The sequence below is a fragment of the Ambystoma mexicanum genome, chromosome 12 (genome assembly GCF_040938575.1).
Source record: "Ambystoma mexicanum isolate Mex_15411 chromosome 12, UKY_AmexF1_1, whole genome shotgun sequence".
NCBI lineage: Eukaryota > Metazoa > Chordata > Amphibia > Caudata > Ambystomatidae > Ambystoma > Ambystoma mexicanum.
In genome coordinates, this window is record NC_090936.1 from 1,171,384,006 (window position 1) to 1,171,456,094 (window position 72,089).

Sequence of the window (72,089 nt, forward strand, 5' to 3'; positions counted from 1 at the left end):
GTGGGGAGCTCTCAGTCAGATATTTCCTAATAAAACATGCAGTATACCCAGGAACTAGTGGTATTCTGACTGCATCCAAAAACGGAGGGAGTGGGATGGCGAAAAAGGGTGTCTGGGTCGAGGTAACTGGGCATGGCATGGAATGGGACAGGCAGAGTCTGGGCCCGGAAGATGGAACGCAGGCCGGGCATGGAACAATGGTGCTGCCACTTGTCAGGGGGACCAGTTATGGGTAGTGCCGCATACAGTGTGAATGGAGCCTGGATACTGGCCCTCGGCCAAAGGCTCTGCATGTGCAGGCATCAGAATGCATGAGGTCACCGCGTGATCATAGGCAAGGGTGGCAGCAAGTATTCTAACTCATGGACAGTGCCCTCTGCAATTACTAACCACGAAACTAACCACGAAAGCACCTCATGCAGACGTGTTCCAGCTTGTTGCATACCTTAACTTGAAAACTCTTGAGAAAGTGGGACAGCGAGAGAGATGCATTGCTGTTGCCCCAAAAGAAAATGTGGCAAGTGATTTAACTCATAAACCACATTATCTTCACATATTAATCGACATCTAGGGCAGTAAATGAGAGAGGATACAAAGAAAAGGGGAACACTCAAAGTTTGGTGCAACAGTGTTTAATGCCATAACGACAGTAATACAGCGCCTTCCGAACTAGGTTCGCAGCACATAAAACTGCAAACATGAATACAAAATTAGCATCCCAGCAAAGGGCACAGAGAGCTAATTGTTCTTGAGTTACAAAGTCAGGACATGCAGAGGAAAGAAAGCTCATGACCGCTTTAGAAAAGAAAGCTCACCCCTCTCTGCATGTCTCTGCCGTGCTGGTGGTCGTGTGCCCCCGCCTGCGGCATCGCCTCCGGGTCCTCGGACTGCGCGGCAGGGATGCTTTAAAAACGAAACCACCCAGGCAGCCAGCAGCGCGCACCGCAAGCCGTCGCCGACGGCGGCAGTGTTGCACTCGGAGGCCACGCCCACCCCTCACACCCCACACACACACACACAACGACACCGGGCACCCACTACTCACCGCGGCATGGTGAGTAGTCGCGGCACGGCAGCTGGCCTAGTCTGGTCTTCAGGGCACGCCGGCACAGGTCACTGGAGCAGCTGCCGGAGCTGACGAGCAGCAGGCACGCGTTTACACGTGCGCAAGTTAGTTCAACCGCAACTAAATCAAAATGGAGGACCAGGACCACAAGCGTCACAGCACACTGTGGCCACGCCCCTCATCCTCTGATTGGTCAACGGCCAGAGGTCACAAGAGATTGACAGAGGTCGCGGGCCAATTGCCAGAAGTCGCTCTTGCGACCTCTGGCGATCCCTAAATGACGCCCCTGCTTGACCGCCTGTACAAAAGCCAGCATTCCAATCCGCCTGATGGCTGCCTCCCCACCCCCGCCATCTTCCCCCCACCCTCCGCTCCCTTTAAAAAAGATTCTTCTCCCAACCCCCTACTTACCTTGATTCGGAGGTGGCCCGTAGTAGGAAGGAAAATCCTTTTTTTATCAACCGGGTTACTGATTGGCTAATATGGCGTTCAGTCAAGGGATGAACGCCTTTTTAAATTCGAGGCTGGCAGAGAGGTCCGAGGTGGTTTAAGGGCAGGTTTGAAAGGTCTTCAAAATACTTTTTTAAAAAATGAAGGCCACAGGTCTCTTTATTGGGAAGTTCAAGCGGTACTGAGTCATAAGCAGACGCTCATAAGATCAGTTGCAAGCAATTCGAAGGGTTTTATGTTTGATTACGAACTGAATAGCGTGATGGCCAATAACGTTCTGTAATCTCACTCAGCCATTGGCTCAATGTTCTATTAGAACATGTTGGCTGTTTATAAGAAAGGCTGTCCCTGTTTCTCACTGCTCCAATTCTTTATAATACTGTGAATTACACAACAGCAAAGCTTAAACAAACAGCTCTGAAATACCAAGATATTAAACTGGTGATCTCCTGGGTGGCGGGGGGCACTGAGCGTGAGGCTAGTGACGCGGCATTTGCCCGACTCTCGCGATGATCCGCTGAATGCATCGCTGAAAGGGGGGCCTTTAAGCTCCTTGGCAGCTTGAGCAACAGGTGTTTGAAGAGCGGCCTAATCCCTTGCACTGTCTTTTGCAATTTAGATACATATTTGCGTTTGATATCCCAGAGTTTAGGATTTAACTGCTTGGATTGCCACTGGTTTCAGTAAGGACATACGCGTCACTGACACAATTCTTCCCTGGCATTTTTTGGCATTATAGGTGCCCATTTTATAGAACAAATAGAATTGTTAAAATCATTAGATTATATGTTTCATGTTAGTTATATATGCATGGTAGTGTGATAAGTATGTTGCCTTCTGCATGCCCCTGGCCAAACACTCCCTGACCTATGAACTTTGCTGCAACCTTTCTAAGTATTAAGCGAGTGTCTCACAGCTTTGTGTTTTGGTAGAGAAGAGCCACTGGACAGAGTTCACTGCACGCTTTCACTGGCTCACCAGAGGAAGTGATACTGAGTGTTGCGTAGTAATACGCGGTTCTGCGCATGCGCGGCCCATAACGAGGCTCGCGCATGCGGGTTAGAAATAAAGATGGTCCCGGCCGGCAGTTCGCGCCGTAGACCAGAGCAGCTACACGTCTCCGGCATATTTCTTAGCGCGCGCCGCGTGTGTGTGTGCGCCTCCAGGTGGGGTTTCCCTCGCCCCACAATATCACACTGGCGACGAGGACGGCGCGGGAGCAGTCCTCCGCTCCGGTGGCATCCAGAGAGGAGAACGCTGCTCCGTGTTGGCACGGGCTCACACGTGTGGCCGGCGCCATTTTGGATCGAGCACAGCACGCAGTGGTTGCGGCCCGTGAGGGTGCTCGTGCGCCACCTGCAATCCGCGCCGAGTTCAGTGACTGTTGGACCCTCCACAGCCTGTGCAGCCGCAAGGTTGTGGCAGTTTGCCTTGTCAACATTAGAAAATTAAAGGGGAAGAAAAGAGCGGCGACAGTGAAGATTTTGCGCCGAGGGTGGTCCGGGGCACGGTTTTGGAAGCAGTTCAACGTACTCCTGTAAGTACCACGTGAGGAAATGGGAGAAGAAGATGAACAGGATGGTGCTCCTGCCCCCATCCCTCACAGGGTGAGCAGCACACTGGCCCCCATGCCCGAATTTGATACCACGGGCCCACCCTCCAAGCTAGGGCCAAAATGGCTCCTCTGGTTGAAGAGGTTGGAGATGTTCTTCACAGCCTCGGGGATCACGGAGGATGAAGAACGAATTGCAATCATGGTATACTCGGCAGGGGCCGAGGTGCACAAGATATATGACTCTCTGAACATTCCGGTGGCGACGTATGTGGCAGTGAAGCTGGCGCTCCGGGATCATTTTCTGCCAATGGCGAATGTGGACTTTGATAGATTCGTAATGAGTGCGGAAAGACAGCGAGAGGAAGAATCACTGGATCAATTCTGTGCGCGACTCAGGGTTCTAGCAAGCTCCTGTAGATGGGGAAATGAAGAGGAGATTGTTCGGAACCAGCTGCTGCAGGGCTGCAGCTCGGGTAAACTGAGAAGGCAGGTATTGCGGGAACCTGGTTTGACCCTGCAACAGATTCTGGACACAGGAAGGGCCTATGAGCTGGCTGACGCGAGGGGTGCGAAAATGGATGCAACCACGCATGGGAGGAACGAAGGAGAGGCGTTTGCTATTGGCCACAACAACCCAGGAAGGTCAAGGTGGACGTCGAGAGGAGGTGACAACCCGGGGGGGCCGAGCAACACCCCCTCGTGCCAATATTGCGGGTATGACCTGCCACATGCGGGCGACTGTCCAGCAAAGTCGAGGACTTGTGGCCGGTGTAACACCCCAGGGCATTATGCTAGGATGTGCAAGGCGTCAACACCTGTCGCCGCGTCGCGAGGGCCCGAAAGGGTCGCCAGAGGCGGCGCTCGGAGAGTGAGGGGTGTATCATCCATCAAACAAGGCGTGCAGGACCTGAACATCGCCGAGGAGGAGGAGGAGGAAGACGAAATCTTCTTCATCTCGAGCATAGCCGAAGGTCCAGGCAGGAGAAGACAGCCCAAGTGCACTGTGAACATTGGGGAGACACCGACACCGGTCTTGATAGACACTGGGGCATCCGTCTGTGTGCTGGCGACGGAACACTACAACGCACTCCCTGGTCCACCAGGCCTAGCAGAGTCCACAGCACGGATATACGCTTTCGGAGGACACACACCGCTTCCCATCCAAGGAGTATTCGTTGCTTCAGTCGCTCACGGACAGAATAGAATAAGGGCAAGGTTCTTTGTCACAGATGTGAGCCCGCATTCCCTTCTGAATTGTGCTGTGGCTGAGGCATTGGACCTAGTACACTTCTCGTTTGCAGTCTATCACACCGACTTGGACAACCTGTTGAGTCAGTTCGAAACGATATTCCGAGGAATAGGGAAACTGAAAGCTGACCCGATACGCCTCCACATCGATGGGTCTGTGAGACCAACGGCTCTAAAGCACCGCCGCATCCCTTTCCATCTAAGGACACAGGTGGAACGCGAGCTGCAATCCCTGATAGACAAGGACATAATCGAGAAGGTAGAAGGCCCCACCCCGTGGGTCTCCCCGATCGTGGTAGCCCCAAAGCCCAAACAACCGGGGGCGGTACGCATATGTGTGGACATGAGGCTTCCTAACTTAGCGATCAAAAGAGAGCACCACATAACACCCACCCTGGACAACATCATTGGGGAGCTTCAAGGGGCGAAAGTTTTCTCAAAACTGGATTTAAGGTCGGGGTACCATCAGCTAGAGCTCCACCCCGAGTCAAGATACATCACGACATTTACGATGCACGAGGGGTTATACCAATATAAAAGACTCAGTTTTGGTATCTCCTCCAAGGCAGAGGTCTTCCAGAACACCATCAGGGGAGCCCTGTCCAGACTCAAAGGAATGATAAACATGTCGGACGACATTCTGATTTTTGCCCGTTCCGAAGCTGAACACCTGAGGCGCCTGGAAAACACACTGGTGAGGTTGCGCGACCTAGGGCTGACACTGCACAAAGAGAAGTGTGAGTTCTTGAGGGACAGGCTGGAGTTTTTCGGGTTCACCTTCCACGCGGGGGGCATATCACCAGATCCCGAGAAAGTGAAAGATATCCAGGAAGCGACCCCGCCAACAACACCTTCCGAAGTCAGAAGCTTCATGGGTATGGTGACGTATTGTGGTCGCTTCATCCGCGACTTAGCCTCCCTGTCGGAGCCCCTGAGAGCGCTAACAAGGAACGACATCGCCTGGAACTGGGGGGAGAAAGAGCAGAGGGCTTTCAACAACATCAAAAATGCCCTATCGGAACAAGAAATGATGGCGTATTTTAATCCGGATCGAGAGTCCGAAATTGTTGTCGATGCCAGCCCCGTAGGACTGGGGGCTGTCCTCATGCAGGCCGACAATCAAGAAACCATGAGGCCCATCGCATATGCCAGCAAACCACTTACAGAGACGGAGAGACGGTACTCTCAGATCCAGAGGGAAGCTCTAGCCATTTTATGGGGGTGCAAGCATTTCCGTATATATATCCTGGGAAAACCGGTCGTGGTGGTCACCGACCACAAGCCTCTCATCCCGATCCTGTCCGGAACGTCATCCAAACCACCGCCCAGAATAGAGAAATGGATGTTGTCGTTAATGGAGTACAGGGTCAAACTGCTGTATCCACCAGGCCCTGACAACCCGGCAGACTATCTGTCCCGCCATCCAGGGGCGGGAAAAACAAAAGACTCAGTGGAAGTGACGGAGGGCGTCGAAGCGATACATCTCGCGGTCGAATCGGCGCTGCCCGTTGCCCTATCCCGCCAGGAGATCGCTGAAGACTCCAACAGGGACGAGACATTCGCAAGGATCAAGGTGGCCATGGCAGACGGAGAATGGCGTGAGGTACTCCAAGACAACTCACGAAGGAACGCAGGGGCTCAGAAAGACCTGCAGGCCCTCTGGAAAGTGCGTCATGAGCTCTCGGTAGCCGAGGATGGCCTCCTGTTAAGGGGTCACCAGATCGTCGTCCCGAGAACACTGGTTGACAAGGTTCTGCAGCTCGCAAACAACGGCCACCAAGGGATGGCCAAAATGAAGGCAAGACTGAGACTCAAGGTCTGGTTCCCCGACCTGGAAAGCCGAGTGGAGGAGTTTGTGCAAAGGTGCATCCCCTGCCAAGCAGCCCACCCGGTGGAGAGGGCCCCACCGATCCAAGCCATGGAGAGAAGCGACCAGCCATGGGGGACGGTCCATGCCGATTTTGGATCCACCGGTCGAGGGCTCTACTTTCTAGTGGTGACAGACCAATGGTCCCGCTATCCGGAGGTTGAACTGGTGGAGTCGACGGCGAGTGACCACACCATCATGGCGTTGGAGAAGATGTTCGCCACGCATGGTTTTCCGGTGGAGCTCTGCTCAGACAATGGGGCACCGTTTCGGGGTCGAGGGTTTGCTCAGTACTGAGAGGAGAGGGGAATCCGCCACAGGAAAGTCACACCGCTCTGGCCGAGGGCAAATGGCGAGGTAGAACGCTTCATGCGAACGCTAAACAAAGTGTTCCGCATATCAGCAGATGGAGGCGCAGACCTCCAACGCAACTTAGTGGACTTCCTTAGCGAGTATCGCTCGACCCCCCCATCAGTCAATTGGGGTCGCCCCAGCCGAAGCGCTCTTCAAGCGGGTACCAAGAGGGCTCCTACCCGAAATGGAAGGCCGCCAGCCGGGAGAGATTGAAAAGGATCAAGTGCGAACGGAGAGGGCAGTGAGGAATGAAAAGGAAACGATCCAGAGGAAACTCTCGGAGAGGCCGATTGTGGTGGGGGATACCGTACTGGTGCAAAACCAAAGAGCAGAAGGAAAGCTGTCGTTAACGTACGAAACTCAGCCCTTGGAAGTGACGCATGTGAAGGGCTCGATGGTCACAGCAGCCAACGCACTTGGAACAGTCACCCGGAATGTCTCGTTTTTCAAGCGAGTGGGGCCCGCCGAAACTGAGGAAGTCGACCCTCCGGCACCTGAGCCGAGCGATGAACAGCCGCTTAGACCTGACGGACTGGCCGAGGGCCAAGGGACACAAGAGATGGCTCCGGCCGAGGTACGCAGGTACCCGACCCGGGCGGGGCGTAAGCCGCCGCAGAGGTTTCAAGACTTCATTATGGACCCTGCCTAGGCATCTAGGTCGTATTGGAACATTTATGGTTGAAGAACATGTTGTTAGGTTCTACTGTTGATCCCTGTTCGTTGTTTGGGGGAAAAGGAGGGATGTTGCCTAGTAATACGCGGTTCTGCGCATGCGCGGCCCATACCGAGGCTCGTGCATGCGGGTTAGAAATAAAGACGGTCCCGGCCGGCGTTTCGCGCCGGAGACCAGAGCAGCAACACGTCTCCGGGGTATTTCTTAGCGCGCACCGCGTGTATGTGTGTGCGCGCCTCCAGGTGGGGTTTCCCTCGCCCCACAATATCACACTGAGCAGCCAAGGTGAACTCTTAGTAGGGCAGTGCGAAGGTTCCAGATACAATGTGACAGTCAACCCTTTCAAAATGCTCTGTGCGAAAAGTACAGTGTGCACATGTGCCTTGCTGTAACCAGTCTCCTGACATCTACAGCCCCTGCTCTGCAGTAGCGCAAAGCAGGTTCAAAGGTTTCCTGTGCATCCCTGGAAGCTACTGTGAAACAAAATGCGTGCAGACAGAGATGCCATTTTAACTGTCTGCACCACTGATCTAAATCCTGATAATTGTAGGCCTTAGATAGTCTGGTGGCATGTAAATCTTTAGATATAAACCAACCCTTGTTGTGGCATGTTGACTACTAAGAGCACACAGTTATACACCCACAGCAATGTGAAATCACAGACTATCAGCTCTGTGAGCAGGGCCAGCAATGACAACTGATGTGAATTGGTGTCTGGTCTGACTGTCTCAACTACAGCCATGTGGTACAATAGTCAGGACGCTGCATCTTTGATTCTCTTGCAGGAGGGTCAACACCTTGCCCAGGGCATGGGCACTCCCCTAAGAGGTCCCCTGGGTCCCAGCGGCTCAAAGGCAGCACTGACACAACAAAGCCAATCTCACTCCAGGGTGCTGACCACTGGTGTAACTCTGAAGTTAGTAGGATGGGAAGGGATTAGAGTAGCCAGAGAGGGAAGGTATGCCTGGAGAGCAGTCCCGCCATCTTGTTTTCTAGTAGGGATCTCTTCCTTTTCCTGTCTCTTCCATTTCCTGTGGACAAGGTAATCTGGGTGTGATGTCATAACGCAAAGGGCACTTGTTACAACAACAGAGATTGGACCGCTTCCAGTAGGCTTGCTTTGGACCAATCTCTTGTGACATTTTGCCTTTAAAAGGAGAGGGCGAAGCCCATATCCTTTTATTCACCTTTGGACCATCAAGGAAGAAGACCCATCTCCAGGGAACAGTGGGAGTAACTGCTGCTGGGCCAAGGACCCATTGTTGACTGCACTAGAAGGAGGACATGTCACTGGAGGAGAAAGAACACCTATAGGTGCCAGACAAGCTCCCTGGAGTAAGAAGAAGGGCCCTGGAGTGGGAGCCCAGACATGCTCCTTGGAGTGGTGAGTCCAGTGGGACTTACCTTGTTCTGGAGCCCCTGGATTGGAACTCCCTGCAATCCAGAGGTCCAAACTGGAATCACTGCCTAGAGACTGCGCTCAACACACCTAGAGCCGACACAGGGCCCACAGTGCTGCTTTTGGCACTTTACAGGCTTCAAGCTGCTTACCTGCTTATTCAAGCATCTCAATGTTGACTCAAACTAGGCAAGAGCACCACCACCACAACTCGAGTGCCGGCTCACCACTGTGGAAGGATCAGATTTGATGCATCCAAAGCATCACATCAACCCAACAGAGCCTCATCTTGATCCAGCTCGTCCGACGCCCCGATCCACAGGAAGCCATTGTGTCGCACACCAACTCAACCTGGCTGGAGAATTGTTTCAACCCAACTTGATCGCCAACTCGAACCTGTCAGACCCATCGACATGCATCGTCTCGAGCACCAACTCGATCCATACAGAGCACTATCTCAACGCTGACTGAAAGCCGGCTCGCTACTGTATCAATGCGATTCGTCTCATCTTGAAACCAGCTCGACAGCACAAAAGCACATGGAAGCACGGTTCAATGCTGCCAAGAACCCAGGATAAAGAAATAAGGTAGAGTGACAAGGCCTTGTCCTCCTGGTCCACTTATGGGCACCATGACTTTTAAGCCCCCCTGCTCTGTCTTCTTCTTCTAAGTACTTCTTGAACATTGGCAATTAAGTGCCTGAAATGTTCTGCGCATCTATCCAGAGTGCCATTCTACGACAGTATGATTGTCTATGTTTCCTTACGGAAGTGGGTTTTTGCTAGTGTTTTTAATTAGGTCTTTGCATATTTATTGTTATAGAACCTTGATTGGGGCTTCTTTCATTTTGCAGTCTTTGTGCTTAGTTTGCATGAGTTGGTACTGTAATCAGCTCACATTCACCCTGAGGATATGCCCTGCTCTCGGCATGTGCTACCACATGGGTCGAATGAGCTATATCTAGCAGGCTGTGCCTGTTTGACCTTTATGATTGGGATCACTGCTGGTTTAGTAGTAGTGTGGGACCGAGTAGGCTGTTTAGCCACTACTTATCCCTGTACTTTTGCAGAGAAGCAGTCATTTAGTCACAAGGGCTGTACCACAGCTACAGAAATGCATGCACCCCTCCCTGATGGACAGTGGGGCTTGAGCCGGACAATATTTCCACATGTGGGCACCGATGGGCTAGATTAGGGATTAAGGTGTGAGCTACTTAGGGCGATGAACAGAACATATGCAATGCTTACTGCAAACGCATCCCTTGCTGTTATCTAGCTCGCCAAACCAAATGCTTGTTAGCTGCCCCACTCGTAGATAATGGGAAGGCAATTAATCAGCACTGGGAGGTGTAGGTATTGAATAACTGTGATATTTGGCAAACTCTCTATATTCGTAATGTTTGTGTTTCAAGAGAATAAATCAGTTGGCATTTTCACCAAATAATTCATTAATATTTATTGCCATATGGAAGTCATTATTGACCTACACTGAACCAGTCAGCATGCTTGGATTTCAGTCAGTAACTGCTGTTATTGACTGCATTCCTGTCATTCTCATTTCAGAAGCAGGCAGGGAAACAGCAGAAAGCATTTCTCTGCATTCAAGAAATAGCCACCAAGCTATTTCCTAGCAAAACATCTTTCAACAAGACACTCTCTCTCTGTGAGTACCTGTTTTCACTTCACCTTCAACGTGACAGTCAGCATCCAATGTAGTGCAGCAGAGGCAAAGCAAAAACATTGGAAAAAGATTTCACTCCGAAACCAATATTGCTTTTTCCACTCATTTCTTTTTTTTTATTAAGTGCATTTGGTTGCAATAGTGATCTCTTACACTCTACTAAAAAACACATAATAAAATGTTACACATTGTTTAAATACATAAATACATTCTACATAAAACCATTAATTTCATCAAAATCCACACTATTTCAAATAAAATACCCCCCCCCGCCATTGGATAAATAATAAATCATCTGAGTTCTGTAATGATGTGATATATGATATTTTATTTATAGCGTGCCTTTAATGGAAGTGGTAATCTGCTGGCAACCACGCATGAAAAGCTGCCGCCGTTGTCACCAGTGACTCGGCCCCAAAAATTAGGCACCAGAATTGGTCTTAAGTAGCATGTGCAAATTTACTGCACGCTTAGCCATAGGCCATACTAGGTGCCTCACACTGTGTCAAAATATGTTGTGCGGTTTCAACCTCCTTGGCACAAAGTCTGCGTAATCTGCCTCCACGGGGGATTCCCAACCAAGCCCCTGTGTTTTCTAAGACCGGCAGAGTCTGTAAATGAACCGAATCTGCATACGGCTGGTGAGTGTAATTTTACCATGTAAGACTACGGAGGCCTAAAGAAAATGATTGGTATTAGTACATCACAAACTACCGAAGGCCTGATAAGTGAGTCTAGACTTCTCTAGTATCCTGGCTAGGTGGAAATCCAGCCAAGATTCGGAAAGACTAAACACCCCTATCTACGTCAGATAGGACTTCAACGTTGTCTCCAGGTCTCTGTACCACACACTCTTAGAAAACCTCATAGAGTGGGTGGTAGTCTGACCCAACAAGGAGTCTGTGTCCACAGATCCATAATGTATCTTAACCCAGAACATACATGCCGCTAGAAGCCATAATTACCTTAAAGAGGGGAGGACCAGTTCAAGCCTGATTGCCTCCACCAGGACTCCAGTAGTAAGATTCTGAAGCGACTGTGATCTTTTTCCCTCTATCTTCGGCAACCAGGCGACCGCCTTATTTGAAACAGCTCTAGGCCATATAATATTGCCGGAATGATAGAGGACCTGTAAACTATCATTTTTGCCTCTGTGTAGCGGCCAGCATGTGCGTCGATTATTCTTCTAAGTGAAAGCCACTTAGTTGTAAGAAGTTGTAAGAATAATTGGGCAGTATCCAATATCTAAATGTAGCCAGTTCAAAATAGGTGCACAATAGGTGCACAATAGGCGCAAAGCGGTTTTCAGTAACAGCCAGCAGACAATTTTTCAGAGCCTTTAGTAACACATTTTAGCACAGTGTGCTGTCATTTTAAAATGAAGATGCGCACATTTTTACAAATTGGATGTTTTCATCTGAGCGAACTGCATTAGAAATACATAATTAATTAAACTTATACTAACTGTCTTACTAATATATTAACCTCAACCCCTCTAACATTATTATGCAGTTTTTGTGCACAATGAAATGCATTCTATGTTTTACATGCACTTTTCAAAATCCACGTTATTTTCCACGAAGAGCCGCGGAGAGCCACTGGCAGGAAGGCAAATCGAAACAGTTGCTTTGCAGGGCTGAAATCTTCATTGTCTTGAAAAACGAGGGCTGGTAAAGGACACATTCTTTTATTCTGATTGGTAGAAATTGGAGGTGGATGGGCCATGGCAATAGAGGGCTGACCTAGGGGTGATAGGCAGGAGGAGTTTTCTTAAGGAATAACCAGGGGGAAGAGATCAGGGCGAGCTGGGACAGAGATACAGACGGTGCTACATAATAAATGCCGATGGACTCCATGTGGGTGTGAGCGCTGGCTACGAACTTAAACAGCTGGGAGCTCCCCACACAAAGAGGTTGAGTTGCCGGCTTTGATGCAAAGGAGTCCTTAGCACTGGGTCTGCGGAATGGCAAGGTCGTACAGATAAGGTCCTGACAACAAGAGTTTCAAACTTCACTGGCCTGGGTGAGTTAGTGCCAAGTGAGGATAGAGTACAAATGGGAGATGACATCATTTGTTGGCAGTGCTTGGAGTTAGAAAAAAAAAGAATAGTGCCTGTTTATTTTTCTCCATATTTAAAAGTGCTGAATACCAAATTCATTTTTTTGGTATAGTGTTTTTTTTGTGGTATAGTGTTGAGCATGGCTTTTTGTACTACAGCCCCATCATAAAACAAATCTTTCCTCTCTATTAGAATATCTCTTGGTCGCCTGTAGAGAACCCCCCAGACCTATCACACCCTTAGAGAACCTAATGAGTTTATTCAGAATGCCACCTATTGTATGTGGCTGGTATTACTGGCTTATTTACTTCCAGTAATCTTTGTGTCTCATCTGGCACTGCCTTCTTTTCGGCATGCAAAGAAGGACTCACTCAAAACACCTACACACACCTTTCTATCTTGCAGGTATTTATTCACTTTTCAGCTTGCTAGCTACTGTGGTAAATTAGCAAATGCTTTACCGCTCTGCTATAAACATCAAACCCTTGTGATTCCCCTGTGTAGAAATGATTCACACTGGCATTAAATGACACTAAAATCCCAGCCTTTGTTTTTTGTACACTCTGTATTATATAACCATTATAAACAGAAATACATCTTACCACATGTTATCACAGCATCGAGCCTACACAATATGAAAGAGAACAGAAAGCAACAGGCACATTGCAAAAAACGAATTTGGTATTCAGCGCTTTTAAACAGGCAGTATTCTTTTTTTTCTAACTCCCTGCACTGCCAACAAATGATTTAATCTCCCATTCATACTCTTTCCTCACTTGGCACTAACTCACCAACGCCAGTGAAGTTTGAAACGCTCGTTGTCAGAAGCTTATATGCACAACCTTGCTGTTTCGCAGACTCAGTGCTAAGGACTCCTTTGCATCAAAGCCAGCAACTCGACCTCTTTGTGTGGGGAGCTCCCATCTGTTTAAGTTTGTAGCCAGCGCTCAAACCCACATGGAGTCCAGCAGCATTTATTATGTAGCAGCGTCTGTATCTCTGTCCGAGCTCGCTCTGATCTCTTCCCCCTGGTTTTCCTTAAGAAAACTCCTCCTGCCTATCACCCCTAGGCCAGCCCTCTATTGACGTGGCCCATCCACCTCCATTTTCTACCAATCAGAATAAAAGAATGTGTCCTGTACCAGCCCTCGTTTTGCAAGAAAATTAAGATTTCAGCCCTGCAAAGCAACTGTTTCAATTTGCCTTCCTGCCAGTGGCTCGCCACGGCTCTTCATGGAAAATAACGTGGATTTTAAACCATGCATGTAAAAACATAAAATGCATTTAATTGTGCACAAAAACTGCATAATAATGTTAGAGGGGTTGAGGTTAATATATTAGTAAGACAGTTCGTATATGGTTAATTAATTATGTATTTCTAATGCAGTTCGCACACATGAAAACATCCAATTTGTAAAAATGTGCACCTCTTCATTTTAAAATGACAGTACACTGTGCTAAAACATTTTACAAAATGCTCTGAAAAATTGCCTGCTGGCTGTTACTGAAAGCTGCTTTGCACCTATTGTGCACCTATTTTGAACTGGCTACATTTAGATATTGGATACTGCCCAATTATTCTTACATAGTCCAAGCTTTATGTGCTATACCACCAGCCAGGTAGTGTGATGACAACGTGGGTCTGATGGAAATACCCAAATATTTGTTTTCTAATATCTGTTCTAGCTTAACACCCCCCAAACACCAGTCATACATTAGTGCACCGTAGGCCCCCCTACCACATACCATTATCTTGGTTTTAGCAGCATTATGACTAAGGCCAATGTCACTGGCATAGTGGTGGAGGGCCTGCAAGGAGGGCTGGAGTCCAATCGGTGTGCGATCCAAGATGACTGTATCGTCCACGTATGACAAGCATGGTAAACCTTCCCTACCATAATGCGGTGGATGATTCTTAACGTCCTTCAATACCAGGGGCAATTCAGAAATATATAGATTAAAAAGCAAGGGCGCTAACGGGCATCCCTATTTTAATCCTCGATTGGTAAGAAAATACCTCAGCAAATCCCCTTCTTGGGAAAGCCTTACTCTAACTTGGGTCTCGCTTTATAGAGCCTTAATAAAATGCAAAGGTGACAGGTCTATATCCCAACGGGCCAGCATTTCCCAGAGCTTTGATCTTATTAAGCTATCGGATCCAGACGAATAGTCGACAAAACACAGATACAGCGTTATCCCTCGATAACACTGGGTGTAAGAGATTAAAGTGAGGAGGGTCCAGATAGAGTAGTCGCACACCCTTTCCCGCATCCCAAGCAGAGAGCAGCTCCAGTAATAGGTTTGCAAATATCTTGGAGCTGCACTCCAGCATTAGTAGAAGTCTGTTGTTCGACGGCTTATTGCATAAACCTTTCTTAAAGACGGTAATAAAAATTGAGGCTTTCTAGGAACAGGGAATGCACCCCGTTTCACAAACCTGTTGATATAGTTGAGAAAGAAGAGGAGCCCACAATAAAGGGTCGTCTTTTAAGACCAGAGACCATCGGGGCCAGAGGGACTAGAGGCCTTAGATTTAATTATACTAGACACCAGATCGGTCTCCTTTATGTGCGTGCTAACCAGCCTATTACTGTCATGCGTCAGGGTACCTGGAGGCTCTGGAATAGGTATAGATGTGGCAGCCATTAGCAGTTCCATCACATTCCACTGAACAGCCTGGTGACGGTCTAGTCTTTTGTTTTCACAATGGTGGATGGGAGGTTCTTATTCCGCTTCCTCCCAGCGTTCTCTGCGTTGCAACCACGTCACAGCTTTCGCTCTGTTGGTTCAGTAACGCTCCGAGTGATCGTATTACTCTTTGGTTCACTCTTTCTACTTTTCCTCCCTCGTGACCTCTGTCACTCTTTCATCCCCCCTCTGCTAATCTTTCTCTTCTGCTATTCTTCCCCACTCTGCGGGTGTCCCGCTCCCTCCGAGCCACTGCTTTCTTTGCGGCTCCCGCTGTGGCCGTGTCCCTTTTTCCCCGGTTGCTGCGGCGCAGTCCTTTGGCAGATCTGCTTTAGTTCCATGGCAGCCTGTCTATTCCTCTCTCTTATCCCCGATTCCTTTACCGGATCCTGCTCTTTCCTACGGTCCGTTTTCTTTGCTGCCTTACCTGTTGCCGCCAAACAGTTACGGAAGAACCTACATCACCCATAGACCTGCTACCATGACTCCTATCCATCTTTTGTTGGAAGCCGTTAACCATCAACTGCTGTTGCAACTCTTCTTGGGTTTTTTTCAGCCTTTGGGCTTTTCCCCATTGCGGTTTGTTTCGGTGGAGGAGCCACAGGGCTACAGCACACCGGTGGCCACTGTGGCTTCCCATCAAGACAGATCACCTTAACGGAAGGAAGAAGAAAGACACAGGTATTGACAAAATGGGACGTCTACAGATCGGATTCCAGCAGTACAGGTGAGGAGACGGAGGAGGGCAGTGGAACAGTGGAACCAGGACAGGTGTGTGACAGAATGGAACAGGTATGTGACAGAATGGAATAGGTGTGTGACAAAACGGAACAGGTGTGTGACGATTACGCATTGACTTTGGTTCCAATATCAAGCCAGGTTGGCCCTCCCCACCAAACACACTACTTATAAATAAGACTCCACTGTGCCTCTGAGATGCCTACAATCTAATTTGCCATTCAAGTCGAGCCATGGCCACGTAGACAATGCCAAAACTTCTTTGACTCGTGAGTCTTTATCAAACAACTTAAGAATATCCAACCCACGTCATTCACAGAAAATCTGTGCCCCTGCACCCACTTCTTGTACCTTAATCTGGTCCATGCTGTCATTTCTGCTTTTTCCCTCTGTTAGCCAGCCATTTCTCGTTATTCTGCGAACAACCACATTTAACTCTTTCTTCTTTTTTGGATATTCCTGGATCGAAACATCAACCCAAATTGGAAGGATGATTCCTTTTAAGGTTACACATAGTCATAGGTCCTAGTAAAGTCGAAAGCGTTCCTAGGTCCCCATTGCAATAGCGGATTATTTCATCTTCCTTCAGATCACAATTTCCCAATTAGTTATTACATTTTCCAATGGTACCAAGAGTCCATTGTAGTCTGTTCCTCTGGGCAATCACTGTGGGGGTTACAGACCAATCTGACTCTAGGGGTAGGCGGAACCTCTGTGCAAGTCATCAGGAGCATTGCATGGTCACTAGCCAAGGTCGGCCTTATCGCAAGCTCAGGGTTATTTCTAACAAATCCATCACTGGTAGAAAGGAAGTCTATACGACTACTATAAAGACCGTTGGACCAGGTAATTTGTTCTTCCCCTTCGTTAGGCAGTAGAGGAGTAAGCTCAAACTCTGCCAGCGCCCCACTCCATTCCATTGCCCACAAACAAGACCAGCCCTTCTTTTCGTCCCCTCCTTTACACTGATGTATTAGGGCACAAGCAACATTAAAATCTCCTGTTAAGATAATAAAACCCATAGGAAAGTGAATGTACTAATCTCTAAAGGTCTCGATCACAATGTCTATTTATTCAGCCATTAGATCACCTCCGGTGGGTCATACATGGTGGCCATTAGAACCGGTTCCTGACCCATAACAGGCTTCTTAACGTGGGCAGCTAAGAAGTCTCGATGAGCTCTGTTTGAGCGATACTCAGAAATAATGGTGATTACTTTAGCTCCAATACAGAGCCCTCCTTTGGGCGGACCCCTTGATGGACAAAGAGATGGATGGAAAAGGAAAGAATACCCATCCAACTCAAACGATGAGATTAGCCAGAACTCCTGTAAACAAAAATATTGAGCATTCCTCATAACTACCATGGATTTGGGATTATTAATAAAAGAGCTATGGTCCCTGGTGTTCCAGGAGAGCAAACTGATAGACCCTGACTCTACTGTTAAATGAGGTCAGTGCTGAGGCTGGACCACCAGAGACCATTGACCCTTTGCCCCAGCATCCCTTGTGTATTATCAATCTTTCTTGTCCCCCACTGAGTATTGGTGGAGGGGGAGGAAGCATTGTACAATGCCTTTTGAGCAGTTGGACGGAACACTGAAATTTCGAACTCCAATTGGTATAAAGCCTTAGCATTGTTACAGATGCGTTCCACTACTATTGGGGAGATAAAAGTGACCAGGACCCAATTAACCATACGGTCGAACGTAGGCAGTTCAAGCTTGCAGGTGTCTTTAGATGAAATTGCACAAAGATCTATGTTTAGGTGCATAGGTTCCAGTATCCACGATCGGTTCAAAAAAGGACTATGGTCAGTTGAATTCAGTCTCAACAAATTTGATGTCAATTAAATCAGTATACGAAGCAGAGTTAGACTTCTCCCCAATGTTATCGGAAACCTTAGGCCTCAACTGTTCAACCCGGTCGATCCAGGAAACCTGTTTAGATGGTTCTTGGGCTGTCATCCTCTGTTCAAAACCCATAGACATGAAGTCCCCACCCCCCCGCCCTGCTTGGGCAACTACTGTAACTCCATTCGAGGCAGTAGACCCCTTCAAAGGGAGCCTTTGACTGGGGCCGGCGGGCCCTTGTAACCAGGGATTTTCAGGCACGGCCAGATATATAGGGGGCACATGGGGGAAGGATGGCACTAGGATTTCTTTAGTTCCAATCAGAGTAGAATCCGGCTGGTTGAATGGAGGTTTAGGGTTGAGAGCGATGTATCTACTCTCCACATCTGAAATATTAAGGGAAGCCACCAGGCCCTTTCCGGGTTGGAATATGAGCTTGTTGGAAGGCCTACCTAGCCACCCGTCAATACGGCCCCTGAGGCTTACCCGCCTCACCTCCCCTTCAGCATTAGTCTTTGACACAATGATCCCCCCCCCCCGTAGTTGCTAGATGGGGCTTGCAAGTACCTGTTTTTGGCTGCCTTGGCTAACGGCTTTCTAACTGTAGTTCCCTCTCCACTGTCCGCCTCTTCTTACATTGTTTACATTTCCATGGTGATGGAGAAGGGTTTGAATTATTCAGGAGGGACAGCTCAGCACAGATGGCCTCCAATGCCTTGCTCTCTGATTCAGCCACCACATACGCTGAAACTTCAGAAATCCTACCCTGCCGTGGAGCGGACATCACCATGCAGAACCGAAGTCGATTATTCCGTCCATCCTTTGGGTCTCCCCAATAGGTGGACTTGATGAGTTATCCTCTCCCCTTTGGGCGGGCATAGACCCCCTTGCCAGGTCCAAGTCCATCCAGTATTTGGCCATCGAGCCATGATGCATATTTGGCCAATATCAAGAATTCTCGTCAATTCCTCCTTTATTTCCCGCTGCTCCACAGCCATATTCAAGCACAATACAAACAGAGGGTCAATCTTAGCTTCAAAGTTGCCCATCAAGGTCTCAGCAGGGGAGGGATTGTGAGTCACCTGAAGAGACTTATCGTTTTCCACCGCTGAGTCCTCCTGGAATCACTCTCGCCACCAAGAGACTCCGATGTAGTGAACAAGTTTTCCAAATCAGGCGACCAGGAAATATTTGAAGGCAGGATATTATCGAACTCTAAGTCCACCGGGGCCATCAAATTCCTTTTGATGTTTTGGCAGAATTTCAAGAGGGAGCCGTTATCAATCTAACTGTTAATGTCCAAGACACATTCCTCCCTGTTTTCTGCTGGAATGTCTATGGTAGGCACCCCTTGCGACCCCGTACTAGAAGATGGTATAGTTTCAAAAAAAGCCTTTATTTTAGTTCGAGATGTGCCTGCAAAGTTATGATATGGCTTTGATAAGATATGATATGGCATATAGAACGTGCCTATACACAAGTGTTTCAAGGCGCGACGTTCGGAGGGAGCACTACAGACTTTTTGCTCAGGGACGCAACTCTTAACAACGCTACAAATTTGTTTACCCAATGGCACTTCATGAAATCGATCCCCTGGGGTTTACGCAGGGGTCTTTTGAGTGTGTAAATTCGGCAGCAGTAAATTATATTGGAGTCAAGGATATGGGGGGCCAGAAACAGGTGAGTCAAAACAACAGGGAGGGAGGAGTGGCCCCAAGTGAAAGGCACCCCCAGCACCTGATATCAATGACTTCATTAATGAATTGCTCACCGCAGCTCTCCCTGAATATGACATTTACTAATTTAACTCCAACTAGAGACTAGGACTAGGACTAGCACTAGAGGGTAGGATGTGAGAAGACAGGCAGAATGAGAGACTTGGACCTGGGACTGGAACCACAGACTCGGTCATGGGGCTACGCAGGGAGACTAGAGGTTGGAGGAGAGACTAGTACCAGGGATTAGGATGAAGAGCTAGAACCATGACCTAGGCTCAGAGACTAGGGTATTGGATGGGAAACTGGGACTAGGGTGAGAGATTAGTACCAGGGACTTGTATTTAGTTGAGAAACTAGGACAAGCGGTTGTGGTTATGGACTAGGATTAAAAAAACTGGGAAAAGGGCCTAGGCCGAGAGACTAGAAGTAGGATGAGTGACTAGTACCAGGAACTAGGGCAAGTGACTAGGACCAGGGGCTGGGATTAGGATGAGAAACTAGGACAAGGGATTAGGATTAAGGATTTGAATGAAACACCAGGAAAAAGGGGCTAAGCAGAAAGATTAGGACGTGGGTAAGAGACTAGGAACTAGGGTGAGAGATTAAGATGGAGACTAGGAACTAGGGCACAGGATTGGGATTCGGGACTAGAATCAACAACTAGGACAAGATGCTAAGCAGAGAGACAGGTACTTGGATGAGACACTAATACCAGGGATAAGGATGCAGGACTAGAACCAGGGAATAGACAGAGCGATTAGGGCGAAAAACTAGAAGAAGGGATTATGATTAGGGACTATGATGAAAGATTTAGACAAGGGGCTAGGCAGAGAGAATAGGGATTCAGATGAGAGAAGTGGACTAGGATGAGGGATTAGGATGAGGGACTATAAGTAGAATGAGAGAGTATAGATATGGTTTGTTGTGTAGACTTTTGTGCGTTTATTCGTACGTTAGCCGTATGTTTTCACTTCAATTGCAATGAATTTGCTCATATGCATTTGTTAGGTGGTTAAGGTACTTTTTATATAAAGTTCAATTGTTGCAATGGTTATGCATTGGTGAAGTTCAGTTTATACATACATTTTATAATTGTGTCATTAGTGCAAGTGTGATTCATACATACATGTCATAATTGTGCCAACATAACTCCCTTCGGAGGCATGTGCGTTTGTTTCGCTCCCTCTTGGGCTTTTTCAAGGCACTTAAAATCTTATAGTTAGCTTTTTGTGATTCAATTTAGGAATATATACATTCAGTTCTCAGTTCAACAATAGATATATATTTCCTTTCAGTGTTCCTTGCATGATATGTTGTCCGTGGTGGATCATAGATGAACACATGTCTGTGGTCCTGAGAGTTATTGGAAGACAAGGATGAGAAGAGGTTTAGTGTCCATACTGTGGTGTGAGGGAGGTATACACCCTACAGCTGGTTAGACTGTAAGTACAGTTGGTAGTTTAGCTAGTGTGTCTCACCTTGCTCATGCGAGAAAATTCCGCTGTTCAGGGGTTAAATTCTCTTACAGGAGATGTGGTATCTTTGCGCAGCTCATCTCCTTGATTGGGTACCTCTGGCTTGAGTTTCTTAGTGTGTGAGTATATTTGTCATTCCCTAGGGGTGGATAATGTTGTGGTTATAGAGGTTTCTATATCGTATTATATCATTTGAGTTCTATAAAGATTCCTTATCTTAATGAGTTGTTTGAGCGATTTATTAAAATTCTGCATAAGTTCCCACTGGCCTTTGTAAATCCATTCTCGTGTTAGGCTTATTCTGCGTGCTTATATGGTGCCGTGCATCTAGGTGCCTTAGATTATGCTTTCTTCCACGGTTGTGTGTGCATGCAGGGTGGTAGTGGTTACTTTTCATCATGCAAATTAGTCCTTAGAAGGCTTTGTTATTTGTTTTGTGAGCCAGTTTCTAATCTTTCAATTGCGTTTTCACAATTATATTCCTTTTGTAAGTATCTTCAGGCTTCTATATAGTTTGCTATGCAGTGAGTGTCTGGCATGCATGTGGTTAGGGTTCCATGTCATTTCATCGCGGGATGAAACAACAATGGGTTTTTCTCCGTGGACATTTCAACCAGAAAACTTGGTTTTCTTTTTTTGTTTTTTTTTGGGTGGGGTTCCTCCCATCCCTCGTTCCCTTTAATTATTTAACTATTCCCGAACACCCACACCCCATCTATATATTTTTTTAACCCACCTACAAAATTCGATGAATTTTCACGTTGAAATAACAACGAAGAAAAACCCAGCATCCTTTCATCATACGATGAAAGGACGTTGTACTGTGGTTAGGCCGTTGTCTATCCATGTGGTCCATTATACCCGTGCAATCCTTTGCATCGTTCTTTTTTCTATTTTCATTAATGGGGTGCATATATCACGCACTGGTTAAGTACGTATTCTATCACACGTCCAATAACAATTCCCGCTTTTATTTCATGCATAACTCCATTCTGGTTTCATAAGGGACAGCCCTTGCCATTGTGTGCTCAATTTCTTAGTCACTCATTTTGTGTATTTCCAAAATTTTACAGTGTCGGCCGTTAGGAACATAGATTTTGCAATGTACAATGCTTTCAGTAACTATTTTCGTATAGACCATTGTATAAGCGTTTCAACGCATGTAGTCATGCTCCTGGCTGTATAGGCATAACTTGTATGGAGAGAACGAGAGAGTAGGGGTGACTTTAGTGCCCTGAAGACTGCCCTGCAGTACACAAGATGGATGTGTGATGCCCTTTTTGGCCAGAGACCACAGCGTTTTCACATGCGGGTTTCCCAAGTGGACCACCCCAACCTTCCATGAGAGCGTCCGCTGTCACTGTGATTTCTGGTTGCAGTCTCGTGAAGGGCGCCCCTTTCACTAAGTTGCTCTGTACTTAGAAAGCTCTTGCAGAAGGATGACATCAAACAAATCTTGTCCTCCCAACTTCCCAACACCTAGCGCCACCTGGCGTCCAGAAACTCCTGCACTAGGTGCATGTAGAGTCTGCATTTGCAGACCAGTGGGATGCATGCCAAGGGTGTGCCCAGGAGAGAGTTAAAGTCTCGGATGGAAGTGACGTCTTTTGCTTTTTGTACTTGCACTTCACGACGCAAGCTGAGAAGTCATTCTTGAGAGAGCCTTGTAAGCAAAGTTGTAGTGTCCACGGACGCTCCCAGAAAAATAGTGGCCCGCATGGAAATGGGTATAGCGTTCATTCATCGATGGGTGACATTTCGATGGGTTTTTTTCGAGTACTTTTTACCGAAAAAACTCATCGAAATATATAGAGGGGGGTGGAAAGTGTATATATAAGGGGTGGGGATGGTCGGAATAGGTAAAAAACAATAGGGGCTGGAGGCTTGGGGGGGAATCCCCAAAATACTTGGGAAAAAAAAACATTGATGAAATGACATAGAACCATGGAAATGTTGATGGCTTGTGGTCGTGTAGGGAGAAGCCTAGTAATGTCAGACATATTCCTCCACCTGCTGGGTACGGTGCTCTCCCGGTTGCGAGAAGGTGCTCAGATTAACCAATCTTCAGGGTACGGCTAGACGTGAAGCACCTAAGGTGAGTGGCCACCGGAGCCTCTGGGCACTTATTTCAGGTCAAAGGGAACCACCTGGAACTGATAATTCTGTCCCGCGTCTATTGGGATGTGGAAATAAGCGTCCTACATTTCCAGGTTTGAGAACAAATCTTCCTTAGGAATTTGGTTTAGAATCCTTTGTGGGGTTCGCATTTGGAAGGACTGAGCCCATAGAAATGCGTTGAGAAATCAGGGGTCCACGATGGGCCTTCAATCTCCTGACTTCTTGCGAATTAGAAGGTAACATGAGGAGAGCCTTGATTTCGCTGGGCTTGCAGAACCCACTCTATAGTGTGCTTGTGTAGGAGAACCTTGACTTCCTGTAGCAGAAAGCCCAGATGTGAGATGGGGCATAACTGATGTCTTGCGAGCAAATTCCAGAGTGTGCCTGTAGGACATTATGGGCAGCACCCATTGGACCATAGTGTTATGTTTGCATTGATGTAGGTATGTTGAGAAGCGCCCCGACACCCCCACCCCTTTAAACTCCCACGAGGGTTAATGATGAGGGAGTGACTCATGAGGACTGCTGAGGTTAGGAAGTGCTTCCTATCATGGGACATTGAACTAAGGTTTTTCATTTGGCCAATGAACATTGTCTCTCACGATTATGGCTTTTGTTTGTCAAGGATTCCTGCTAACACAGCGCTATCGTTCCAGCCACCCTCAACCTCCTCATCAGGTGTCATACGCACTTGGTGACAAGTCGCAAAGTTGTTTGGCATAGGACACGCCTTGTGATATGATAGGTTATTTATGACGCTCTTAATACCCAGAGGTTTCGGACCCGGGGATTGAACCTGTGTTGCTCCATGTCGTCTTGCTTCCAAGGCGAGCACGTTGCCCCGGAGCTATCCTCCCGAGACCTTGTCTGGTTTGTACCACAAAATGCTTGCCCCTTTAGTCATGTCAGGCAGTGAAGTCTCCTATGCTAGTCCACAAATTAGATGCGGTGGCATGGATGGCCCTTATATGAGAAGTGACTCTTTAGAACTGGCATCTACTGTGTTGTAGAGCTCGTCTGGGGCCACTGTAGCTTGCCCCATTGGGGTATGACCCAAGGGCAATGTTGGCATCCAGAATCACTTATGAGAGGGGGTAGGATACATCATTCCAGTTGCATGAACATAACCTGTAGCCATCTTATTTGTTTATTTATTTTTAACTCTCACGTGACCTCTCCAGTGTCATTTCACTTGTGCTAGCACCCCATTATTGTTCCATCACATTTGTGTGCCCCCTTTTAAAAGAAATGACACTGTAGGAAAATTACTTAAACGCATTGTAGCATTCCGGTGTGCACCTGTTAAGGTGGGCCATGCACTATTTCTAAGGATGCTAGCAGCACGCACTATGCCGTGCATATGCACGTGATCGAGAACGTGAACGTGATCTTGGCGTGTGTGGTGGGATTCTACACCCAGCAGACCAGGAAAACATGGCTCTTTGGCCTCCATGATATGTAGGAGTCAAGTGATCCTTGGGAACATGGAGTTGAGAGTGGGTCTAGGTTACCATGCACAGACGGTATACACGCATTTCGTCAAAGTATTTTTCATCGTGGGACTTTTCATCGCCAACATTTTTTAAATTATTTTTTTTTTAGGGGGGCTGTTTATGCGGTTTGGGGTATGATTATTTAAGTAAGGGGGGTTGGGGGGTGCAGCCCCCCATTAATTAAAAATAAAATAAAAAATAAAAATGTTGGCAATGAAAGGGTCGGCGATGAAAAGTCCCACGATGAAATTTCGTTCGGCGAAATAACGTAGAACCGCACAGACATGCTTGATGCAGTGCACGGGACAGAGAAGACATTCTCAGTGGGATTTGGGGGTGTCAAGGTGACGAGGAAGCATGAGAAGCGGAAGGCTAAATAGCAAACCCAGCCACACAGTCGCGCTCCGTTGTACCCAACATGGGTTGTGCAGTTATCAGAAGAAATCTTCAACTTAGTAAACACTTAATTCCTGGGTATGTTATACAAGATCTCAAAAAAAGTCTTTGTTATATTTTGAAAAGAAAATTGTTTATCAAAGAAATCTTTAGAAACAATCACTAATGAATTCTTAGTGAGGACGCGGCTAGCACATCTCATATTTGAGGGCAGACTTTGAATGCCAATGCATTTCGGAGTATTTAGTCCTTCGTCAGGGCAAGTCTGTGGTATTTACAATACAGTGCAAAGCATAACAGCAAAATAATATGTAACATCATAGAATGAAAGGTGGTCACATACCAAACGTGGGTAGATTCAAACGTAGTTGGGGTACCGAAAAGAGAAAAGGAAAATAATGCAACATATGTAAACAACGGTCACACATATTCATCAGTAAATAGTGAGTACGGACAGAGTTTACCTGTAGAAAGTGCTAAGCCTAATGGAGCTGTGTTAATGATACGCATGTAATCATCAATGGCGTTCAGGAGGAACGCTAGATCAAAGGCAGGACGAGACGATCATTACGTTCTGTGGATAAATATAGAGTCACGGTCACTGTAAAGTATTAAAGGCAAGTTCAGGATTCCTGGCCATGGGTAGAACAATTATGAACATACCTGAAGTGTCTGTGCTCTCTAACAACGAGCCGCAGCAGGCGCTGAGACACAGCCTCGCATCGCCAAGTAAGGGCGTTGTCAAGGTAACGTTGCTTTTGGAACCTCGTGACCACATCGCGTCCATGGAGTGGCGCGATGCGGATGGATCTAAAAACTGTACTACAAGTGAGGTCATTTCACAATAAATGATGAAACTAAGCATTTATCTGGTATCGCACTGAACAATTTGGAATTATAAAGGGTCTACATTATGAAAAAAAATCCAAGCAAAGACATAGAAGAAATACTAGTCAGACAAGTACTCCATGTAACGCTCATATATCCAAGGTTATGGATTTTTTGGGCAATAGCTACAAAGTATCAAGACATTGATTCGTTGTGCAATCTAAGGAGAATAAAGTCCAGGCATAGTCGTACAGGGAATACTGTTTAAACATTAAACGCATGTGGTCCATATATATCAAAAGTTGTACAAAAACAGAGCAGAGATGTGTAAGAGTATTAATGCGTTGCACAATTTCAAAAGATGTAACTTAGTCGTGGGTGGTGACGCCACACAGTGTCACCTTGGGTCCCAGACTGTATGCTGGGATCTGCGACTCAGGTGTAAAAGCACGGGTGCGCTAGTGGTAGGGAGTTCATTGAAATCTGTTCTGCCAGTAACACATGATGAAGTGTTAATATTACTCAAAATACCCTGTTGGCTGAGGGTGACTGGAATGAGTGATAAAGACATGAACAACAGAACATAAAGTCCATAAAAATTTCAAATATAGCAGTGATAATTGATCTCTTCATTAAGACCATTGGGAGTCAGACTCCCAAGTCTGTCAATCCAAAACGTTTCTCTTTTGTTAAGTCGCAGGCCCAAATCTTCATGTGGGTTGAATTTATTCAGTACTTCTAGGATCAAAAACCTGATTTGTGTTAAATTATGACATTTCTCTATCCAGTGGCGTGCCACTGCTGAGTTAGGATTTGCATTGCGAATGCAGGAGCGATGCTCATTCCAACGTATTCATGCTGCTCTGGTAGATTGACCTATATAATATTTCCCACAAGGGCACCTGATGCCATATATAATGTTCGCACTGTCGCAGGTGCCAAAAGTTTTCAGGACAATCTTCTTGCCTGTGCGTGGGTGATATATAATGTTACCTTTGATTACCAGATTGTGGTTGGTGCAGTGGAGACAGGGGAAGGTTCCTGTTTGTTGCGTGATGGGTTCTTTTATAGGCGGTCTTGTACGAACTAGTTCATCTCGTAAATTCCTAGTTCTCTGGTAGGCAAACACCAGTAGTTGGTCAAACAAATTCTGTACTCTTATATCGTTTTTAAAGATGCTCCAATGTTTCTTGGTGGTGTTTTTGATCTTGTTACTCTGAACAGAACATTTGGAGACATATACTGGCGATGTGAGTTCTCTCTTGGTTTTTGTGGTGTAGGATAATAACGTGTCTCGGTCGAGAGCATTCACCCTCTGGTATGCTGAATCCAGTTCTTCCTTCCTATAGCCACATGCCAAAAATGTATCTTTCATTTCCAATTGTTGGGCTAGGCAGTCTTCAGGATCACTGACAATCTTCTTGACGTATGGTAATTGACTGTATTGTAGGTTCTTGAGTAAGCTTGGTTGGTGAAAACTCAACCGGTGTAGCAAATTGTTGCGATATTGGTTTTGCGAAACACGGTGGTGCTGTGGTTGGTACACCTCTTTGTTATTTCGACATCAAGAAACGTGATTTTATCATTAGATGTCTCACTGATAAATTGGATGTGTTTGTCGATGTTATTGAGGTATTCAAAGAAGGCATTGAATGATGCTTCTGTACCTGTCCAGATACCAAAAATATCGTCAATATAACGCGTCCACAGGTGGATACTTTTGCTCCATTCCTGGTTGTTGAGTATGTGATCCATTTCAAATTTATACATGAAGCAATTTGCATATAAGGGTGACATGATGGCACCCATCGATGTTCCAGAAATCTGAAGAAAAAACTGGTTGCGATATTGGAAATAAGAGTTTTCCGCAATAAATTGGAGCAAGGTGAGTAGAAATTCTTTTTGTGCACGGACCACAGATGTTTGTAGTAGTAACCATTCAACGGATTCTATGCCGAGATCATGAAGTATGGATGTGTATACGCTTTTAACGTCAATAGTAAACATCAAATAATCCAGTTGAAAGGTTGTGGTATTAAGCTTCTGTAGAAAATGTGTGGTGTCTTTGCTGTAGGTTGAGGTTTTCTGTATTAGTGGTTGGAGAAAGAAATCAATGTAGACACCCAATGGTTGATTGATGCTGTCCATACCTGCAACTATTGGTCTTCCGGGGGCTTTATCCAAATCTTTATGAATTTTGGGTAATGTGTAGAAATTTGGAATTCTAGGATGATTATTGTTCAAAAATGTGCGTGTGTGTTCATTGATCCAGTCGAATTCAAAGGCTTTGTCAAGAAGTGTATCCAAATTATGTTTGATGGACACAGTGGGGTCATGGTCTAGAGGCGCATAGATGGTTTGATCTTGTAGTTGTCTTATACACTCTGCATCATAATCTGTGGTGTTCATGATAACCAGAGCGCCTCCTTTATCAGCCGGTCGTATCGTTATGCTCTTGTCACTATATAGATCTCTTATGATTTTCATTTCATGAGGTTTGAGATTCTTATGTGATGGAAATTTATAGCTGATGCGTTTGAGGTCTCTGGTGACAAGCTTTTGAAAGATATCGATCAATGGTACTGTGATGGGTGGTATGAATCCACTCTTGGCTCTAAACTTTTGCAAATCAGGGGCGTTTGTTATGCTCTCGTGAGGTTCCAACTCTGCAAAGAAGACTTTAAGTTTCAGTTTTCTTACAAACTTGTACAGTTCAATCTTGGTGTCAAATAATGTAGTACTGTGTGTGGGCACAAAGCTTAGACCCTTCTGGAGTGTCTTCTCTTCAATCTTGCTCAATGTTTTGTGGGATATATTAATGACTAGGTTTTCCTTAGTTGCAGTCTCAGTTGGGGTTTGTTTCTGGGGTTTCCTCCTCTCCCCCCTTGCAGGTTTCTTTTGGCCGGGCGCCTAAAAAAGCCAAAGTTGTAGGTGTTTGCGTAGATGGATTAGTCGTATGATTGGAATCACCTAATGTTTGTTCCGTGGGGATCTCAGATTCCCTTTGTTCCTTTGAATCAGAACTAGATGTATTGTCTGATAGGTATTTGTAAAGTTTTTTAGGGGCTACTGGTCCATGTTTATCCATCCACGTGTATACCTCTTCGTTGATATAATTATAGGTATCACGTTTGAATTTTTTAACTTTCTTCTGTTCCAACTCGGTTTTATAATCTTCAAGTTTGGTGTTGATATCTGCTAGAATGATGTCATATTCTTCTTTCCCTAGTGAACCGAAGAGTTCTTTTTCAATATCTTGGATTTCAGTGCTTAGGGAAGTCAAATTTTTTAACAACTCTTGAATGGTTAATAAAATTAGGTCCAACGAGCATTTGTTCAAAATGGCTTCCCACTTGCGTACAAACTCTTTACTCTCCTTGCACAGAGTAGGGCAAAGTTGTATGCGCAAGCCTCTTGGAATTCATTGATTTTTGAAGTAGCGACCTAATGTGATCGCATGTAATTTCCTGTTTATCTCCTTGCGTATTAAGTATTGTAACTGTTTGATCCGTTTAGCCGGATCATTAGTCGTAGTTGCATGTGTGCCAATGGATCTTTCGCTGATTAGCTTGAGAATTGCAGTTGCCTCCTCTGTTGAGAACACTAGGGTTTCTGCACATTTAGATGAAAGTCCTTCAATGTCTTCAAAGGACATGTTGATTTCAAACAAATTTTTAATTAGAAAGGATATTCGGATATGTGTGCCTCCACTTGCGTGTGTCTCACAACGGGGGGAGAGAAGGAGCAAAATGAGAATAAGTGGGCACCACTGGATAAAGTCACTTCAAAAGTAGTCATTCATGTGATGAAATGAAGACGAGGAAACGTGACCCTGGGCATTGGCTCACCTGCACACAAAAAAGAGATTGGTCGAGGGTGATGCCCACGAGACCCCTATTGAACCTGGGCATTTAATGCCAGATTAGACACGCCTCTCCCTGGACGCTAAATCTGGCGATTAAGCGTTGCTACACCCCCCTCACTCTTGAGCATAACTTGCACTCGAGCACATTCCTCCATTGATGCCCAGTCAGCTCAGTGCCTAAATCTGTGTGCCAATTCATGAACCGTGGTTCCCGGATCCTACCATCCAATGGGTTGAGCTGGTGATAGATAGCATTTAATTTTGTATTGCCTGTATCTACTGTTTGAAGGCGAGAAATCGTTCCCCGTACTCCAATTCTGCATCTGTGCACCGGGGTGGAGGATCGCACCCATCTCCACCCAGCAAAGCTTCAACAGAGACCTACAGGGATAGGTTCCTGGTAGTTCCCTAATTTGAACCGATATCGACTTTGCTTGTCGACCTACATATCACCTTTATCACCAGCTCCCTGCTCTGCTCCCTTTGCCTGCCCGCTGGCACAGACAAAGGCGTTCATTGGTTGATGTTTCCTAGCTGACAGGTGTCCACTCTGACCCCTCTTCAGCAGAGGTATAGACAGGGTAGGGCCTGAGCGGGCAATGCACATCCAAAATGTGCACATGCCCACTCAGCAGCGGCGTGTGGGCACTTAAGATGTTAATGTCACTGCGGTGGGCCAAACTACATTAGCTTCCGGCACCACTTGGTAGACAATCCTGACTACACCTCTGCTCCTCAGGAGCCCATATCGCCTTGGACTCTGAGCACTCTTGTAATAGTGTTAGACGGGGCCAGAGATAGAATGGACCCAAACCTACAGATTTGCCACTGACAACAGTCTTCTTCTTTTATGAGTTCTTTCGTAGACTGTTCCTCCGCGTGGAGCCACACACCGCAGAACGGCAGTCAGTCAAGAATGTGGCACCCTTCAGGTCCCCTGGGCATAGCTCAGAGATCAGCTGGGTGTCATCAGCATAACTGTATGTCCTAACACTGAAATTCATAATCAGACAAGGCAGGGGGCTGAGAGAGATGTTATTAAGGAGCGGGAGAGGGCAGAGCCCCATAGTACCCCACACCCCAAAGGCCATGATCTTCTTCCCCCATCTCCCGGTTAGAAAGGAATGTAACTATTTCAGGACCATTTCTCCACAGCCAATGTCCCTGAGTCTCCTTATCAGTATGTCATGTGAGACGATGTCCAAAGGCCATGGCCAGATCCAAGCACTAGTACTCCTGTGCCTATTCGGTCTGCCTGCCGCTGCAGGTCATCCAAGATGGCCGCCATGTTCAACTCAGTCCCCTTCTGAAGTCTGAAACTGGCCTTGCAGTGCTCTAGTATGTTAAAAGTCTCATTAAGAGATGGAAGTTGACCAACTACTGCCTTTTCAACTAGTTTAACCACACTAAGCATGGTAGCTAAAGGCCGGAAATTAGAGCGGTCATAGAAGTCAGCTGATAGCTCCTTGAGTGGAGGAGGCACCACTGAAACCTTTGTAGCAGACAGCACAGTACTGGTGCATAAGGCAGTGTTACCATTTTATAACATTGCCAAAGGTAAGAAGACATGCTAAGTTACAAAGTACTTTTGGAAGACAGGGGTCCCTCAGTTCTACGTGTTTAGTGAACTGAGATTGGTCAAGAGGTTGAAAGTATGGTTACCTCTCTCTAGGGTTTTTAGGGTATACAGTGAGTGATGGTGCAAGGTTCCACGCCTCAGACAACATTTTATTTTATACTGTAAATATCTTGCAATATTATCTCTGTTGGGCCAACTGTTCCTTTCAAAGCTAATCATGTTCATTTTGCCTAACATGATATTTTGTAGAGGTCAGGTTATACTGTATTCGGCAGGGGTGTCAGGTGTAGATTATGAATGGTTTTATTCTTCTGGTTGACTGGTTTGAGGTTACAGGTTATATTAGGAGGGACACCTACTGGCCACAATGTCACATCCAGCCTCCAGGCACCAACACAGAATATTCAGTTTGGGCATTCGCTCAACATATCACTCATCGTCATACATTCATGTCACGCGCTAGTAGCACCACCCAGTTACAGGATACAACCCCTCCCTCCTTCACACACATATCATCAAACACTGGAGATAGAATGGCAGGGTGCAATGGATACCTAATATATTGCGAGGTTGATTTATCATGTGGTTTGCTGCTTTGTGTGCTATCTTTTATTGCATGCATACAAAAAGCACTGTCGTAAGTCTAAAATGAGGATGGGCAGGAAGAGATGTGGTCTGCTGACAAACTGTACAGTGTCGGATCGGGATTCCTGGAGTCAGGTAAATACAATAAGAAATACTTCCCCAAGAGTTACCCAAATGATATGATTCTGGGCTAATCACTTGACCCTGGTATCTGTCATGGCATATGCAAGTTATGGGGAGTTAGAGCATTTACACATTGTGCACAGCACTTCATCTTGAATAATTAATCATGTTATGATATGTGTATGATTTTGAACTACCAGATGATGGATAGTGATTGTCTAGTTTAAGGTTGTCGAACTCCAGGCCTCGAGAGGCGGCATCCTGACGGGTTTTCAGGATATCCCTCATTAATATTCACAAGAAAATGTTTGCATACATTTAGATTCATGGTATGCAAAATTATCTCAGGAATATTAATGAGGGGTACCCTAAATATCCGACATGTTTCCGGCCCTCGAGGCCTGGAGTTGGACAACCCTGGTCTATGTGTTGTAATCAGCAAAAGTCACATCATTTAAAGAAATGTTGACATAAAAAAGAGCAAAGCATATCATAAGCAAAATATATAATTACTGGTGTACTGGCCCGTGTACATGGGCCAAAGTGCAGGTTTTCATAGACACAGTAGGATCACTATAGATTCTAAGCTTACAGCTCCATCTAGCTGTGACAACAGCCGAAGTTATACCAATTGGACCACTGTAACAGGCGAAGCTATGCAACTTGAACCACTGTATAACCTAAGGCAACAGCTCCCTCTAGTGGAGCATTCTGTGCGTTTGGGCATCCTCTACTGCGAATGACAGAATCGGACAAACATACATCTGGCCTTTTTTTGGCAGTTCTCAGATTGATGTCTATTTAGGTTGATTTGACTATGTTTTACCTAAAATAGGCCCATTGCCACCAGGAGCACCCATGCCCCTTTTCTGTACATTTGGGCAAATCACTTTACATAACTGTGCCTTATTCTCATTTGCTACTAAAAATTAGACCATCCTGAAAGGATTATGCTTATTCAGTATTATAGCAAAGGCCTCAAACATGCATGGTTTACTAGACTGCACAGATATCCCACATACTGACTTTGTATTGAGAGCACACCAGAGGGTCAAGGGTCATTTCGTAAGTATAATACTTGCCAAAGATAATGCTTTCAAGATAGTCTCAATTTTAGTAGCAAATGAAAATGAGCTGCATGTTATCTGTTTCCTTAATGTCTTGTGCCCCAGTGTTTGTTGAAGAAAGGTTTTGTATAATGTAACTGGTCTGCAACAGCGCCCTGATGCCTGAGGGTTTAGGTGCTTTACAAATGAAAAATAAATAAATAAATGTAACTGACTCATGAGAAAGACACGTGTGACCTATAAGCAAATCTGTTTTTTGTAAGCTGTGAAGCATATAGAAAGTCCTTTCCTTGCAGGCTAGTCCCAGAGAAAGGTTTTCATATATAGAAATAGGACTGCTGTCATCCGGTGTTTGCCTTTTAATAGACCTCAAGATTTAGCAAGTGTTAATACTGTGAAGAACAATTAAGCTGCCCGGACAGACTATACATAACCCGCAGCCCATCAGACATGACAAAACACTCAGCGGTTCAATCCCAATCCAGAGGCATCTCTCGTTGAATCTGACACTCTGTGTGACACAGTGAGAGAGAGAGGCTGCATGTGGGGTCAGGCTCTATGTGCAAATGTGTGTGAGTTTGCGAATGTGTGTTTGCTGACCATACTTGAAACGTGACTTACACAGATACACCCTCCACTCGTCACCTGCCAGGTAGTGTGTGAGGGGGTGGCTAGAGGGTAGGGGCACTATCTGCCATGTGGTGGGGTAGAAGAGCAGGGTGGAATGTAAAACAGCAGGGGTCCATGTTCTGGGGAATATGTGGGGCTAACATGACAATGTGCATAACAGAGGCAACATTGGCATAGCCTTTTTGCACTGGCAGCATACATTTATCGGGCTAGTAACACATTTATGACAGTATTGCCTCAGTAAAACACAGTCTCCTGCTGAGGCAAAACTGTTGTTCGTTTGTTGAGACTAATATCATAATGGTTTGTGGGAAATATAGAGCTCTGCAAGAAAACGTGTTTTACTGCAGCAACACTGGCATGGCAGGGTTGAGCCTGGATTACCGTGAATTTACCGAATTAGAAATGTTCGAGGGAGAAAAAAACGAAAGTCAGTTGAACGAAAATGACATTTGGTTTTCACTCCCCGAACATTTCTGACAACCCACTGCCCCCATCCCCATAGTTATCTCTTGGCAGCACACCTCCTTCTGTGTCGCCGTCTCCTGCATCCCTCTGCGACGCTGGTACCCTTCACTTAAGTGAATGGGAGCCTGCACAGCAGGGTCCTCTTTTTTTCTATTTTTTTTTACAAACTTTATTCAATAGGGAGTGGGGAACACCCCTGCAATTCCTGATGGCACTATAGTGGAGTGCAGAGGACACCCCTGCGGCCCCTGTGGCCATTGGTCTCTAAAATGACACTAAATGGGGATTTTATTTGACATTTTCGGCTGTAGTAATTTTCGTAAAGCCGATTTTAAAATAAATCCCCCATCTGTTTTTTATTTTTTTTATTCAAACAAATATAGGGATTCCGTTGAGCCTGGCATCACCATTTTTTGTGAGGAATGCAAGTGTCAGTATGAGAGTTTGTTTCAATGGAGCAACACTAGAATCATATTGTTGAAACTGGCATAACTTTCTATGAGCAATATAGAGAACAGCATGAAAATGTGTTTATAAGTGTGACACTGCATGGAATTGTTGGATCTATGTTGGAACGCTGACATTTGTTGCCCGAAAGTAAAATGGTCGCAAAAACGTAGACCAGAAATGGTTGCAAAAGTATTTACTGCAAAATACAGGGGAGAACTCATTCAGTCCTCCCTGCCCTCCCTTCCTGTATACCTGACCCCTACCCACCCTCTACTTCTTTGTGGTAATAAATGCAGTACACTTTGTGGTTAAAGAAATGTAGCCAATTTACCAATTTACTTTCAATCGAAGTACTATGTACCACATTGATGAGCATGTCATCATCGTTTTCTGGAGGCAATGTAGACACCACTCTGAGAATATGTTATACTTGGGGTACATTGGCGTGGCATTGTTGAGCCTGTCATCATAATTTTCTGGAGGCAATATACAAACCACTCTGAGAATATGTTATACTTGGGCAACATTGTCGTGGCATTGTTGAGCCTGTCATCATCATTTTCTGGAGGCAATGTAGACACCACTCAGAATATGATATACTTGGGCAACATAGGCGTGACAATGTTGAGACTGACATCACTATTTTCTAGAAGCAGTATGTGCTTTACTGGAGAAACACTGCTATAATGCACTTGAAGAGGGCATGACATTGCCATTATGAGATTAACTGGGGGAGTTTGAAACTGTCATCTGATGAATTTCGATATTCTATGTGTTGCCCTGCTTTTACATTCCATGCATTTATCAAATTTCACCTGAAATGTGGGCTGTAAAATACACTTTTTCAGTTTAAAATTATAGCCTTGTAGACTGAGAGATGGGTCATTATTGCGGGATAATGATTCACCACCAAGTTATGGCTAAAGGTAAAGCATGGGGCCGTAAATTGGGGATGGGTCCTTATCCCAAGCGATGAGGCCTATAAGGTCTAGCGCGTAGTGGTAGTAGCAATACATGTTTTGGAGTTTTGCTGGTGAAGTAAAACATGTTACTTTAATACTGGGTAAAGTAAATAGGCAACAGAGTTAGTAAAGTAAATGTGTTGTTATTTTGTAGTATTAAAATAACATGGTTGTGCTCATAAATTAAGCATTGCCCACTTGGTTGAACTGAAACAGTTTTAACATGAGCACGAATTTGGTGTCATGAAAAAGTGAATGGTTTCTCTATAAGAAAGTGAAAGTATTTCCCCATGTTTAGCATTATCTGTCACGTGGTGAATTGGATGTTGTAGCAAAAAATGTCCTCTCTGGGAGGAAGCGTCTTGTTGAAAGAAATCTTGCCTGAAAATTGCATTGTTGTCTTCCCTGACTAATTTTGAAGACAAAATGTTCAGAATGCAGTCAATTCCAGCCATTATTGACTCCACGCTAAACATCCTGCTTGACTGAGAGGAGGTCAATAAGAAGGTCAATAACGCTTTCCAGGAGGTCAATAACGCTTTCCACGTACTAATTGAAAATAACTCATGGAAGGAGAAGAGGTACGCCCGCTGGATCAGGCATCCCTGTGTAGGTTCGGGTTTGCTTGCTTCGCTCACACACTCATTCAAGGAAGATTTTCACAGCCCACCCCGTTTAATAATTCACTGCTTCCCATTACTGAGGATGGTGCACAGGCTACGTGTCAAGCGTGCAAATACAGCACAGGCAGGATTTGCTGCCTAGACTTGATGGTGAGTGATAATATGGTGCAGAGACCCTTGGAGCCTACCTCCTCTGCTCAGCCTGTGCTGGGATTTCGGTTTCTGCTCCATTTTCTCGTGCAGCAATTGCTGTCACATCTCTGAATGCAAAGTAAATGGACCCCATCTGCCTTCATTGAGCAGTGTTGAATGGTATAGGGGCAATGTTTCCCTTTTAAGGGGGTTAACTAGGGTGGTTAGCAGGCACTCTGGAACCTTTGTGCATGCCCTCAGGAACCAGGAAGCTCTCTCTGCTTCCTGGTTCCTGTTAATACTATGCAGAAGCCAGAGTGCCCCCACGGAAGATGGTGTTGGTTCCAGGACTGCAGGTAAGGAGAATATTTTGTTAATGTATTGTATGTATGCATACATAATATATGCGTGCATGCATTGCATGAGAGTGTTTGTGTCTGTATGTGTGCCTGAGTGGTATGTGTGCTCACGTGAATGGAGAAATGAATGGAGATGTGCATGCGTGTTTGAATGAGAGAAATGAATGAATGTGTATGAATCTGTGCTTGTGTGCCGTCGACCGGGGTTGTCTCTGTGAGTGCTGGTGGAGCTGAAATGTCATACCCTGACATACCCCTCTCACACTGAGGGGGAGAGGGGAGGGAATGCCAGGAAATGACATTGCATGTTCTCATGGACATCAAGACTAAAGCAAACATGATTTCTGTTTGTTTGACTCTTGATGCCCATAAGGGGGACGCAGGACAGATAACTGCCTATATTGCCTGCGGGTCTGGACCGTAATGATATAAGCACCTGGCCGCACAGCTGGATGCTCGGTGAAGACCTAAACATGGTATGAAAAAAATTAAAAAATCACTTATGTACGTGGAGCAGATGGCAACTGGGGTCTTCCAAGCAGCAGTTCGTTTTCAGTGCCCAGGGAGTATGCGGGATGCACAGATGTGGGCCCAGTTCATGAGGGTAGAGGGGGCATGGGCACCTAATGGGGTCATGATGCCGGCAGTGAGAGGAAGAGGGGTGGCAGCCATCAGGATCCATGACCACACCAGAGAGTAAAAACCCAGAATACGTGGCTCCTGATTGGCTCTCAGGACTCTAAAGCGCCATTCCAGATGCAAATATCCATGAAGCACTCCCCACAGGGCAACAGAAGACGGCAGAAAAATGGAGTCCGATGGTAAACGGATACACGATGAAAGCCCTCATCCCCCATTGCACTCATTGGCCATTCCTTGATGCTAACATTGTCTGCTCACAGGAAAGTAATCCTGGGCCTGGCGGTAAGGCTCATGGGAGGCAGACTGTCATAGGGTGTGTTTGCGGTGGTTGCAGGGGGGGTGCCAGCCTGTGGAGATAATGGGGATGTCGACCAAGGCTAACAGAAAGGAGCTTGGTTTGAGCTCTGCGTAATGGAAAATAATACGTAAAACCTTTTTTTAAACATTTAATTTCCGTTACGGCTCATGTTCATTTATTTGAATGGCGCAGAGGCGGGCAGATCGTAACTTCGGATTCCGCCACCTCTTCTTCTCCGACATACGACTACAGCATTTGCGCCGGTATTTATTTTCAGGCTGGTGCAAATGCTGTGAATCCACTGGCTTGTTACACCAGCAAAGAGCAGGTAGACTCCATAGGGATCTATTGTAAACGCCTCCTGCCCTGTGCACATGGCAGGCAGCGTTTACTTCATTTGCATTGCGAAGTGCAAAAGGGTAGAATACAAGCGTCATCGCCGACTTTCCACATTCCCCTTTTGGACTCTGCTGTGCAAATGAGGAAAACTACATGACGGTACCTTTCTGCTTGTGACTGTAACCGTAACAGGTACCCAACGCCAAATAACAGGGAACTTGAAAGTGTGCCCCAAAATGTTATATAAGGTATGACTGCCTGGTACTTTCTCCTTGAAGTGTCATCTTCTGATAGTATCTGTTCTTGCTATCACATTGATGACTTGCCGTTGCCTTTTCCGTTGTGCGGTGTAAATAGCAAGCAATTTTGGAAAAAACGCATCTCCAGCCAAAAGCCACAAGAGGCTCCTCTGGCAACACCAACCAGGAAGAAATCACCTCATCCCAGCAACAGTAGAGACAATATCAGAGCTACCAACTACTGATGGACCACTAGGTGATCAAGTGACAAGAGCATGTGTCATTCCTTCGTGTTTTTGGCTTCACTTTATTTATTTATTGATTTATTTGTACAGTGCTCCAAACCCATAAGCATCAGGGCGCTGTTACAGGCATTTATAAGCATTCTTAGGTGTCCTTGGGAGTGGTACAAAGCAAACAACACAAAAATAGGCAAACAGTGCATGTATTTCTGTCTTGAACTTGACTGCCAGGGGCCATCTTGGATTGGTCACTGACAACATTTCCAGATGCCATCTTGGATACTTGACATCACTTCATGTGGCCATTTTAGACCAAACCCATATCCATCCGAAAGCCACAAAAGGCTACTCTGGCAACACCAATCAGTAAGAAATCACCTCATCCCAGCAACAGCAGAGACAATATCAGGGCGATCAACCACTAATGGACTAGGTGATCAGGTGACGAGAGCATGTGGCATCCATTCTGAACTTTCTAGGGGTGGCCAGCCAGGGGTGTCCAGTTAAGGGCGGAAGAGTGAAGGGTGAAGACCAGCCCTTGACCGGTCTCTTTGCCTATTTATTTTATTTATTTATTTTTGCATTTATAGCAGCACACCAAGCCTTCGGGCATCAGGGCGCTAGTTAGAGTAAGTGAGAAGTGACATTCTTAAAAGTGCAAGACCACGCAAACATAAATGGTGCGGGCGGCTACATCAGGCCAATAGATACATGAGTGACAAAATAATGGTAAATGCACAGTTGGCAGAAGCCATGCCTCATAGTGCGGGGGGGCTACATCAAGCCAACAGATACATGAGTGACAAAATAATGGTAAATGCACAGTCTGGCAAAGCCATGGTAATTTATTTATTTATTTGGATTTGTAAAGCATGCCAAAGCCCAAAGGCATTGAAGCGCTGTTGCATGAGTCTGTCTTGTTTACAAAAAAGAGAATGTTTGGTTCATGGTAGGTGCTCAGGGTTACATAGAGCATGAACTTCGTTCAGAGGGAGCGAATCTCTCTAATAGCATTACATTTCAATGAGGAAGAATACAGTCCAAAAACATTACAGATTTCAAATCATACACTAGTATAGGCCAGAGGAGAGTTGCTATGTTATACAAATAACATAGTCTTAATCGCTTTGCGAAAGGCTGAGTGTGAGTCAATCCTTCTTATGTGAGGTGGAAGGGTGTTCCAATGGGTTACTGCCAAGGTGGGGAAGCTTGTGCCTCCAGCTCAAACTCTCTGGGTCTTAGGGATGGCAATTCTGTTGGTGTAGGCCTCTCTGATGGGTCTGGTTGAGAGTGGCTTGGCGATTCTTTGGGCAAGGAAGAGAGGAGCTAGATTATAGACACATTTATGCGTGAGAGCAAGAGTTTTAAAAATGATTCTTTCTTTAACGGGAAACCAGTGAACCTGCTTCCTGGTCTCAGAGACATGCTCCCTTTTGAAGATACCAGTGGCGGCACTAAGGGCATTGTTTTGTACTATTTGGAGCTTAGCGATATTTTTCCCAGATGTCCCCACAAAGAGGGCATTACATTAGTCCAATCGGGATCCTATTATTGCTCTTGCAATGGTGAGACAGTTCTGTTATGAAAGGGCCTTGCTGCATTAAGCAATTTGGAGTGGTATGCTGAGGTACGAGCAATGGTGTTGACCTGTCTATTCATAGTAAGGTTGGAGTCCAGAAATACACCTACGGTTTTGACAGCCTGGGATACCTTGATTGGTGTGTTATCAATCAGGAAGGAGCTATATTGTTTGTCCAGTCTTCCAATAGTGGCAGGGGATCCAATAAGCAGAATTTCGGTTTTCGACATTATTGAGGCAGAGCCAGTGTTCTGCCATCCAGGTTTGGATAGTTGAGTATATGGAATTGAGGGTGGTCATGTCGGACTTGTAATCACCTGTAAGATGGATAAGCACCTGCGTATCATCCACATAATTAGTGTATGGGATGCCCAGGGCGTCCAAAATGATGAACAGTGGCCTTGTGAATAGGTTATATAGGGTAGGCGAGATGCAGAAACCTTGTGGGACGCCACATTTCATGTTACTTGGGTGTGCTCAGGCTGAGTCAGAGAAGACTTTCATAACACTTTCCAGAAGAAACGAGGTGATCCAAGCACAAGCCTTGGGGGAGAAGTTCGCCGCAGAGGAGAGATGGTGGCAGAGTGTTTTATGATCCACCAGGTCGAAGGCTGCGGATAAATCAAGGAGCAGCAGGGGCAGCAGGAGCGCAGGTTTGGCTGCATCACGGAAGTCATTCATTTGATTTTTTAGGTCTAGCAATGCAGTTTTGTTGCCGTGTCCTGGCGGAAGCCAGACTGCCAAAGGCCCAGAAGATGGTTGGCTTCAAAGAATTTTGGGATTTGCAGATAAGCTGCTTTATCCAGGGTTTTAAATAGGAATGGAACTGTAGCGATAGGTCTATAGTTCCCTGGGACCTTAGGGCCAAGCAAGGGTTTCTTAAGGAGAGGGAGTTGCCAAGCTTCTTTAAGACCAGTTGGGACATGGCCAGACTGGAAGGATGCATTAATGGAGACTGTGATGAAAGGAGCCTAGGTGGGGGCACAATCGTTGATAAGCTGTGCCGGGCAGACATCCCCTTAACAAGGATTTGAGGAGGGTCATGACTTTTGGTTCACTCATTTCCTTGAAGGCGAATGACGGGGGGCACAGATTCAGTCAAAAACCAGTTTGAGTGACTGATACTTGAGATTGTGCGCTGTTCACCAACCTATAAATTGGTTTACAAAATGTGTACAAGAAAAAAACAACGAGGAGCAGGAGTCCTCCAAAAAGAGAACCCTCCACCCAAGGGTTCACAGTGCAGTGAAAATATCCTGGAAACTACTGAAAGACTATTACTGCGCTTGGAACTAGTATTCTTGATGAATGTACATATATTCAGATAATGTTGCTTTTGCAATTGCAAGCGTAATGCTGATAATAATGTAGTCCACGCATTAAATCTAGAGAATTTCTTCTTTGTATTGTAACAATAGCCGACACGTGTTTCAACCCTGAAGGTCGTTCTCAAGGCTATTAATCAACCAAAGTTGTTCAATAATTCACAAAATAAACATATTTAACAATATTATCATCATATTGTAGAGTTAGTTGATAACAAAAAGAAAATTCAACCTATGTTGAACCGTAAAATGAAATAATAAATACCATAGGATACCGGTTGATGGGAGTTTAGGTTAAGCAAGCGTTCTTGGAAGGAATTAGAAGAAAACAGTTTCAGTTCATATTCACCGTCAAAGATGACATAGATTGCTGATATGACATTTTCTTTACATGTGCAAGCTTGCAAAGACTGAAGTCAAAGTACATTGGTGCGCAATTGAGGATAACATGTGTCCAGCACCGATGATCACCCATTTGGAGTCCGTATTATATTAGCCCATGTGTCAAGGTCATTAAAATAAAATGCTAAGTGCACAGCAAGCATTGCCCATGCATGTAATTCACCCGGTTGTGATGTTAAAATGATCCTCTAGAATTCATGCAAGTGCTTACCATCCAAGTGCACTTTTTAAAGCCTGTGGATGTAATTGTAAGTAAAAAATTTGTCTTGACAATTATAAACCAAATGAGTAATGTAGTAATGCTCAATGCTTATCTGTGCCTACCTTGAATAGCGTTTTCAACTATCATCAAAATAGGTATCTTCTTTGTTTGTCAAAGTGATCACCGGGTCAAATCCCTGTGCCCTTAAAAGCAGATAAATGTACGTTTTAATAACCATTACTTGTTTAGTAAAAATGGATTCCCGCAGAGTTTGCGCTCACCTGTGATTGGGAAAAATCCCTGAGTTTCCTGTTTCGTCAGTAGTATTGCTTGCCATGGCCACGTCGCCGTATAACAAATGATATACGGCCTTGGCCGCGCTAAGCAGTGACATGCCAGCGCATGATGTCAGAATGTAAACATGACACATCAGTAATTATCGTGCTTGCGCTAATGTACTGTTGTTGCAGCGTGGGAGTCTACTAATATGTTGTTATGTATAATGTAAATATACGTGACTAGCTGATGAGTATTGGATCATGGCTGTAGGTTAGTGAGCATGGAATGCCAAAGATGTACTGTACATTCACTACATACAATATTTTCATAATTGTATGTGCAATTATATAAATTGTGAACTAAATACTATATACTAAACTACATAGTATATATGAACTATATACTGGTGAGTGGAGCTAAGCAGTGGTTCCGTATATACTATTCTATTGCCACGGGCAGTGTTTGTAATGGTTGCCAAAAGGTGATTTTTAACTAAAATTGAGACTAGTGTTCTCCAGGTACTCCAAAAGGGTTGAATCATACGTGCTGTCCCCCATGCTTCCCCATGTATGCATGAGTTTTGTCTGGATCATGTTATTTGGTACAACAATCTCAATTACAAAAAAACATACATCTCATGCTCCGAGTTCAAACCGGACTCTGTTGATCTTAAAAGACAAATTATTCTTGCTTCCATTTTGTGCAATTTGAGTTGTAAGTCTCTCCCCCCTCTTTCCTTTTTAACTTTCATTAGACCCAAGAAACGTATATCTTCAACGTCATCCATTTGGTGTTCTTTTTGCCAATGAATGGCCAGTGATGTTTTAGGTTAAGTATTCCTCAAACTCAGAAGATGCTCTCGAATATGTATGTGCAGCTGCCTGATGGTGCTGCCAACATATTGTTTGCCACAAACACATTTGATAATGTAGACAACGTAACATGTTTTACAATTGATATGATCCTCAATAATGATTTCATTGCCCAACCGATCTTTAAAGATTTCACATTTGTCTAAAGCGTATTTGCATTGGTTGCAGTGACCACATTTGTGAAAGCCACCGCAGCTTGTGAGGCAATTGTGTGTTTCTGTTGGTGATAAGTTCAGAAATGAAGGGCACAGTTTGTTTCTGAGTGTAGGCGCCTTGGTGAAAGTAAGTTTAGGCCTGTCTGTGAGAAAAGGTGTTAAGTCCTTATCTAATTGGAGAATGTTCCAACGTTTGGCTGCCATTTGGTATAACACAGCACTATCTCTGGAGTATTGAGTTATAATGGCAATAGGTTGCGTTTCTGCCCTGCTTTTCCTGCACTTATTGACCAATTCTTTCTGTGTAGTATGCATGTATTTGTTGGATGCTTGATTGATGGTCCTAAGGCTATATCCTCTGTCAAGAAACCTCTTGGTTAGTAATTTGCATTCTTGTTTGTAATCACAGTCACGACTACAGTTTCTGCGAGCTCTATAGAATTCGGCCCCAGGAGTGTTTTTAATGGTTCCCCGTTGATGTCCACTGTTGGCGTGTAATACTGAGTTAACCTATGATGGTTTGCGATATGTCTTTGTTTGAATCTGATTGTCTGGAATAAAGATATGCAGGTCCAAAAAATCAATATGTGACAGACTAGCGTGTCCTGTAAGCTGAATTCCAAGTTCATTCTTATTGGCATGTTAGACAAAATCTTGAAAAGATTCTGGTGTTCCTGCCCATATGATGACGATATTGTCTATGAATCTTTTCCATCTAATAATACGATTCACGAAAACATTATGTTGGTATATGTGTTGCTCCTCATATTGTGACATAAATAGGCGTGAATTTCACACCCATCGCAACTCCTCTTTCTTGTTGAAAAAATTGCTCATTAAATAAACACACATTATTCTTCAAGGTGAACAATAAGAATTCCTCAAGCATTTCTACATGCTTCCAATGAGAAGCAGAACAGTTTCTGAAGGTGAATTCTGGAGCATTTATTGTCAGATCATGTCCGATGCTAGTATATAGCGCTGTAACATACAAAGTTGCAAGTAGATAATCCGAGTGCCATTCTACAGTGTCTAGAAATTGTAGAACGCAAGTGCTATCCCTAATGTAGGATTTCATTAGTACCACAAAGCTTGTCAGAGCCTCATCTAAGTACTGGGAGAGGCCCTGTGTGGCCCAGCCTACACCACTCATAATTGGCCTCACTTCAGGCAGCTGTTGGTATGTTTTGTGGGTTCTGGGTAGAAAATATATATTCAAGATTGTAGGATTATTCACAAGAAGAAACTTTTTTTCTTCATCAGTTACAAGTCCCATAAGGTGCCATTTGGTATTTAGGTTAGTCAGCTCCAATACTATGGAGTTCGTAGGATTAGTTTTAAAAATCTTGTAGCAATGTGGTGTTGTAAGAGGCCCATTTGAATGTAGTCCTTTGTATTGAGTACCACCACATTACCCCCTTTATCGGTGTCCTTGATAGTAATTAAATGGTTTGCCATGAGGGAATTCAGGGCTTGATATTTGCGTTTCGTAAGATTATATGTGGTTTTATTGCTTTTTATGGAGTTTCTCTTGGAGTGCATTTGTTTGTTCATTAAAGTGTGTATATCCTTAACCATGGATTTATGAATAATATCAATGACATTCTCAGTAGTAACTTGTGGTGTAAATTTGGATGAGTTGAGTTCACGAATTTCTAAATTTCTGGTATTCACTCCGAAATCCAAACAAACTGAATTCAAGTCTGACTTTCCCTCTGTTTTGAGGTGAGTCAGAATTTCAATGTTCTTGAGGTCTGACAAAGTTAGAGTACTCAAGGGTTCTGGGGTCTCAGAAGGTTTGAAGGAGCGTACCTGTGTTGCAAAATGTTTTGCGCGGCCAAGGCCATATTTCATTTGTTATACGGCGACGCGGCCATTGCAAGCAATAGTCCTGACGAAACAGGACACTCAAGGATTTTTCCCAATCACAGGTGAGCGCGAACTCTGCAGGAATCCATTTTTACTAAACAAGTAATGGTTACTAAAACATACGTTTATCTGCTTTTAAGGGCACAGGGATTTGACCCAGTGATTACTTTGACAAACAAAGAAGATACCTATTTCGATGATAGTTGAAAACGCTATTCAAGGTAGGCACAGATAAGCATTGAACATTACTACTTTACTCATTTGGTTTATAATTGTCAAGACAAATTTTATACTTACAATTACATCCACAGGCTTTAAAAAGAACAAGTGCACTTGGATGGTAAGCACTTGCATGAATTCTAGAGGATCATTTTAACATCACAACCAGGTGAATTGCATGCATGGGCAATGCTTGCTGTGTACTTACCATTTTATTTTAATGACCTTGACACATGGGCTAATATAATATGGACTCCAAATGGGTGATCATCGGTGCTGGACACATGTTATCCTCAATTGCGCACCAATGTACTTTGACTTCAGTCTTTGCAAGCTTGCACATGTAAAGAAAATGTCATATCAGCAATTTATGTCATCTTTGACAGTGAATATGAACTGAAACTGTTTTCTTCTAATTCCTTCCATGAACGCTTGCTTAACCTAAACTCCCATCAACCGGTATGCTATGGTATTTATTATTTCATTTTACGGTTCATCATTGGTTGAATTTTCTTTTTGTTATCAAGTAACTCTACAATATGATGATAATATTGTTTAATATGTTTATTTTGTGAATTATTGAACAACTTTGGTTGATTAATAGCCTTGAGAACGACCTTCAGGGTCGAAACACGTGCCGGCTATTGTTACAATACAAAGAAGAAATTCTCTAGATTTAATACGTGGACTACATTATTATCAGCATGAAAGCTTGCAATTGCAAAAGCAACATTATCTGAATATAAGTACATTAATCAAGAATACTAGTTCCAAGCGCAGTGATAGTCTTTCAGTAGTTTCCAGGATAATTCCCTCAGATTCAGGTTCTGCAGACTTGCTACCATGTAGGTTAGCAATTTGGAGACTGAGAGCCTGTTGATGGGCGAGAATTTTACTTTGTAAGATGTTAAGTTTATCAAGCATAGCAGTTTGGATATCTGTGCCAGGGTAATCAGGGTTTCCAACTCTCTAAAGATAGCAAATATGTGTTTGGTCCCTGGTTTGGCCTTTGCTTTCCTCGTATTATGTGATGAGGCTTTAATGATGGCCGCCTTCTATTCTTTATAAATATTTTTAAAAGCCACCTGAGAGGCATCATTAGGAGAAGCTTTCCAGATGGACAGCGCTGTCCTCGTCTTGGACCGCAGCTCCAGAAGGTCCTGGGAGTACCATGCATTAGAGTGCGTGGACCGCTTGGCTTTTCTTAGTGTGAGGGGACCAATGGTGTCAGCCGCTTGAGTGATGACAGATTCTAATGCAGTAGGGAGAATTTCAGGGTCCCTGGAAAAAGGGGGCTGAAGGGCGTGCACCAAGATGTAAGGAGTGAGCCTCTCCTTCGTGAGCTGACGAGAACTTCTGGTGAGTGCCGGTGGGAACGGAATCACTTGCTTCGGTGGCCTGATGGTGATGTTCAGGTCGAATTGAATGGAGTGATGGTCTGACCATGGAATAGGAGAGATGTCTGTCACCAGGACAGAACAGTTATGATGGGCCACCCAATCAAGGGTACGTCCTTTAATATGGGTTGGCTCAGAGATGGCCTGAGTGAACCCTACGGTAGATAGGCTTTGTTAAGGGCAGCTACTTGGGAGACATTAGGGTCGTGAAGGCCTACATTCATGGTGAGGGGGGCTACATCAGTCCAGCAGATACATGAGCGACAAAATAATGGTAAATGCACAGTCTGGCAAAGCCGAGCCTCATGGTTCGGGGGGCTGCATCAGGCCAAAAAAACATGAGTGAACAAATAATGGTAAATGCACAGTCTGGCAAAGCCAAGCCTCATGGTTCGAGGGGCTACATCAGGCTAGTAGATAGATGAGTGACAAAATGATGGTAAATACACAGTCTGGCAAAGCCACGCCTCATGGTGAGGGGTGCTGCATCAGGCCAAAAAAACATGAGTGAAAAAAAAAAAGGTAAATTTGCAGTCTGGCAAAGCCACGCCTCATGGTGAGGGGTGCTGCATCAGGCCAAAAAAACATGAGTGAAAAAAAAAAGGTAAATTCGCAGTCTGGCAAAGCCACGCCTCATGGTGAGGGGGGCTGCATCAGGCCAAAAAAACATGAGTGAAAAAATAAAAGGTAAATTCACAGTCTGTCAAAGCCACGCCTCATGGTGAGGGGGGCTGCATCAGGCCAAAAAAACATGAGTGAAAAAATAAAAGGTAAATTCACAGTCTGGCAAAGCCACGCCTCATGGTGAGGGGGGCTACATTAGCCTTTGCTTTTGCCCATCTACCTGTGAGTACCCGAAGCTTCCTCATTACTGTGCTGTCTCTCCACACTGTGCTACTAACCTTTTTTTTTTTTTTTTAAATGTCTTTATTAATTTTACAACAAACTATACACATAAAATCAATGGTTAATCATTGCCACATGAGTACTTCAGAGGAACATAAAACAATTCCCCCCCTCCCTCCCCACCCGCCTCTCCCGAGACCACAGTTAGACCTTCAATCCTTGTTTTAGACCCTCGACGGCCCTGGACTGTCAGAGCCTTCCGAAGCGCTCTCTCGCGCTGCTGGGTGGAGCAGTGGCACAGTTAATGCCACCCACCGGAGTAGTTCCTCGCTGGATTCTAATCTCTGTACTTGGATTGCAGTTTCCCAAGCAGCAGTCTCAGCCGTTATCCATCTTTTGAGATCGGCCCACCAGAGGGCTTCACTCGGGCCTCTTGCGCTTTTCCAGCTCATAGCTATACATCTTTTCGCCGTTATGTATATTAAGTCCTTGAGCTTGTTGAGGGGTTTGTTTTTGCTGTTTCTCGTATAGCTACCCAATATGCAGGCTGCTGGGTCAAGAATGTCAACTACTATTTCGGCATATGCTACCTTTTTCTACACCTGAGCCCAGAACCTTTGAACAGAGGGACAACCCCAGAACATGTGGGTCATTCCGGCCTTTGGCGTATTGCATTTGGGGCATGTCTGGACTGCGGCTCCCCTGAACCTAGATATGGCTTCTGGTGTGAGGTAGGCTCTATTAGTAATGTAAAGTTGGATGAGCTGTAGGCGGGCATTCCTAGATATTTTTTTGTGGTAGTGGGTTATCTTTTCCCATGTTTTATCTTCAAACTCCCTACCCAATTCGATCTCCCATCTGCTCTTGCATTTGAGTTCGTTTGTGGTTGTGCCCTGCAGCAACGCTTCGTATAGTCTGGAGGTTTCGTGGCCTCCCTCAGCAGTGTCGAGCATGGACTCGATGGTCTCGTTTTCTATGAACTGGTTTGCGGCTTCCGGCCATCTCTCCTTTATGGCTTGGATTACCGCCCTGTGGAGCAGAAACTGGCCTGTGGGTAGGCCTGCAGACTCACTGAGGTCGATGAATGACATTAGTTCTTGTTCGCTGGTGAGGTCCCCTAGCACCGCTACCCCCCAAGGTTCCCATAGGGTGCGTATTTCCTTGTGCCCCCATGGGTGTTTGGCCATGATTGCGGCGATGGGTATCTGCGGGGAGAGCGGATCCGCAGTCCCCACTTTTACGCAGGCACGCCTCCAGAGCTGGGTCCCAAGTTGAACTAGATAAGGGTAATGCCTTAGTGTCTCCCTTTCAACCCACAGTGTGTCCCTAAGTAGCAACGTAGGCAGGGCCGGCTGGAGAAGTCGGGTATCAGTGGTGGTTTCGTCGGCCATCCATTGTGTCACTTGTCTAAGCTGGCTGGCCAAGTAATCTAGCTCGAAATTAGGGACCTTCAGCCCCCCCCTCTCGTAGGGTCTTTGGAGATTTTCAAGCGCCACTCTGTGCCTACCCCCCTGCCAGAGGAATCTTCTACAAAGTTTGTTCAAGTCTCTGAAAAAGGAGGGGGGAATGTTGAAGGGAACGTTTGTGAAGAAATGCAGTAGACGTGGGAGTGCTACCATCTTGAGTAGACCCGCCCGCCCCGCCACCGAGAGAGGGAGTTTCCCCCAAAAGACCATGGACTTATCAAGGGAGACTTTGGCTCTGACTGTATTAAGGATATGTTCCGTGCTGGGGCTGCGGTGTATGGTGACCCCAAGGTATCTAAAGGATGTCGGCTGCCATTTAAGGTCTAGTGGGGGTAGGGATCCAAGTTCGTCCCTGTGTAAAGCAGCCAAGGGGTAAAGACACGATTTGTCCTTGTTGATCTTAATGCCCGTAAGTTTATGAAAACATTCTAGGGTCTCTAGTATGTAGGGCAGGAGGTGCTCTGGATTGTGTAAGTATAGCAGCATGTCGTCTGCGTACATGGACACAAGATGAGTCACCCCATTCAGTTCAATGCCCCCGTCACCATATTCTTGTCAGAGATACGCTGCTACCGGCTCAGCCGCAATAATATAGAGCATGGGGGACAGTGGACATCCTTGTCGGGTGCCTCTGTGAAGGGGCCATTTATCAGAATACGTCCTGTTGCTGCGCACTCTGGCGGTGGGGCAGGCGTAGACCAATTGGGTCCATTTCAGGAAGGCGGGCCCGATCACCATTTTGCCCATAGTAGCATACAACCATTCCCATCTCACCGAATCGAAGGCCTTGGTGGCGTCCAATGACGCCACCGCGTATTTTCGGGGGTTATGCTCAGTGGCGTATATGATGTGGTGCAACCTACCAGGTTTTCGGTAATAGAGCGCCCCGGTACGTAGCCAGTCTAGTCTTGGTGGATCAGCAGGGGGATCACTCTGCGTAGCCTATTTGCAAGAAGTGCTGTTAGTATTTTGCAGTCCACATTTAGCATAGAAAGTGGTCTATAAGACCCGCAGTCCGTTCCATCCCTTCCAGGCTTTAGCAAAGGGATTATTGTGGCCTCCCTCATGGAGTCAGGGAGGGTGCCCCGCTCATATGCCTCATTGAAAACCCGTGCTAGCATTGGGGCGAGGGCGTCTTCGTATGTCTTATAAAATTCCCCTGGTATGCCATCAGCGCCTGGCGCTTTTCCGGTTGGTAAGGATCTGATTATAGCCAACACCTCATCTGGGGTAATTGGCTCCTCTAGGGCCTCAGCCGATTGGGCATCTAGTGAAGGCAGCACTATGCTACTCAGGGCATCCTCTATTTCAGTGTTGGTGGGGGGCGGGGATTTGGAGTAGAGTTCTCGGTAGAACTCGGAGAAGACCAAGTTAATCTCATCTTGGGTATGTGCTGTGGTGCCATCTGGTCTGAGTATGGAGCAAATGGGTGACCTGGGGACTTCTCTTTTGTAGAGCCAAGCTAATAGTTTACCAGGTTTATCCCCCAGTGCGTGTGTTCTTTCAGAATGTTTAGCGAAGCTCAGTTTCCCCAGCGACTCCCAGTGAGCCAGGCAGGCCTGTCTCAATTCAGTAATTTTCTGTATATGTTCCGGGGTCGAGTCTGCCTCGCCCTCCAGCACACTCAGTTCTTTTTCAGCGCCCACTAGGGAGGTTGTGATGGACTTCAGGGTACCCCCAATTGTGGCAATCATCTCACCTCTCATAACCACTTTATAAGCCTCCCAAGCTGTTCCGATGTAGTCCACACTATCTAAGTTGTTCTGCCAGTACTCCTCTGTGCTGTCTCTTATATGTTCTCGGAAGGCTGTATCCAGTAAGGCCTCGGCTCTAAGTCTCCAAGTGGGAACTGGGGGTCTAGGGGGGTATACCTCCCAGGTGGCTTGCATGGGAGAGTGGTCTGATAGCACCCTGGGCAAGTAACGTGCATCACCAAATCTATCAAGCTGCCCCTGGCTTATTAAGATATAGTCCAATCTGGTATGGACCTTGTGAGGTGGGGAGAAAAAGGAATATTCTCTTTCCTCAGGGTTCCGCTCCCTCCACAGGTCACATAGTGCCAGCTGGGTTATTAGTTTAGAGAGTACTTTGGCTGGGGGGGGAAGGACGGGAGTACTTAGAGTCGGACCTGTCTATTCGGGGGTCTAATGTGCAGTTGTGATGGCCCCCCCAAATCACTGTGCAGTCTACATAGGGGCCAATCCTAGAATAAAGGGAGTGGAAGAATGCTGTGGCGTCATGGTTAGGTGCATACGTGCTAATCAGACATATCTCCCTCCCCTCCATGGTCCCCTGTACCAGTGCCATCCTGCCTTCGTTGTCTGTCTTTGTGTTCACTACTCTAAAAGGAATGGATGGGTCTATCCATATCAGGACCCCTCTAGCGTATGAAGAGTAGGGGGATCCAATTAGGGTTCCACGCCATATTTTGGCCATAGCCTCTTGTCTGTCCTTTGTTAAATGTGTTTCCTGCAGCATGGCGATTCCCACCTTGCATCTACGCAGGTAGGTGTATATCCGGAGTTTTTTAACAAAGCTATTCAAGCCTCTGACGTTCCACGTTAAAACGTTAATGCTTCCTGCCATGGGTGTCATGGTACCTGTAGATTGTCCTCTGCTTGGGCCCAGGCCTTACAAGTGATATTACTGTTGTGAAGTGTTCCTGTGGTCTCGGTGTGGTCAGACTAAAGTTCCCAACATGGGCTTTACCCCCTCGTGTCCCTTCCCTCATTGTATTCAAGACTTCTGTAACAACGGGTCCCCAAACATGACCCTTTAACTGCAAGATCCCAGAACATAGGACCGGTCCGGCGAGGTTCCTCTCGCCATGACAGGCTCTCAGGAGTGTAGCATATGAGTTCTCCATCCCAAAAACGTTAACCATTAAACTTTTAACCAATAAAACCAGTCTAGTGGGGTTGCCCCCCCTCTGACTATCCCGTTTCCGCTCCGTTTGACCTAAGTCTACAGGTGCCCTACGGGTGGGTTAGTCACCCAAAAGAGTTACTGGGGAAAAAAGAAAGGTTGGCTCAGCAGGTGTATGCTTCGCCGTTGGTCTTCAGTATGGCTCCGGTTGATTCCGTGTTGCCGCATTTAGAGTGTCATGCTGTGTGTTGTCGTCATCAGGTTTTGGGCCAGTATGGCAATGGTCAGGGCTCCGACCGGCGTGGTCGACGCTGTCTGATCTCAATGTCCGGGATTTGTTCCCTGTCCATCCACTCACATACTTCCACTGGTGTATCGAAAAAATGGGCTTTATTGTTTACTAGGACCTTCAGTCTGGCGGGATATAGGAGCATGTACCGCAGGCCTGCGTTTTTCAGTCTAACTTTGGTGTGGATGAATTGGGCTCTGCTCCTTTGAACCTGGAGGGTGTAGTCCGGGTAGATGGCGATTTTCACTGAGTTCCTGATTATGCTGCCGCCTGACCTGGAAAAAGCAAGGATCGTTTCTCTGTCTCTGTAATTAAGTACCTTGGCTATTATCGGCCTGGGTGGGTTTCCAGGTGGTGGCCTCTTGGTGAGGGATCTGTGAGCCCTTTCGATGGTAAATCCTTGGGACAAGTTACCAGCTCCAATTTCCTGGATCAGGAGGTTCTCCACATAGTTGGTGGGGTCATTCCCTTCGATTCCCTCCGGTACGCCGATGAGTCTGATGTTGTTTCGGCGTGGGCGCCCCTCCGCCTCATCCGCCCTGTCTTCTAGATTCTTAACTTTCTGAGTTAGAATGTCCACCTCTTTGAGGAGCAGCGTTTTCGCCTCCGTGTTTTCCTTAACTTGAGTCTCAAGCGCTTCGGTTCTGCCCGCTATGGATCGTACATCCTGCCTTAGCAAGTTTAAGTCTATAGCAACTGCGTCGATTTTACTCTCCATCGTTTTTTGTAACGTCATGATGGCTTCCAGCAGCTGGGAATTAGCGGGTTCGGGGGGCCCGTTGCTCGCCGCGGCTCCATGGTCAGGAACGGCATCTGCCCCCGCAGCCCCCGTGGCCGCGTAGGTCTCCATTGTTGTTTGCCTCTGTTTGTTTCTGGGCCCTTTAGTGGCCATTGCTCAAGCCTTCGCGCCTGCTGCCCATGAGGAGTTGATAGTGCGGCGATGCAATTGCCCATGTCCGGGGCCCGGCCCAAAGCGTAGAGCCCCCGGGGTTATCAAGGAGTCCTCTGGGGTGGTCGCCCGAGTAGGATGTTTAAGTATGCCAGTCACTGGTCCCGACTCCCAGCCAGGGGCTGCGCACGTGTTCGGCCTGTGGGTGAGCGAAGGGCCTCCCCGTCCTATCTCGAACTTCCACACCCCCGCACCACGGAGTTCAGGCCCCCTCGCCCCTTTCGCCCCCTCCTTACTTCGTTTAGGGGGGTATTCCACCGAAATCCACCAGCTGCGGGTTGGTTGCGACTTGCTGCTGGCGAGGATCAACCCGGCCCGGCGAGGGTTGGTCGCCTCTTCTCATCCGTCGGGACCGCCACACGCGCTGCCCCTCCCGCCCTCTCCAGGCCTCCGCCGCCCGGTCCTGCGCTGAGTCGCACAACTCAGGCCCGGTCTAGAGCCACGCACCGCCAGCAATCCCCGCCTCAGCTCGCCTGCTCCTTGTCAAGCGTGCTCCGATCTCTGCGGAGTTCGCCGGGTTCAAGCCTCCGGGTGTAGCGGCCGATCCGTGCCGATCACTGCCGCCATTTTGTGCGCCGGATCGCTTCGCCAGGCCCACAGCGTTTCTCTCCGGCGGAGTCCTCCAGACGTCCGAAACCTCGGCAGACTGCGCGTCCAGCCGACCCCTGCCTCTGGCATGAAAATCGGGAGTGGTTGCTGCGGCAAAATGTTGTTTTAGCGGCCAAATGTTGGGCACATCGCTGGAGCCGACTGAAGACGCGTCCTTCTCACATGGCGGTTAGCCACGCCCCCCCACTGTGCTACTAACCTATAGTGCATTCACTCCCGCTCCTCCTACTCACCACTCCCTATGCTTTCTCCAATCACGCTACAAATTCCTCCTTTCCTGTCTCTATTATAAAACTCACTACTGGAAACTCCCACTACTCCAGTTCTCTTCCACCTCCTTCCACAAACAAAGCTGACAAGCTAAACATACCTTCTCTAACACCTATCCACCTCGCCTCTCTTCCTCTGAGACTCAACTTCTCTTCCTTACCTCATCAACTGAACATTGCACTCTGGAATGCTCAGTCTGTATGAAACTAAACTTCCTTTATCACAGGCTACTTTCAGTCCAGCTCTCCTCCCCTAGACCTTCTTGCTATCACTGAAAACTGTATCTATCCATCTGAAACGGACACTCTGGTGGCCCTACACAACTCCAAACTATGATATGATAGGTTATTTATAATATGATAGGTTATTTATATGATAGGTTATTTATAATGCGCTTAATAGCCAGAGGTTTCTAAGCGCAGACCCGGGGACCGAACCTGTGTCACTCCGTGTCATCCCGGGACAATTATCCTTTGTTCACTCTCCTCGACTGACTGGCAAAGGTAGTTGCATCGGACACCTACTGTCTTCCCGCCTCAATGCCTCACAAATCTCCAATGCCACGTCATCTCCTACCTCTTTTGAATTCACCCTCTATACTATTGCTCTGCCTCACTCGGGTCACATCATCTCCATCTATCGCCCCCTCCTGGTCCCACTGGACCATTCTTTGATGACCTTGGGCAACTCCTTGATTCTCTTTCCACTAAACATCACTTCATTCTCTTAAGTTTAACCTGCCTACTCCGCCACTTCTCAGAAATCTGAACTTCAGTCTTTTCTTAGTGACCACGGTCTCCACTCCATAACCTACCTACCCACGCAGGGGGTAACTCTTTGGATCTCTTATTCATCTCCACCTCTCTCTCAGCCACTAATACTACTGTCACTCCATCCATATCTGATCACTCAATTGTTTCCAGCACCATCTCCTTTCCACTCTCTGACCGTTCCGCACCACTTGCTTCACCTATCACTAAACGGTAATGCAAACCTTCTGCCATTGCCCCGTTCTCTTTGACCTACAGTTCTCAATCTCCCTCACTCTCCCTCCTACTACATTTTACACTCCACCCACTCTAACATCATCCTCTGCCTCCAGCTCCCACTTTAGTCACACTAATACTGAGGAAGTGCTTTCTCTATTGATGAAGGCTAAACCCTCTTGTGCCCCCATCAGACCCTCTTCGTCCTCCGCTTGTCATGCCTATTGCCCCAACAGTGGCCTCTCACTTTGCTGAACTCTTCACCCTGTCCGTTGAGTCTGCTTGCTTTCCCTCTGTTTTTAAAACTGCCACAATCATCCCTCTCCTAAAAAAGCAAGGGACTTACCCGAACCTACCGGCTAACTTGTGTCCTGTGTCTCTCCTTCCGCACTACTCTAAAGTGCTTGAAAGGGTTGTGTACAAGAGAGACCCACTACAAGTAGGTTTCTGCTCCTGTCACTCCATGGAAACTGCTTGCATGAATGTGTCCAACTTCATCGTCTCTGCTAACCACTCAAACCTATCCACTATCCTAATTCTCCTTGACCTGTCTGCTGCCTTTGACACTGTCAATCACTCTGATCTCCTTAATACTCTCTTTCTTTTTGTGATTTGTGATCAAGCCCTTGCCTAGATTGAATCCTACCTTAAACCGCTCCAACTCTCTGTCTCCTGGAGCAACAACACCTCTCAACTCACTTCTCTAACTGTTGGTATTCCACGAGGCTCTGTCTTGGGTCCGCTCCTCTTTACACTCTACACCTCTGCTCTTGGGGCACTAATCTCCTCCTTTGAGTTCTCATACCAATTTTTCACGGACGACACCCAAATCTTCTTCTCTTTTCCTGAACTCTCCTTTGATCTCTCTATCAACATTTCCAACATTTCCATTAAATATTGGATGGCTTTGCGCTCTCTGATGTTAAACTCTATCAAAACAGAGGTACTCTTCTTCCCTGCCAAATTCTCATCTCCTCCTCTGCCTATCCAGTTCCCATCTGACACTCTCTCCTACTCTTCTTCAGCTAGAAACATCTGTGTCATCTATGACCCTTCTCACACCTTCTCTACTTTCATACTTTCATCTCCAAAACTGGAACAGCAGCTCACCTCAGCCCCCTAAATATTAGGAAAATCAGGCACCTCCTTCGTTTCCACACGGCCAAGCATCTCTTAACCACTCTTGTCTTCTCTAAACAGGACTACTGTGCCAGCCTCCTCTTTGGTCTCCACGACTATGCTTTCTGTCCTCTCGACAAGATCATTAACTTTGCTACCAGGACTCTCTTTGAATTCCCTCACACCACACCTATTTCCTCATACCGTCACCAGGCTGGATGGCTGATGATGCAAAGCAGGGCCAGATTTAAATTTCTTCTCATGGTGAACAAATCTATCCACGGTAAGGCACCACTGTATCTATCCTCCTCTATCCAACTCTATAAGCCTTCTCGCAATCTCCGGTCTGCCTCCTCGACTGCCCTTGTGGCTCCTCAGCCTCCCTGGGATTCCTCTCGCTTCTGCTGCTTGTCTCTTCTTGCATGGAATTCTCTTCCCCAAGGACATCCTAGAAACAGTCCACATGGAATAGTTCAATACCAAACTAAAAGCCTACCTCCTCGCCTCCGAGTTATCCTCTTAACCTACCTCTCATCTACCTGATATTTAAAAATTGTCCTCGCCTCTACACTGCCTCTGTCTCTCACTTCCTCTGCCTCCACGCTAGTACTTCACCCATCATGGTCACATCCCGAGCAAGTTGGCCGTACCGCCTAACTGCACTTCAAAATGTCCAATGTTCATTGTCCTTAATCTATGTATGTCCACTTATCTATTGTCCCTAGTGAATGTTCCATTTACTCCCCTCCACAACCTGGTCAGAATGCCCCTCAAACGCACCCCATTGTAAGAAGCTCACTGCTTCCCATCAAATCTGAATTCTTATTATCTGTTGTATGTTCTTTTGTGATCGAAAGAGCTTTGTTCCTCCTGTAGATAAATAAACACATAAATAAATGTAATATGTGATTATTTAACCCTTTCTCTGAAGGTTGGCATGTGCTGCTCCTTTGGCCGCTCTGGCACTTGTCCTCGTGGTAAGTTCTGTAGCCATGTCAGGTTATGTTCCACATCCCTGGTTGAGGTGGAAGGTGGTGCGTGAGTCGGCACTCGGTTTGTAAACCCCAGAGTCTGGATCGAATGGAGCGCGCTTTCGCAACCACTGAGTTGTAGAACCTTGCATAGATACAAGGTCGCTATTCCTTCCCGGAATCCCTCCAATTACACTTTAACAAAAATATTTATAATTCTGAAGGCAGAAATGTAATGTCGTGGTCTTTAATATAGTTTAATTTTGAATGAGTGAAGTGTAAAATGTTTATGGACAAAAGCTGCCTGAACTATATCCCCGCAATGGCCTTATTGGATAAATCTCCAAATCTACTATTTGATGATGAGGAATAAGAGGGCCAAACCTTGCAGATAATACACCAGTGCTAGAAATTATTTACATAGCAAATGACTGGAGCCATATCCAATTTAACCGACCAATAAACAAGCATTTGTAAATGCAACAGCTTTGGATTTTCAGCAGGTCTATGATAGGCATCTTCCAGGCACTGCCATAATTGTACAAACTGGTTATAAGATGGAAACAGTTGGGAAATGCTGAGAGCCTGAGCACATCATGGCTGTGCCTGGGTAATCTGATGCCTATACAAGAATTTCCCAGTGATTCTTTTTTAACAGAAATTCAGTGTAAGGAACAGATTCGAGGACACAATTATGGCTTATAAATCAAAAGTTGAAGGTAAACTTCGATAACACAATTTTATTAAACCTGGTTTACAAGTGCAAGTAGGGCATCATTTTCAGAAGATCGCTTAGAAATAACATGACATCCCCTTAAAAGCTCTTGGATAGCTCAAAGAGATCACAGAGGCATTGTGTCATTTGGGCTGGAGGGAGGCTGGTAGTGAGTGGGAACGGCCGCAGGGAATAGTATGCCCATAGATGTTCAATGGGTGCTTAAAAAACCAAACAACGTCCGTAGCGTGTGCCTCTCCTCACATCTGAACTCTCTCCAAGTTGTACTTTCCATGCCAATAGTTTCAGTTTACAGGCAGCGCCTGCAGCGCCATCTAATAGCCAAAACTAAAAAGTAAAACAGTGGAAGAGCTCTGGCCTCGACTTCTAAACCATGGTTTCTTTGCTCCAACAGCCTTTGTTGCCAACAGCTTCCCTGTGAAGCAGACACATGACCATGGCCCTCATATTGGTCCTTTCAAAAATTGAAGCTGGATTTGATTGTCATCAGGGGGATCTGATATTGAATATGTAACCCTTTCCTGCCTGCCAGCAGCCTCGAGGAGCAGACCAGAGTGGCCTACATTGATTTGATGGGTTGTGTCAACCTGGAAAAGCTTCATTGCCCTGCCTCTTCTTACACTCCTCTGCAGTTCCTCTCTCCATGATCCCCCATGCCCTATCCGACCTTCCTGCAAGCAGCAGCCCCGGCCTGCCGTTTCCTCCTCTTCATTCCCCCCATAGGCCTACAGTCCAGTCGATTATCTTGCTGTCACTGGCGCTGTCTTTCCCTGGACTGCCCCTTTCCAGTTTTCCTCTTGTCCACACCGACCTGCCGACTGGTTCTCCTCGGCCAAGGCTGCTCTGCTGATCCCAGGAACGGGTGACTCATTGGCGGATCCTGGGCTGGAGGGCGGCTGCAGCGGGTCCCAGGTGCCATTTCTGAGAGCAACTGTAGAACTAATCAAAGTCCTCACAAGTGGATTGCCAGCCTCTCTTGCAAACTGAACACAGAGCACAAAATACTTGCGGGGAGACAGCTGACCCCCTCTTCTACTGAAATGACTCCCTCCCTGCTTTAGGAACGGGCCCATTTGCTCGCAAGCTCATTTGCTCGATGTCTGATGTTAATGTTAAAGGTATTTATATAGCGCACCGTCACCAATGGAATTGGTCCCCAGGCGCTCTGGCGGATCTGTAAAACAAGAGGCGGGCGGGTTAGGTTAGTCTGGTGAAGAGGGAGTAGAAAAGCGATAGAAGCGGTGTGCTGTTGGCGGCTTCAGTTCGGTTTTCACCTCGCGCTGAGCTTTGGTGAGAATATCGAACCAATGCAAGACCTCATGTGCTGTTGGTGCGGTTTACGTGTGTTTGTTTGTTGTTGTGGTGTGGTGAAGTGGTGATGGCGCAAAAGTAGATGGGGGTTTGGTGTAGGTATTTATTAAGGTGGAGCACTAGAGCTGGGGAGGTTGCGGGCGTCTCCCCCTGCTATTTTTGTAGTCAATTGTGAAACAAAAAATTGGTAAATGCGCCTCGCACATATTATCCCGAGCAAACATCATAGAACTGGCGAGAAGCCAGTTTATCAGGTTGCATCGAAACTGGTAGCGGTCGGGTCTTTCATGGACATGCTCGAGACGCACGGGGTGGGTGGATTGGACAGACAGCAGGAAGGTTGTGGTTGGATGGGCGAGGGCAAGGTTGTGGGTGGGTGGGCCAGGACACGCAGGGGCGGCCTTAGAAGCTGAAGGCCCCTGTGCAGCAAATCAAAAATGTGGTGCCCTTCCACTCCCCCTGCGCGCCCCTAGTCATGTGGCACGTGGTGGGTGGTGCACCTCATTTTTCAACAGACACGGCAGGCACCCTATAGTTATTGAATGCGCTCGGCTCCGGAGAGCCGATCACATTTAATTTCAATTGGACACCTGCCGTGCCTTCTCCTACCACACCAGTTTAAGGGAGACCTTGAAAAACTCCCCCAAGCTGTTGTGGCGGGGGTCTAATGGCAGGCTCTGAGGACAAGGAAAGGCAGGCGGGTGGGTGTTGTCCAGACTGTGGAAAGGGGGGTGTTATGCAGAGCAGGTGTTCTTGTTAGATGAGCATAGGAGTCTTGTGGGATTGTGGGTGAAGATCTGGTTGGATAAGTTGTCCATAGCAGTGCAAAGCTCTGTGCATCAAAAACCAGAAATGTAAATGTGTGTGTCTCTCTGACAAGAGAAAACGAAGTGATTGGGCAGTCGGGGCCTGTGCTCCTAGTGATTGGATGGTCGGGGGTTGAGCTCCTAGTGATTGGATGGTCGGGGGCTGTGCTCCTAGTGATTGGATGGTCGTGTGATTGTGCTCCTAGTGATTGGATGGTCCGGGGTTGTGCTCCTTGTGATTGGATGGTCGTGTGGTTGTGCTCCTAGTGATTGATATTGAATGTTATTCTGGCTTCAAAGTTCTGCAGAATTTCCACATTGTGTATTAGAGCGGAGGTGGCTGCTTTTGTTATGGCATCGCAATAATCCAGTTCTGAGGTGGAGAGGGCCTGAGTTACAGTCCTTAAATGGTTGGGGAATGGAAAAGGTTTTATGTTGTGGAGTAGTTTCAGTGTGAACTGGCTGGGAGAGAGGGTGGAGTTCATATGGTCCTCAACCAGAGCGAAGAGGTTGAGGGTTACTCCACGGCTTTTGGCCTTTGTGGCTTTGAAGATGTTATGGTCAAAGATCATCATTTTTTGGTAGCAGGTGTAAAGGACCCAGAGGGCTTCAGGTCGTCCAAATGTGGCAAATTCCGTTTTGGATTTGGTCAGGGAGAGCATGTGGATATTGGAGAATATGTGAGACGAGATAAAACCTTGTGGGACTCCACAAATGAAAAGAACGGCATGAGCTGCGTAAGGGCCTTGGCAAATGTTAGATAATCTATTGGAGCACAATGATCGGACCACTTCGAGGCAGATGGCGGAGAAGATCCAGAAGCATTCCTCTGTTGGAGTCGATCACCGTTACCACTGTAGTTTCGGTACCTTGTTTAGCTCGGAAACTGGTTTGCTTTGAAATGTCTCTGAAGTTGTTCTTGGCAATTGACTTGAGAACCTGTTCTGGGAATATTAGATTGGCAAAAGGCCTGATATGTCCCAGTTCTTTTTGGTTGACAGTACTTTTCTTTAGTCTGGGTTTAATACAAAAGAGCTTCAAATGGTTTGGGAAGGAGTCTTGGGAGAAACTGAGGTGTGAGATGAAAAGGGCAAGCGATGGGCCGATCCCTTTGTAGAAGTGGTGTCGCCTGAGTGTTTTGATGCTGTCAATATTGGTAGACAGATTGAGTAGAAGCAAGTCAGAAAGAAAAAGAGGGAATTAGAGTTGTGTGATTTTGTCATTTATTCTGCACTTTTAGGATGCAGAAAATTCCTGCATCTCAATGCTCCGAATCATAAAATGGTGCCATAGTGGGTGGGAGGTATGACAGTGTTTTAAAAGTCGATGCTATTTTGAAGAGTTCTTTAGCTACATTTGTGGGATTGTGGAGGAGTTGTGTAAGGGTGGGCTTCCTTCGCTTGTTTGTTTTTGGGAGGGAATAAGTGTTGAGTTTTTCTTGAGGCCTCTTTAACTTTATGGGATTAGGATTTCCTCCGTGTATGTTCCATTTTGGAGAGTTATTGTTTCAAGTCGAGCAATTAAAGAGAAAAACATCCCTTGTACTATGGGTCGCAGCTGCATTAAGGCCATTCAGGGCTAGCTCCCACCCCAGAGGCCACCGTTCCTTGTACTTTGGGTCACAGCTGCATTATGGCCATTCAGGGCTAGCTCCCACCCCAGAGGCCACCGTTCCTTGTACTATGGGTCGCAGCTGCATTAAGGCAATTCAGGGCTAGCTCCCATCCCAGAGGCCACCGTTCCTTGTACTATGGGTCGCAGCTGCATTAAGGCCATTCAGGGCTAGCTCCCACCCCAGAGGCCACCGTTCCTTGTACTTTGGGTCACAGCTGCATTATGGCCATTCAGGGCTAGCTCCCACCCCAGAGGCCACCGTTCCTTGTACTATGGGTCGCAGCTGCATTAAGGCAATTCAGGGCTAGCTCCCATCCCAGAGGCCACCGTTCCTTGTACTATGGGTCGCAGCTGCATTATGGCCATTCAGGGCTAGCTCCCATCCCAGAGGCCACCGTTCCTTGTACTATGGGTCGCAGCTGCATTAAGGCCATTCAGGGCTAGCTCCCACCCCAGAGGCCACCGTTCCTTGTACTATGGGTCGCAGCTGCATTAAGGCAATTCAGGGATAGGGCCCACCCCAGAGGCCACCGTTCCTTGTACTATGGGTCGCAGCTGCATTAAGGCCACTCAGGGCTAGCTCCCATCCCAGAGGCCACCGTTCCTTGTACTATGGGTCGCAGCTGCATTAAGGCCATTCAGGGCTAGCTCCCATCCCAGAGGCCACCGTTCCTTGTACTATGGGTCGCAGCTGCATTAAGGCCATTCAGGGCTAGCTCCCATCCCAGAGGCCACCGTTCCTTGTACTATGGGTCGCAGCTGCATTAAGGCCATTCAGGGCTAGCTCCCATCCCAGAGGCCAACGTTCCTTGTACTATGGGTCGCAGCTGCATTAAGGCCATTCAGGGCTAGCTCCCATCCCAGAGGCCACCGTTCCTTGTACTATGGGTCGCAGCTGCATTAAGGCAATTCAGGGATAGGGCCCACCCCAGAGGCCACCGTTCCTTGTACTATGGGTCGCAACTGCATTAAGGCCATTCAGGGCTAGCTCCCATCCCAGAGGCCACCGTTCCGTGTACTATGGGTCGCAGCTGCATTAAGGCCATTCAGGGCTAGCTCCCATCCCAGAGGCCACCGTTCCTTGTACTATGGGTCGCAGCTGCATTAAGGCCATTCAGGGCTAGCTCCCATCCCAGAGGCCACCGTTCCTTGTACTATGGGTCGCAGCTGCATTAAGGCCATTCAGGGCTAGCTCCCATCCCAGAGGCCACCGTTCCTTGTACTATGGGCGCAGCTGCATTAAGGCCATTCAGGGATAGCGCCCACCCCAGAGGCCACCGTTCCTAGTACTATGGGTCGCAGCTGCATTAAGGCCATTCAGGGCTAGCTCCCATCCCAGAGGCCACCGTTCCTTGTACTATGGGTCGCAGCTGCATTAAGGCCATTCAGGGCTAGCTCCCATCCCAGAGGCCAACGTTCCTTGTACTATGGGTCGCAGCTGCATTAAGGCCATTCAGGGCTAGCTCCCATCCCAGAGGCCACCGTTCCTTGTACTATGGGTCGCAGCTGCATTAAGGCAATTCAGGGATAGGGCCCACCCCAGAGGCCACCGTTCCTTGTACTATGGGTCGCAACTGCATTAAGGCCATTCAGGGCTAGCTCCCATCCCAGAGGCCACCGTTCCGTGTACTATGGGTCGCAGCTGCATTAAGGCCATTCAGGGCTAGCTCCCATCCCAGAGGCCACCGTTCCTTGTACTATGGGTCGCAGCTGCATTAAGGCCATTCAGGGCTAGCTCCCATCCCAGAGGCCACCGTTCCTTTTACTATGGGTCGCAGCTGCATTAAGGCCATTCAGGGCTAGCTCCCATCCCAGAGGCCACCGTTCCTTGTACTATGGGCGCAGCTGCATTAAGGCCATTCAGGGATAGCGCCCACCCCAGAGGCCACCGTTCCTAGTACTATGGGTCGCAGCTGCATTAAGGCCATTCAGGGCTAGCTCCCATCCCAGAGGCCACCGTTCCTTGTACTATGGGTCGCAGCTGCATTAAGGCCATTCAGGGATATCGCCCACCCCAGAGGCCACGTTCCCAGTACTATGGGTCGCAGCTGCATTAAGGCCATTCAGGGCTAGCTCCCATCCCAGAGGCCACCGTTCCTTGTACTATGGGTCGCAGCTGCATTAAGGCCATTCAGGGATAGCGCCCACCCCAGAGGCCACCGTTTCTAGTACTATGGGTCCCAGCTGCATTAAGGACATTCAGGGATAGCGTCCACCCCAGAGTCCACCGTTCCTTGTACTATGGGTCGAAGCTGCATTAAGGCCATTCAGAGATAGCGCCCACCCCAGAGGCCACCGTTCCTTGTAGTATAGGTTGCAGCTGCAGTAAGGCCATTCAGGGATAGCGCCCACCCCAGAGGCCACCATTCCTTGTACTATGGGTCGCAGCTGCATTAAGGACATTCAGGGTTAGCACCCGCCCCAGTGGCTACCGTTCCTTGTACTATGGGTCGCAGCTGCATTAAGGAAATTCAGGGATATCGCCCACCCCAGAGGCCACTGTTCCTAGTACTATGGTTCGCAGCTGCATTAAGGCCATTCAGGGCTAGCTCCCATCCCAGAGGCCACCGTTCCTTGTACTATGGGTCGCAGCTGCATCAAGGCCATTCAGGGATAGCGCCCACCCCAGAGGCCACCGTTCCTTGTACTATGGGTCTCAGCTGCATTAAGGCCATTCAGGGATAGAGCCCACCCCAGAGGCCACCGTTCCTTGTACTATGGGTCGCAGCTGCATTAAGTCCATTCAGAGATAGCGTGCACCCCAGAGGCCACCGTTCCTTGTACTATAGGTCGCAGCTGGATTAAGGCCATTCAGAGATAGCGCCCACCCCAGAGGCCACCATTCCTTGTACTATGGGTCGCAGCTGCATTAAGGAGATTCAGGCTTAGCACCCGTCCCAGTGGCCACCGTTCCTTGTACTATGGGTCGCAGCTGCATTAAGGAAATTCAGGGATATCGCCCACCCCAGAGGCCACCGTTCCTGGTACTATGGGTCGCAGCTGCATTAAGGCCATTCAGGGATAGCATCCACCGCAGAGGCCACCGTTCCTTGTACTATGGGTCGCATCTCGATTAAGGCCATTCAGGGATAGCAGCCACCCCAGAGGCCACAGTTCCTTGTACTATGGGTCACACCTGCATTAAGGCCATTCAGGGATAGGGCCCACCCCAGAGGCCACCGTTCCTTGTACTATGGGTCGCAGCTGCATTAAGGCCATTCAGGGCTAGCTCCCATCCCAGAGGCCTTGTAGTATGGGTCGCACCTGCATTAAAGACATTCAGGGATAGGGCCCACCCCAGAGGCCACCGTTCCTTGTACTATGGGTCGCAGCTGCATTAAGGCCATTCAGGGATAGGGCCCACCCCAGAGGCCACCGTTCCTAGTACTATGGGTCGCAGCTTCATTAAGGCCATTCAGGGCTAGCTCCCATCCCAGAGGCCACAGTTCCTTGTAATATGGGTCACAGCTGCATTAACGACATTCAGGGATAGCGCCCGCCCCAGAGGCCACCGTTCCTTGTACTATGGGTCGCAGCTGCATTAAGGCCATTCAGGGATAGCGTCCACCCCAGAGGCCACCGTTCCTTGTACTATGGGTCGCAGCTGCATTAAGGCCATTCAGGGATAGCGTCCACCCCAGAGGCCACCGTTCCTTGTACTATGGGTCGCAGCTGCATTAAGGCCATTCAGGGATAGCGTCCACCCCAGAGGCCACCGTTCCTTGTACTATGGGTCGCAGCTGCATTAAGGCCATTCAGGGATAGCACCCACCCCAGAGGAAACCGTTCCTTGTAGTATGAGTCGCATGAACGCAATCCGAAAAAGCATTTGATGCGCTCTACGCTGCGCCACACAATGCGCCTCATTACGAATATGACCGAAATCCTGGTGGAAGTACTGCCATATTCGCTTACCGTTTCCAGTAGTCATTCTCACGGATTTACCATGCAATGACGAAATGGATAAGGACAGAGTTAGTCCCACTTGTCTGGAGTCCATAAGAGTCCATGGGGATGTTGGCAAATTTACCTCGGGTGGTAAGTGGTAGAATACAACTCCAGATTTTTTGCCGGAGGTGAATCTTCCACTTCACCTCTCAACTAGATAAATTGCGGTCTGGGAAACTGGCATTAATTCTGTTACCGCCATTTTTTCCCAATTACGCCACACTCGTAATGAGGCTGATTGTGTAATGATGCTCATGTGGCAACACTGGCAGGGCACAGTGTTATTTCTGATGCGCCTTGAACCTTTCAGCACGGGGCACACGATGCATAGCATGGCACCAGATCTCATGACAAAAGTATCATGACAAAAACACACCAAAGATGTCTATAACCTTAAGATTCAGCCAGGTTCTAGAGCAAGCTAAGGATTCAGACTAGGGAGCCACTAGCAAGTGGAGGGAGGGGTCACAAGGAAGATAAGGGCAGCAGAACTCCCATATAACACAGTGAGTGCTGCCATGTACTTACATGTGTTATATAGCACAAGAAGGTGGGTGCACAAAAAACCCTCACTACGGGTGAACTAACTATGAAGATCAACAGAACTATGTTCATGCCTTTTGTTTTTATTGCAATGTCCCAATTACTCAAAACATTCAAAGTGGGTATACTAATATTTGCATGAAGGTGTGATTTCATGGACAGCTGCTCTGAATTTGTAGTGTTTATTTATTATTTATTTGTTTATTTGTAACGCGCCATAGCACACAGGCATCAGCCTCAAGCATAGGGGCCTCAGGGGGGGCCCTCATGTTCGACTACTACCATGTCACCTGTGCGTGGTAGCCCCTTGGACCACTCCTTCATAGGATGCCAATCACGCGAAATCTTATCTTATCTTAACAGCATTTGTAGAGCGCGACGTGCGCCCGAATGCATCTTGGCGCTAAGTTAGGACGATAAAGAAAAGGAGAAGACTAAAACGAGCTAAGAGGTCAAAACTAAAATATGTTTTAGGAGAGATGGCAGAATGTTTCCACCAGTCTCACATCTGCAGCCCATTTCTTGCATATCTGTGCAGGCACGCCTTATCCAGCTGTTCCTTGTATATCCACCCTCAGCTTCCCACCCGTCATTTTCTGCGCCGCCGCTGTCTGCACACAGCTCCATCTGCCACTGTGTGAATCTGCTCCCAGGTGTGTGAAATGCTAATTACCCACAGTTAACGCAGGCTCCACCAGTGACGCCCACCTGCATGTGGGCCAATTGGCTTGGCAACTCCCAGATACTAAGCTCAGCTTAATCGCTTACACCCGGCATACGCTAATCAACCATAATGGCACAAATAAGACCTCCGGCGCGTGTTTGGAAATACCTTCAGCTGGCAGGCAGGCTCGTGACTTGTTTTGCAATATAATGCCAGACTATATTGAGTCATGGATCAGCCTGCACAATACGCGCTACTGCAGGTAAAACAAATCTCATCCACTGTCTACAATAATGCACCTTTCCATCAACTCCTGCATCTCTCGTCTATAAATACCTCGTTAGCAGATGCCTTGGAAAGGGATAGGCAGGGCCAGCGTCATGGCCTTTCAGCTTTTTCAAATGAAAGGGGCCTCGAGCCTCAGTGGGGCCCCCAGCACCTGCCCCCATGTGGCCAGCCAGCAGTATTACAGCACGGCAATACATTCCTTTATAGATTTCGTGGGGGCGGGAGGGGGTCGAGGGGGCGTGGTCCTTTAAATGTGCACTCGTCTTCCAGCTGTCACTTCCCTCGGGGTATACAGGAGTGTTATCAACTCTTTACCACTGGTTCCTCCACATCAGCCCCTTGCTGACAAAGAATGCCTTGTAGCTTTTTGGTGGCCATTTAGTGTTTCAGGCTCCCTGCTGGCTGGCCGTCTCATGCTAATCGGAGGCTATTAACCTTATCTCTGTCGCCATTATAATGTATGCACACCACGGGAGCTTCAGGCTGTTTTTGCTCTAAGCAAAGGGGTGTGGGGCCGCCATTGTAATGTTTGCACCCCATGGGTGCCTCAGACTGTTTTCACTCTAAGCAAGGGGAGCTCTCAACCACCATGTTAAAATGGACCCCCAAATACCCCTCCCCCCCCAACACACATCTTCATGCAGAAAGAAGAGTGCCACTAGTACAACATCAAACTTCACTTTTGTGCCTTACTGGCACATGGGGTTTGACGCATCACAGCGAACGTTTCAGGGCTTGTTTTGATATTAGCCTGTTGTGCCTTACTGGCTGGTACAAAGTCCCCTGCCTAAACTTGGGGACCAATTTATTGATTTATTTATTTTTTTTGGCATTTTTAGAACACACCTAACCCCGAGACATCTGGTAGTGTCAGGGCTGTCACAAGCTGTGGTGAGGCCCGGGGCAAAACATTTGGTGAGGCCCCCTTACAATTTTTTGCACTCGGCCAGCGGTGGCACATCCGCAAAAAGGAGACTCGAGAAATCTTCCCTTGAGTTTGTGTTCAGGATCCCAAATATGGTTTATTACTACAACTCTAAATTAACTACAGCAAAGTTAGATTTCTCTACTGAAGAAAGGTTCATGCAAGACTAACTTTTTTATCATATGAATAAATATATATAGGATGGCATAAGCTCTCCACTGCACCACCTCCAATTCTCTGAGAGTCAGTCACTTTTCCAAGCAAAGAGTTGAAGGCAGATCTCTTTCTTCGGCTGGGGCCTCCCCCTGGAAACAGCCTCCCGGCCTCGCTGAAACTTGAGGAGAACCATCTCTGGTTCTGGAAGCACCCCAAGACCTGTCTCTTTGCTTCTGCCTTCTCTCTTCCTCTCCCTTGCTGATCACTTGTCTGATCCATGCACTGGTCACCTGGTCAAGCTCTGAATTCGGGCCCAGGTCCCTGCCTGTCCTGTTGCAATCCTGCTCTTCCTCTTGGCTCCCCTGCACTTGTGGTCTGCATCTGTAACCCTACAGTCCCCGCTCTTATTCTCCACCCGTTGGCTGCACCTATGAGTAGCCACACTTGCCGCCCGTTGGCTGCCCTCTTGGTTCTCCTTTGTTTCTGCATGTCTGCCTCCTACCCCACCCTCGGCACTTCTCCCCTCCCCCCTTCCCTGCTCTAGCGCGATCTGAATGACACAAGGCCTAGTAAGATCTGTGTTTTGTCCTACTCTTTTGTTTCTCGCTCCTTGCCTTATCGTGCCTAGAAACACTTGTAGACAGGCACATTTTAAATGCCATATCATATCATTAAGGAGCACCCTGCCCTTTTGTGTGAACATTAAAACACACGTCATACACAGTGACAAATGATGTACAGTGGAGGCTGGTACATTTCTAAACTTAAGAGGCTTAAATATTTGTGCCAATTAGGCAGGATCAACAGAGCACAATGAGGGAGCCCAAGCCAAACACGGGTTGCTTGAGGGGGGTTCTCACTCCCAAGAAAATGTTTGAAACATTGGTTTAAAAGTATGCATTTTAGAGCACTTTCTTTGAAAAACTGGCTAGAAATCCATACAGTTTGCAATTGTTTTTTTATGGAAGCACATGGAAACTCCCAATAGTTGCAAATCACACATTGTGCATAGGAACATTTTCCAAAACATTTCATGCCGCCTTTCCACATGAGATATGCTAGTATAAAAATATATTCATGCTGGTTGTTCTAATTATGTCGATGCAGACTGCATCAATATATGCCATTACTACCATGTACGGACTCTGAGCCAGTAAAAATGCCAAGACACAGAAAGTATATCCAGGCTGACTGTGTACCATAAGTGTTATTACTAGCTAGATTGGCCTACATTCAGTGTGGGCCAATTTAGCCAAGCAGTATGTTTGCTTTAACCTTGATGCATAGTCCTGTGTAGTGGTATTAACTGGCCATTGATACTGCCAGTGCAAACTGGTTTCAGTACCTGAGCATCTAATAGCAGTGCCTGGTAAATGCCTAAAACTTATACACAAGCCAAAACTTATTTTTTTTAAAACATCAGCGAAAGACACGCAGGGTGTTTTTAAATTGAGTGGCCAAAGGCAGACCTGATTAAGACATTTTTATTACACCAGTTGCTTGTTTACAACTCCAATGAAGTCATGAACTCTCAGAAGACTCCTTTGAGGAAACACTTGCAGGCACATTGAGGGCAAAGTTTGATGGCAAGGCATGTTTAAAGCTAGCTCAAAGAGTTCTAGTGAGGAGGTGTTTTGAGTGAGGAGGGCAGGAACTGGATGAGAATTGCCATAGGGATTAGCATGGCCATGAGAAGTCATTTCACTGTTAGCATCTGCATTCATATCCATACATTTTCAGATAATTGAAATTGTGATGTGGGGTTAGCACTTGCATGCTAGGGGAGTGATTAGAAGGGAAGTGGTGACATGAGCCATCTCATTCTCACAGAAGTCCGTCCTTAAGTGTGAGGTTTCAGAAATGAAGGCAAGAGGTAGCTGCTTGTAACATTGAAGCTTCACCAGAATAGTCTCATTCGAAATGTGGAAAGATGTTAGGTGCCCCCACACAAGGAAGTTTGCCCCTTCCTCACAGCCTCTGATGTTAGCGCCTCTCCCAACATTTGAAGTGCTAGCCCCTCTCCCCCCTGACATTTTAGCCTAGGTGCACCTCTGATGCCATGAACCCACCACTTAATGAAGTGGCTCCCAGGGCGGCTACATTTAGGCGTGGTGCTGAACACACACTCACAAAAAACACTTTCACCCATGCATTCATCCACCAGTTACACAACTCCATACATGCATGCATACATAAAACCAGACATAGCATTGACACAAACACCAAGATACATGCATGCATTCATACATACCCATATACATACTCATTTAATTTAAATACACATATACACTTTTAGTTTAAAATAAAAACACTTACCCTACCTCCATGCACCCTTAAAAAGCAACCACGCAGCCGACACATAGACATGCTGCCTGAGAAGAGAGAACTCCTCTCCCATCAGTCAGCGTGATCACGCTGACAACATGAACACACTGGCTGACAGGAGAGGAGTCCTCTCCTATCAGTCAGCGTGGTCCTGCTGAGCAACGTGAACACACAAACTGACAAGAGAGAACTCCTCTCCCATCAGTCAGCGTGGTCACGCTGAGCAACGTGAACACACTGATTGACAAGAGAACTTCTCTCCCATCAGTCAGCATGATCACGCTGACAACGTGAACACACTGACTGACGAGAACTCCTCTCCCATCAGTCAGCGTGATCACGCTGACAACATGAACACACTGGCTGACAGGAGAGGAGTCCTCTCCTATCAGTCAGCGTGGTCCTGCTGAGCAACGTGAACACACAAACTGACAAGAGAGAACTCCTCTCCCATCAGTCAGCGTGGTCACGCTGAGCAACGTGAACACACTGATTGACAAGAGAACTTCTCTCCCATCAGTCAGCATGATCACGCTGACAACGTGAACACACTGACTGACGAGAACTCCTCTCCCATCAGTCAGTGTGGTCACGCTGAGCAACATGAACACACTGACTGACAAGAGAGAACTCCTCTCCCATCAGTCAGCGTGATCACGCTGACAACATGAACACACTGGCTGACAGGAGAGGAGTCCTCTCCTATCAGTCAGCGTGGTCCTGCTGAGCAACGTGAACACACGAACTGACAAGAGAGAACTCCTCTCCCATCAGTCAGCGTGGTCACGCTGAGCAACGTGAACACACTGATTGACAAGAGAACTTCTCTCCCATCAGTCAGCATGATCACGCTGACGACGTGAACACACTGCCTGACAAGAGAGAACTCCTCTCCCATCAGTCAGTGTGGTCACGCTGAGCAACATGAACACACTGACTGACAAGAGAGAACTCCTCTCCCATCAGTCAGCGTGATCACGCTGACAACATGAACACACTGACTGACAGGGGAGGAGCCCTCTCCTGTCATCAGCATGGTCATGCTGAGCAACGTGAACACACTGACTGACAAGAGAGAACTCCTCTCCCATCAGTCAGCGTGGTCACGCTGAGCAACATGAACACACTGACAAGAGAGAACTCCTCTCCTATCAGTTAGCGTGATCACACTGACAACATGAACACACTGACTGACAAGAGAGAACTCCTCTCCTATCAGTCAGCGTGGTCATGCTGAGCAACGTGAACACAGACTGACAAGAGAGAACTCCTCTCCCATCAGTCAGCGTGATCACACTGACAACATGAACACACTGATTGACAAGAGAGAACTCCTCTCCTGTCAGCGTGATCATGCTGACAACATGAACACACTGACTGACAGGAGATGACCCCTCTCCTGTCAGTCAGTGTGATCATGCTGAGCAACAGGGACACACTGACTGACAAGAGAGAACTCCTCTCCCATCAGTTAGCATGGTCACGCTGAGCAACGTGAGCACACTGACTGACAGGAGAGAAGTCTTCTCCTATCAGTCAGCGTGGTCATGCTGAGCAACGTGAACACACTGACAGTCAGCATGGTCATGCTGAGCAACGTGAACACACTGACTGAGGAGAGAGAACTCATTTCCCATCAGTTAGCGTGATCACACTGACAACATGAACACACTGACTGACAGGAGAGGAGTCCTCTCCTATCAGTCAGCGTGGTCATGCTGAGCAACGTGAACACACTGACTGACAGAACAGGAGCATGTCATTCAGCATGTCCACGTTGTCAGCTGAATAACGGGAGGCAGCTAGGCTCACTTCTGAGCCCTGCTGTCTCCCCTTATTTTGCT